The 66,408-nt window shown below is 40.4% G+C and overlaps 2 protein-coding genes across 2 annotated transcripts; both read right to left on the bottom strand.

Moving 5' to 3' along the window:
* Positions 1-15,366: 15,366 nt before the first annotated feature.
* LOC140236859 (uncharacterized) lies at positions 15,367-16,113 on the bottom strand. The gene has a single exon (XM_072316800.1). It carries the CDS (start codon positions 16,111-16,113, stop codon positions 15,367-15,369), a length of 747 nt encoding a protein of 248 aa, XP_072172901.1.
* Positions 16,114-34,194: 18,081 nt separating this feature from the next.
* LOC140236873 (uncharacterized) lies at positions 34,195-62,780 on the bottom strand. Its single transcript, XM_072316815.1, has 28 exons — positions 62,692-62,780; positions 60,971-61,021; positions 59,320-59,870; positions 58,933-59,143; positions 57,939-58,218; positions 57,426-57,693; positions 57,174-57,278; positions 56,646-57,031; positions 56,185-56,425; positions 55,585-55,845; positions 55,198-55,401; positions 54,760-54,962; positions 54,080-54,484; positions 53,734-53,894; positions 53,118-53,469; positions 52,586-52,823; positions 52,129-52,348; positions 51,366-51,610; positions 50,496-50,790; positions 45,216-49,990; positions 41,294-44,056; positions 40,172-40,865; positions 39,344-39,735; positions 38,233-39,070; positions 37,204-37,950; positions 36,582-36,997; positions 35,598-35,862; positions 34,195-35,171 (listed from the first exon to the last, which is right to left on the bottom strand). Exons 1-28 carry the CDS (start codon positions 62,747-62,749, stop codon positions 34,978-34,980), a joined length of 15,819 nt encoding a protein of 5,272 aa, XP_072172916.1. The 5' UTR covers positions 62,750-62,780; the 3' UTR covers positions 34,195-34,977.
* Between the last annotated feature and the right edge of the window lie 3,628 nt (positions 62,781-66,408).

Here is a 66,408-nt window from a genome sequence, read left to right as displayed (position 1 = left end):
TAATCTTTTGTGATGCACGCACCAGCTAGAATGGTTGAAAATGCGTTCTTTATTTTTCTCCCCATAATCTCTTCGCATTCCGTAAATGCGTTCTTAAAAGATATACGACACGGCCAAAAATCATGATTCTTTTTGCGCCTATTGTTTCCTCAAACTTCATTGCGATGATTTTATGAATTATTATTCGGCTGTAATCTTCATGATGCACGGGCCAAAAGGGGTTGAAAATGTGTCCTGTATTTTTCTCCCTATAATCTTTTCGCATTTCGTACATGCGTATACGACACGGCCGAATTTACGATCCTTTTAGCGCCTATTTCTACATCAAATATCAGCGGGATTGCGATATTTCGTTAATTATTTCGGCTGTAATCTTTTGTGATACATGCACCTGAAGGGTTGAAAATGCGTTCTTTATTTTTCTCCCGATAATCTCTTCGCTTTTGTGCATGCGTTTTCAAAACTATACACTGCATGCAGGGCCGAATTCGAGATTCTTTTTGCGCCTATTATTGTTTACTCAAATTTCAACGGGATTGCGAAATTTTCATGAATTACTACTCGGCTGTAATCTATATGATACAAGCGCCAAAAGGGGATGAAAATGTGTCCTTTATTTTTCTGCCGCTAATCTCTTCCCATTTCGTACATGCGTTCTTAAAAGATATACGACACGGCCGAATTCACGTTCCTTTTTGCGCCTATTTCTACCTCAAATATCAGCGGGTTTGTGGCGATTTCATTAATTACTTCGGATGTAATCTTTTGTAATGCACGCACCAGAAGGGTAAAAATGTGTTTTTTATTTTTCTCCCGATAATCTCGTCGCATTTGTGCATGCGTTTTGATAACCAAAACGGCATGCAGGACTGAATTCAAGATCCTTTTTGCGCCTATTATTTCCTCAAATTTCAACGGGATTGCGTTGATTTCATGAATTTTTATTCGGCTGTAATCTTTTATGATGCACGTACCAAATGTGTCCTTTATTTTTTTTTCTCCTCTATAATCTCTTCGCATTTCGTACATGAGCTTTTGAAAGGTGTACGACGCGGCCGGCCGAATTCATGATCCTTTTTGGGACGATTTCTACCTCAAATATGTAAGCGGGACTGCGATGATTTCATGATTTTTTTTTCTCCCTAGTATTATCTCTTCACATTTTGTGCATGCGTTCTTAAAAAGTACACGGAAGGGCCGATTTCGTGATCCTTTTTGCACCTATCTTCATTGTGAGATCATTCTGAACGAATGAAAATATTCATTTGTGAAATGACTGTGTAAAATGAAACTGAACGCAATCAGATCCATTTACTGTATCACTGAATATCGAATATGTTTTTACTTTTCTAAAAATCGACACAAGTAGATTAGTTCTAACATGTCAACTGCCACGCTGCTGCGAAGCCGGGATCGGATCGTGAGTAAAATGACCCAGAAATGCGTGCTCTTCTAATTCTATCAATGCCTCTTGTCTGGCATGACCGCCGATCGCAAGCAAACGAAAAGCAGTTGTATTGCATGGCATGGCAGTGCGTGGGCAGCGCCAATGCGCAAGCTAGCGCGAATAACTGGTCGCCAGGTCGCCAGTGTGCAGCCCTGTACTGAGTGCATGATACATGCATTGATTGGATTTCGTGCGCGTGCACGCATGTGAGCCAAGAAGGTAGCATGCAATGCATGCTATAAAACGTAACCTGTGGACCCGCGCGGCCCAAACACAATTACGACGGGTCGATGAGATGAAAAAACAAACATTTTTAGACTTTTTTTATTCTTTCTCTAGCTTAAAATGGATAATTTTGGGTTTAAAACCATTCACAAATTTGTAGAAGATGAAATTTGTGGAAAAAAATAAACTTGAAAGAGCAAAAAAAAAAAAAAAAAAAAAAAAAAAAAACGCGACCCAAAATTTCCGTGATTTTCGGTCGGTCGCGAAGGGCAAACAAACCATTTTTTTTTTTTGGCCTTATATTATGACACCCCCATGATTTATACTCTTGATACTCAAATATGACTGCAAAAAAGAAATTTGGATGCGTTACATACACAGATCTAAGACTGCAAATGGTGAAATGATGAAACGATGAAATGATGAAACGATGAAATGATGAAACGATGAAACGGTGAAATGATGAAACGATGAAATGATGAAATGATGAAACGATAAAATGATGAAATGATGAAAAGAGGAATATAATTGTCCTCATTCTTTCTCACTTTCGATGCCAAGTACTCACACCGTAATGATATTAGGTCAAGCAAAGTCAAATAAGATTTCCATGATATATTGCAAACGCGCACAGCTCCACCACACCATAAACTCCACATAGATTCCATTTCCTTGACGTCATATGCTTGGATAAAAGGACCGGTCTGCGTATCCCAACGAGTTCAAGAAATCGATAATAGAAATTCCCCTCTCCTGATATCACCGACAGTGAACATGCCTCTTCTTCATTCTTTCTTAATAATTCGTTTAAATCATTATTTTCTCATAAAAAAAAAAACTTGGTCGTTACAGTTTTGTTCTCGTTTTTTTTTTCGTATTTTTTCTTAAATATAATACCGATACATGTTTTGAAGGTCAATCATTGAATTGAAATAATCTTTCTTATCAATCAGAAATAACAGAACTGAACCTCTCTTGGACAAACGGAAAAAAAAAATCACACACACAATGTGTCATGTAGTTGTGGGGATGTGCTAATTATGCAGAGACATCAGCAACAGAGGGGCGCCCCCATGTGGCAGGCACCTCTCTGCTTGCTGTTCACAGGTGAGTTGATGAAAATGAGAACGTCGCAAATTACACAAGAATTTCAGTGCTTAGATGTTATGGTGCTGTATTATCAGTATTGGTAATTGATATGAAGAGTTTTAAGGGTCGAACAGGCATATTATGTGGAGTGAGAGTGTTTGTCAGAATTTACATGAAGCCATTCTATTTGTCTCTGGCTGATGGTGGTTTTGTTCAGTGACACTGAATGCACGGTAACTTATGTATGTACGTACCTGTGTTAAGTCGGTCTACGGACGTATGTTGTGTGTACGGGCGTGTGTAGTTAATTGCGGCTGCCGTAGTCTTGTCCGCACAATGTATTCGTAGTGCAGTAGTACAATGCAAGGGCTGCAGGCCTGCGTAGGTTTGTGTACGTGACCAATTACGGTATTGAACAGTGTATTATGTAGCGCTGTGTAACAGTATAGGGCGTTTAGCGTGATCTGTGTACTCTGGTATTACATGGTGCTGTGTAGTATGGGGCGCCTATAATAGTGTGATAAGATGCTGAGTTGATGGTTTTTGATGGAAGCTATTTACCTATACTACATTTTGGTAATGCATTTAAGGTGGAAGAGTTTAGAGATAGAGTCAGAGATGTACAGTGTAGGTACAATGTTGTGGGTTTATGATGTAATACCACAGGTTGTAAGAGGGAATATTATTCCTTTTGCTTCCCCTAATAGAGTAAGATTCTGTATTGATAGGGACTAGGGTATCTTGTAAGTGTGTCGTCTAGCAAGAGATTTAAGAAGCTACCTGAGTATCGATCATAATAGTTTTGACACCCACAATGGAGGAGTTAAGAATACAGGAGTATTGCACTGCCATTACCATCATTTAAGGTTTGTTATGCTGAGATATTGTGTAGATTTGCATTTGTTTTTCATAGTTGGTGTACCCTGTGATCTAAAGTTGTAAGATCTGCAGTAGTTGGGTATAATGTCATTTTTCAGCATTATTATACCCCCATCTTATCTTGCTGACATTCCAGATTTGATGTAGTGGGACCTATATGGATCAGATGTGTGATTGTAATTGTTTTGAGTAGGGATAGGTGATTTGACTTTGACGAAGTGATCTGTAGATGTTAGGAATGGTTGGTGGAAGAGAGGATTTATCCATATGATATTGCGTGACTTTTATCTAAGAGCAAAGGTGATCTTATAGAAGGGTTATGTGGAAGTGTTAATAATAGGATGCATTCAGGCTCTGGTAAACTGTTCAGCAATTCAAATCAGTGAAGAGAGAACTGCTGTCTCATTTGCTTTTACTATCATTCAAACAAAATAGCATAGTTTGAGTCAGATCTTCGCTGGACTCTAAAACAAAGGAGGTATTATTCTTTTCACATAATAATGATGAATAAGATATGTATTGTATATGTATATGCAAGGACTGGTAGTCATACATGTAAAAAAGCCTTTATCCTACTATATGGGGTCTGACATTACACTAATAGATATGACACTGGCTGCTTATCATGAAGTGTGGAGAGTATGATTTTATTCCATAGAGTTAGCCCTTTGTGTGAATAGACATCACAGTGTTGTAAGATATAGGTCTCAAAAAGCAGATATTGTTACAACACATTTACATTGTATCAAATGGTTCCACAACATTTGTACCCAGCCATTTACAGTCGGTTTAATGTATTATAAATGGTTTTTAACAGTCATGATAAGTGAAATAATACAGAGAGAGAGAGAGTTATGTCACATACAGTTGATTATATGGCAGATGCTTTCACTAGTTATGATACTATTATTGATACTCCATTGTGGATTTTTATAGCTATAGAGACAATAACTCACTTGGTATCTGTGTGTTATAATGAATGAGTTGTTTGGTGTTAAACAGGTGTGGATTTGATGATGTGCACATATAGTGTTTCAAGGGTTCTCCTAAAGTACATTTTAGGAGCTGTAATTGTGTTGTGACTTTATTATGAGTTAATAAAAGAGACCTCTCTGCTTGCTGTTCACAGGACTCCTGTCTAGTGTTTGTCTTCATTGACTGCACGACCTCCCACCCGAACCCGCGTGCCGTATAACCATCTCCATCATAGACACACATACACACACACACCGTCTTCACATCATCTCGCCCTTCTCCATATTTCTCTCTCTCATTCTCCGCCCATTCGGCCCCCTCCCTACAACTGGCGACGAGGATGGGATGGGAGGATACAGCATAGTTGGATGTCACTACTGAGAGGACTTGGGCTGAGTTAATGCGGCCTGGATGCTCCTAGACGGCTTAGTGAAAGATGCAGCGGGAAGTATAGGACATAAAGGGGGAGTTCCAGTGCATCGGGGTCCTTCCTGAAGATTAGGTGGTGATGTGCTCCTGGGCGTATAGGACGGGTAGACAGGAAGAACTGGTGGTGAAGGGGATCCAGAGATGGATAGGAGATGGTTCCAGGTAGCTGCAGGACTGTTTGCGGATGACGAGGTGGTGATGTAGAGGACTAGAAGTTCAGCTGCAGTGGATGAAGTAGCGGCAGACAGGCAATTTCGAGTAGATCGATGGATGTGAATTTGAACTGGTGCAGTCTGACATTATTAGATACTAGAAGGGATGATGTAATTGATATTATCCCTGTATGGACTGGTAGATAGCCTGTTTAGGTAGTTTTTATCACCTTTCATGGAGAAAGGACATGGTGTGATTTGAGGTTGATGTAACCTGCTGAGCTAATAGACGTTTTTGTGTGATTTACATACAATTTTGCCCTATCATGTGTGGATAGAGTTATTACCGGATTTAAGGGCAAGGGTAAATAGGTAATTGGTCGATGGACTCAGTTTTGAAATGTCAGTCCTGAGATTTAAACTATTTGGTACGGTATTGATACAGAGTGTACAGAGTATTGCGGACACTGCGAGTATACACAGGGGATTTTTTATGAATGTGGGACTGACTGTAGTGATTATACTGTGAAGGGCTATTGAAGTTAGACCTGTCATGTTTTGGGCAGGTTTGCTATTTTTTTTAAATACATTGTGTATTACTGCAGTAGGTCATGAGGTAGTGTTGTACTGCTTTGATGTGGGTATTTGTGCCTGTATTTAAATGCAACCAGCGATATAAGTGTATTGGAACATCTTTTTCAAGGTGTATTATGAGTGTCCTTTCCATTCAGTGGAGTGTTAATGTTGGAGACCACTCATTGGGATTTGGTTATAGAGCTGGTTTCCTTTATTACTGATCCTTCTCAGATAGGACTGTATCATCTTTTGGGAACTTAAGTTGTATTTCAGAGATATTTGGCATTTACTTGTATATGCTGACTTCAGTACTGTTTCCGGGGTGTATTCCTTCGTACACACTGATGCCTTAGTAATTTTTTTTTCTCTGCAATGTGAGTGGATATTTGAGACATATTGCTTGCATTGTTTTAACTTGTGAGCATATGGTTTAAGTGAAAGCTGTCTGGCTTGGGATATTTGTGATACATTGATATATATTCAGGATATGGCAAAGATGTTATTTTTACAGATTGAAGATGGCCCAGGGGATGTCACAGAATATCCTTTGGAGAAGGAAGGTCATCTCTTGCTGGAAGTGCTACAAGCGGTACATCCTCGTGCAAATGGCCTGGTCTACATGGCAGAGGATGGAAGAAAGAGAAGGACAGTTGCCATACAGGGACATATCCGGCCACCACCTGATGGCTGGGACGACAGAGTGGTGTATTCGCCCTCCACTCCAGCGGCAGATCAAAATGACGTGAACCAGGAGCTGTCGGACCTGAAGACGCAGATCAGGGAACTGACGATGAGGCCCCCGAAACTGGTGATGGCGCCCGAGAGGAAAATGCCGGTGTTCGATGGAAAAGCAGGAGATGTAGAAGAGTTTATTTCCGGCGTGAAGTCAGCCTTTTCCCGCTATGGGGTACCGGAGGAGGAACGGGCTTCCTACTTGCTAGACTACATTCGAGGAGTGCCAAAGATGGAGGTGAGGGCCCTGATCAAAGAGGGGAAGCAAGCAGAGGAAATATTGCAATTTCTGAGGGATTCGTACGCAGGTGTGCAAAATCTGGGTGAGCTGCAGCGGCTTTTTCTGGAGCAAAAGCAGAGGAGAGGGGAACCACTTCGTGATTTTGCGGTAGATCTAGAACGGAGGTTCAACAATTTGTGTGGTCGCGAGGCCAAGCTGTACGCTGACCCCAACGGGATCCTAGTCGAACAGTTCATTGAAGGATTAGAGGACCCTGTCCTGCGAAGTGCTTGCAGGGATCGGTATGAGCGGGATGGTAACACAAACTTCAGGGTCTTACGTGAGTTTGCCATCCGTAGGTCAGGGCAAGAGGAGAGTCGCACACAAGGCCACGAGGGTGCACGCCAGGCTGCTGTGCGGGCTCGGCAGGGGGAACACCCAGCTCAACCATCAGACGTCCTCTTGACAATTCAGGAGATGGGTGACAAGATAGTACAAGCCGTCCGAGATGCGATGCCTGTGGCCCCCTCGGCACCACCAGCCGTGCAAACATGGAACCCTCGTGTGAGTCGGCAGAGAGGTGCCTGCTTTTCATGTGGGAATTTTGGACACTTTGCTAGAGACTGTCCCAGCAGAGACTATGGAACACAGTTTCAGCCTGCTTATCAGAGTTGGCAGCATGGATTTCCACAGCCTGGTGCGCCTCATTTCAACGAGTTGTACAGGAACAGGAATTACTCTCCCAATCCACATTGGACTAATGGCAGAGACGGTAGAGGCCAGGATTTTCCCCCGAGAACAGGAATGACATACCTCCAGGGAAGACCAGATGGGAATCGGGGTCATCCTGATTTTGCAGAGCAGAGGGGAAGTTCACAAAGGCAAGACATGCCTAGACATCAACCCGATTCCAGTAGACAGGAAGCCCCCCAGGCATCCCCTACCCCAAATTCCCAGAAGAATGTGAGTCCACCAGATCATGCAGGTGGTGGAACTACCAGACAAGGGAGTCCCTCCACAGGACCACATGGATCAGGTGCCCCAGTCGGACGTATGTCAGAGGTAGAGGTGGTCCCCAACGGTACTAGAGGAGATGACGGCTTTGTGTCCAGGGCCATTGGAGAGTGCTACTCGGTTGACGTTGAGTTTGGGGGTGTCACCGTGCCCTGTCTCCTGGATCCCGGCTCCCAAGTAACTACCATAGGAGAGACGTACTTCAAAGAAAAGTTAGAACCAGTGGGTATTCAGATGAAGGATGTCCCAGTGTCCTTCTCCTTGGTCTCAGCAAGTGGGGATGACATCCCATATGTGGGGTGTTTTGAGGTCGATGTCAAGGTCTTGGGACATCCGATCGCAGCCAGGATTGTCTTGGTGTTGAAAGATGACATGGCCATGAGGTGTGGTCAGAGTTCCGTGCCAGGGATACTAGGGATGAACGTACTGCAGGAGGTGTGGAGTCAGTTGGTAGGTGTCGGGCAGGAACACATGAGCAAGATACTCTGGCCCACCCCAGATCCAGTATGGCAAGAGGCACTACAAGCTATTCATACCCGACAGACGGAGGATCAGGATAAGACAAACAACCAAAGAGACCTTCTTGAAAAGCATCAGGATGCCTTTTCTCATGGTGACATGGACTTTGGTTACCCTGACCGTATCACTCATCGCACAGAGACTGGTGGTACACCACCAAACAGGCAGAGACACGGGCCCGGTAAGCAGAACCAAGCCCCCGATGCCCTGTCCCGTCTGGATCCTCCTGAGGAAGAAGGACAGATGATTGTGAGTAGTGACACAATCCGTGCCCAGTTCGACTTAGTTTCTCAAGGAACAGATATACCAGTTGTTTTGAGTACCTGCATTGAGAGACGTCTAGGTGGAGAAGCGTGCATGCCTGGGTTCTCAGCTGAGTATCTGCAGGAGGCTCAAGAGAGGGATGATCTTGTCAATCAAGTGCGCTCCTTTGTGTCAAGGGGTACACCACCCTCGCGTGAGGAGAAGGGCAGTTGTTTACCGGGAAGTCTGGCTCTCCTGCGAGACTGGAAGAGGCTGTTCATCCGAAATGGTGTTCTTTTGCGGAGGAGGCGCCGCCCGAATGATGGTACAGAGCACCTGCAGGTCATTGCCCCGCAGAGCATTCAAGAGGAGGCTATCACCCGGTTTCATGACGAGGCAGGGCATTTCGGGTTCAGACGTACCTATCGGCTGGTTGGAGACCGGTTCTTCTGGCATGGGATGGAGGAGTCGGTGAAACAATGGTGTGCCAAGTGTAAGCGCTGTGCTGTTAGCAAGCCTCCTGTTTGGAAGGAATGGACACTTCCCACGTGATCTGAGCTTAAGCGGGGAAGTGAAGCAGGGAGCTCACCGTGGTGCGCAGTCGTATGTTTTGGGAGGAGTTGATCTCCCTAAGAAGTTTTATTCGATTTTGAAGTTTATCCAGTTTGGATAATGTTACATTGGCTATTGTTTTAACGCGTAGTTATTGCATTTGCTATTCATGAATTTTGTTGTGGCTGCTGAAGTCCAGAGTATGGTTAGGACTTATGAATGCAAATTTGTGTGCATTCAAATGACAGGATCACAGTGGTATACACTTATTTAAAGTGGGACTCCATGCAACCAGATGGATGTAGTTATTATAAAAGCCCAAAGTTAAAGCATTTAGCTTATGTTCATTTGGTTTAACAATGTTCCTTTATTGTAGGAAGCAGCATTGTTTCTTGTAGTGTTGAATATGTGAGGTTCTTAGGCCTACAAATGGAGTAACTTTGCGTCCATAGTTATCCCATGAAGTACATGTGTGTGTACGTACATACATAATATGGTCATCAGGGACGATGACCTTTAAGCGGGGAAGAGTTGTGGGGATGTGCTAATTATGCAGAGACATCAGCAACAGAGGGGCGCCCCCATGTGGCAGGCACCTCTCTGCTTGCTGTTCACAGGTGAGTTGATGAAAATGAGAACGTCGCAAATTACACAAGAATTTCAGTGCTTAGATGTTATGGTGCTGTATTATCAGTATTGGTAATTGATATGAAGAGTTTTAAGGGTCGAACAGGCATATTATGTGGAGTGAGAGTGTTTGTCAGAATTTACATGAAGCCATTCTATTTGTCTCTGGCTGATGGTGGTTTTGTTCAGTGACACTGAATGCACGGTAACTTATGTATGTACGTACCTGTGTTAAGTCGGTCTACGGACGTATGTTGTGTGTACGGGCGTGTGTAGTTAATTGCGGCTGCCGTAGTCTTGTCCGCACAATGTATTCGTAGTGCAGTAGTACAATGCAAGGGCTGCAGGCCTGCGTAGGTTTGTGTACGTGACCAATTACGGTATTGAACAGTGTATTATGTAGCGCTGTGTAACAGTATAGGGCGTTTAGCGTGATCTGTGTACTCTGGTATTACATGGTGCTGTGTAGTATGGGGCGCCTATAATAGTGTGATAAGATGCTGAGTTGATGGTTTTTGATGGAAGCTATTTACCTATACTACATTTTGGTAATGCATTTAAGGTGGAAGAGTTTAGAGATAGAGTCAGAGATGTACAGTGTAGGTACAATGTTGTGGGTTTATGATGTAATACCACAGGTTGTAAGAGGGAATATTATTCCTTTTGCTTCCCCTAATAGAGTAAGATTCTGTATTGATAGGGACTAGGGTATCTTGTAAGTGTGTCGTCTAGCAAGAGATTTAAGAAGCTACCTGAGTATCGATCATAATAGTTTTGACACCCACAATGGAGGAGTTAAGAATACAGGAGTATTGCACTGCCATTACCATCATTTAAGGTTTGTTATGCTGAGATATTGTGTAGATTTGCATTTGTTTTTCATAGTTGGTGTACCCTGTGATCTAAAGTTGTAAGATCTGCAGTAGTTGGGTATAATGTCATTTTTCAGCATTATTATACCCCCATCTTATCTTGCTGACATTCCAGATTTGATGTAGTGGGACCTATATGGATCAGATGTGTGATTGTAATTGTTTTGAGTAGGGATAGGTGATTTGACTTTGACGAAGTGATCTGTAGATGTTAGGAATGGTTGGTGGAAGAGAGGATTTATCCATATGATATTGCGTGACTTTTATCTAAGAGCAAAGGTGATCTTATAGAAGGGTTATGTGGAAGTGTTAATAATAGGATGCATTCAGGCTCTGGTAAACTGTTCAGCAATTCAAATCAGTGAAGAGAGAACTGCTGTCTCATTTGCTTTTACTATCATTCAAACAAAATAGCATAGTTTGAGTCAGATCTTCGCTGGACTCTAAAACAAAGGAGGTATTATTCTTTTCACATAATAATGATGAATAAGATATGTATTGTATATGTATATGCAAGGACTGGTAGTCATACATGTAAAAAAGCCTTTATCCTACTATATGGGGTCTGACATTACACTAATAGATATGACACTGGCTGCTTATCATGAAGTGTGGAGAGTATGATTTTATTCCATAGAGTTAGCCCTTTGTGTGAATAGACATCACAGTGTTGTAAGATATAGGTCTCAAAAAGCAGATATTGTTACAACACATTTACATTGTATCAAATGGTTCCACAACATTTGTACCCAGCCATTTACAGTCGGTTTAATGTATTATAAATGGTTTTTAACAGTCATGATAAGTGAAATAATACAGAGAGAGAGAGAGTTATGTCACATACAGTTGATTATATGGCAGATGCTTTCACTAGTTATGATACTATTATTGATACTCCATTGTGGATTTTTATAGCTATAGAGACAATAACTCACTTGGTATCTGTGTGTTATAATGAATGAGTTGTTTGGTGTTAAACAGGTGTGGATTTGATGATGTGCACATATAGTGTTTCAAGGGTTCTCCTAAAGTACATTTTAGGAGCTGTAATTGTGTTGTGACTTTATTATGAGTTAATAAAAGAGACCTCTCTGCTTGCTGTTCACAGGACTCCTGTCTAGTGTTTGTCTTCATTGACTGCACGACCTCCCACCCGAACCCGCGTGCCGTATAACCATCTCCATCATAGACACACATACACACACACACCGTCTTCACATCATCTCGCCCTTCTCCATATTTCTCTCTCTCATTCTCTGCCCCCATTCAGCCCCCCCTACATATTGTTATGCACATAATCTGGTCAGATACATACACATACACACGTTAGATATATTTATCCTCTTCACTCGTTCGCACAAAGATGTGAAATGTTGTTCCACTTCTTCATTCGCATCGTACAATGACACTCACACGATTATATTATGACACCCCCATGATTTATACTCTTGATACTCAAATATGACTGCAAAAAAGAAATTTGGATGCGTTACATGCACAGATTTAAGACTGCAAATGGTGAAATGATGAAACGATGAAATGATGAAACGATGAAATGATGAAACGATGAAACGGTGAAATGATGAAATGATGAAACGATAAAATGATGAAATGATGAAAAGAGGAATATAATTGTCCTCATTCTTTCTCACTTTCGATGCCAAGTACTCACACCGTAATGATATTAGGTCAAGCAAAGTCAAATAAGATTTCCATGATATATTGCAAACGCGCACAGCTCCACCACACCATAACCTCCACATAGACCCAATTTCCCTGACGTCAAATGCTTGGACAAAAGGACCGGTCTGCGTATCCCAACGAGTTCAAGAAATCGATAATAGAAATTCCCCTCTCCTGATATCCTCGACAGTGAACATACCTCTTCTTCATTCTTTGTTAATAATTCGTTGAAATCATTATCTTCTCATAAAAAAACTTGGTCGTTACAGTTTTGTTGTCGTTTTTTTTTTTCGTGTTTCTTTCTTCGTAGATTTGCATAAATGTGTATTTTTTTGGAGCCATCACACGTTCTAATATCATTTTTTTTTCACCGTAATTTCATAACGGTGAAAGCATAAAATATAATACCGATACATGTTTTGAAGGTCAATCATTGAATTGAAATAATCTTTTCTTATCAATCAAAAAATAACAGAAGTGAACCTCTCTTGGATAAACGGAAAAAAAATCACACACAATGTGTCATGTATTGTTATGCACATAATCTGGTCAGATACATACACATACACACGTTAAATATATTTATCCTCTTCGCTCGTTCGCACAAAGACGTGACATGTTGTTCCACTTCTTCATTCGCATCGTACAATGACACTCACACGAGTATATTATATTAATACTCAAATATGACATTGAAAAAATTGCATGCGTTACATGCACAGATTTAAAACAGCAAAGTGGCGAAAATACGAAATGGCGAAACGGTGAAATGGCAAAATGGTGAAATGGTGAAATGGTGAAATGGTGAAATGACGAATCGACGAAACGTCAAAGTGGCGAATTTTATGTACAACATGCCCGTCTTCATAGAATTGACTTTGAATAATGTATCGCATGAACCAGGATGGCCTGGACTATTACTTTGCTTCATGATATAATGTACAACTACGTCAGGAGAGAAAATGAATGACACATCATTCGGTGAACACCACGGATAAATTCAAACGTCACGCAAACCTATGTTTACAATACATAGCAAATTATATAAATATTCAGACGATGAAACTTTGTAGTGGAGAAACATAAAGATAGTAGTGTCAGTCGTTATATCGTGAGGATAAGTTCAATAGAACGGCTAGCATTTAATATTTCGAATGTATTCATACAGAATATTATGCATCATGTACAGTCCCTCACATCTGAACATAGACCGTACAATCAGTAATCAGCCGATGAAATGACCGGCTGGGGATATGTAACGATATTAGCGTTAATACAATAAAAAAAAATTAACATTTGTAGAATATAATATTATGCGTGTGTACATACTTAAATAGCACCCCATTCATACTGTTTTTCTCATTCGCATCGTTTCAACAGACAACCGTACCAATGAAGTAAACACGCAATCTCAACCACATTCACCAACTCGAGATATCGGAATTGAAACACATGGAACTTTTTCCTTCTTTTTGTTCATTTATTCAACTATACTTACAATCATGCGCAATATCCATATATTCGTTGATATCCTCCATGTCCTCACTATAAAGCTTTTGTCATACTCCATTACACGGTAAAATAGATATCCTATATATTTCAAAATTAATACACTGCATATCATTATGTCGTTTACCGTATTACTTTTAAACCGTTCTCGTGATATATTTAACGTGGATATACAGACACCGAGGAAGTCCATGTTAATTTGATTATATTTATTTCACTTATACGTTAAGTAACATTGTACTTTACTGGGTCAGTGCGTGAAACGGTGAAACGTTGAAATGGCGAAACCGTAAAACGGCGAAACGTTGAAAGCGACAAAGGCACTGGTGAAAGTGGTGAATATGGTCAAACGGTGAAAAGACGAAAGTAATAAAGGTAGCGAATGTGGCAAAACTTGCCAATGTGGTAAAGAATGTAAAAAGTGTCGAGCGTGACGAAAGCAATGAATGTGGCAAAAATTGTGACATTTGTAAAGGTGGGGAAGATGGCGAAAGTGGTGAATTGTAGACTGGTAAATGCATGGTATCTTTAAATTCATGGACTCGGGTAGACAGGATGTATGGTTAAGTAGCTGCTTCATGTGACGTACGCTTTAGTTTATTTCATCAAACGCACGTCGAGCCTCGAAATATCTCTTACATCGGATGAATTAACATTGAATGAACAGTTAATTGTGTCTGTATAGTTGATTATTATTTTTTTGTATTATTTACAGAAACGAGTACGAAATCCCTGGGACTGGTGAGGGGGTTCGGATAAGTTTGACAGGACTGAGTCACAGTTATAGCCTTTCATGTTCACGAATTGTCCTTAAGAAAAATACATCGATCTGTTGTTGCTGTTTTTTTTTTATAGTGGTGGTTGTACATAATTAATTACACTTCAATGAGTAAATGTGTTTGATTTTCAGCAATCGATGAAACATGTGATTTGAAAAAAAAAATATACTCCATCTCCTATTGCGCAATCAGTAACGTAATACTCATCACAGGTTAATATTTACAGTCATTTTAATTAAGTCATTGAAAACAGCATCGCTATTCCAACAGTGATGTATTAGTTTGAAATTGAAAATTTCTCTAATCTGCAATGACATGGGAATATGTCAAACAGAAAAGATATATATATATATATATATATATATATTATATATATATATATATATGTATTAACGCGTTATCCGAAACAAGAGCAGTGTTACAATCGGATCTCTCTTATTATAAAAGAACTTATTGTCACAGTTGACATCTAAGTTACAAATATTTTTCATAGATACAACATGATGAAATAAACTGTCGAATATCCATACAAAGTTCAAAAACTGAAAACAGGCGCCAATCTACCAAGTACAATTTAATAATACTCACATGTCTTATGGAAAATAAATCAAAGTACATATTCCAATGGCAAGTTAGGGAAATGACAATAGGAAACTTTAAGTTTTAAATTTCACATCTGTGGCAAAGCGACATTCAGCCAAATTCAAAGAAGTATAATGCCATCTCATATACACTTTACACATGGAGCGCCATGCCTTGAACTCACATGATTCAAAAGAAATAGAAACTGAATAAACTGGTCAAGAGAAATAACATATGTTAATGTTTTTTGTTTTTTATATGTCTAGATACGTGGTATTAATTCCATCTTCTGCCACTTTGCGTTTGGGGTAGAAGAACGTGAATACACTTCGTTCTTGTTTGTACGTATGTGGTTGTCTTTTACTCGGAATCCACGATTGATTGCCGAGTCTGTTGTTCGATCTTGCAATACTCGCTTGTATTTCTCAAAGGTAATGTTGTTATTTCTTTTGTTTGCTCCCTTACAACTAAATTTGTCTTTGGAACCAAAGCCATACCATGTCTTACTGCACAATGCTACAATACCTTGGCCTTCCCATTCAAGTTTGAAAAGACCTGGTGTTCGTTTATCATAACGTTTGTGCTCCTCCGTGTTAGTGCGAGGAAGCCAGTGATGTTTCTCGACTTCAAACTGTTGTCGAAGCTCAGGTCTGACCAGATTTTCAATACTCGAACCAGTTAAGGCAAAGTATGCCGAATCTGTGTCCATTTGAACATATTCAAAGTCGGATCTATCCATGAAAACATCGAGAAAGTCAAAGTAGAATTGTAGCATTCTCAACTTTGCATACTGGTAGACGAAAAAGCCAATCTGTATCGGTAAGTCGTGCGCAATTTTGCTTTTGGACAATTCAACTTCATAGCAGTCGTCAGTGATGGCGTTCAGGTCGCGAAACAAAATCTCATTGACGAGGCGACTAGCTTTGGAAGAATCGGTAATTTTATTATTCCGAAATCTAGTTTTGTTAGTAATGGTTTTCCCGTAGGATGAATATCCCATCAACTTCATGGTGTCCGCTATAACAGACTTTGAAAGGTCGCTATCCCCAGCCCTACGCGCATCAGACACTGCATCGGCAAAATCAGCGAAGCATGGCATTGGTGTGTATTCTACTACTTGGTACACACGAGTGATTACTAAGCCGTGTTCCAGGTACCATTTTGCGAGTGGTGTAGCGAGAAAGATTTTCTCGCCAAACATGCTGCCTATCAAACTCCTTCTGGGGGTACTCATGATATTATGGTCTTTCCCGTAGGTTTTCATGTATGATCCGATGTCATCCCGAGAAATATTGATGTTCTTGAATATGGGTGTCATTTCCGCAAAGTATGGTTTCAGACGATCGGGAACATGAATATCACATTCAATGCATCCAAACAGCATGCCCTCTAGTAAGTCCTGAATGATTTCGTCTAGGGATAATTTCGATTTGTAATCGAGTGGTTTCTTTCTCTCGCAAAGAAAGTGCATAAGTTTGGGATCAACCTTTGACATGTCATCGAACTGACATTCCCACATTTCCATAAATTCGTACCCCAATTCTTCAAGATACTTTCTCTTCTCCACAGTTTTGACGTATTTTTGCCGCATCTCGTCTTCGGCATGACGAGGATTCTTTTCACAAGCGTGACCGTGGAAATAGCAGCCTTGAAATTCGAAGGCTTGCTTAGTCTCTGAGCACCAACCATCGACCGGTAGCATACGCGGACCTAAGCGTTTTTCTGAACCGTTGCCTTCGTGTCTTATCTTTATTCCACGTTTCTGCGCCTCCCAATCTAGCCAGTCTTGAGCCTTAATCGAAAAAGGATTTCTCTCTTTCTTGAAGGAGGTTTCCTCCTTCCTACGCGTTGGATAACCAGTAGGCATGTCTTGGCTCAGAGCCCAGAGATATAAAGCATTCGCGTCGTAACCCTGTATCTTTTCACAAAGTTTACCACCCCGTATATGCGTTTGACCCGCTTCGTGATATCGCGTGAATACGATAGAGGGACCACCAACAAGATTTTGACGGAAAGTCTGGTACAGATCTTGGTCTTGATTGCCAAATAGGGCAAAGTTGGCAGATGGACTAATGTCAAAGAGATATTTCAACGTTAGCCCAGGAACAGAAATACCATCCTTGTAAAGATCGATTTTTCTTTTGCGGTATGTTTCAGCCATTTTTTCGACGGCTTCCACAAAGGGCTTGACATCTAAGTTATTATACCATACTAGGTAGTCTCTCATCGTAGACATTCTTTCCCGTTGCCAGACATCTTGACAATGGACATAATCTTCTTCGGTAAGAGTGGTACCTTTGAGGGTGCTGCTGAAAGCTTCTCTGGGTGGAAGGGACGGATAGTCAAGTTTATAAAAATGCATCCATTCATATGGAAATGTACCCTTGTACATGGAGCAGTCATAGGCACGGAGAAACTGATCGTACGAGAAACCGGGTGCTAGAAAGTTGGTTATGTCTAAAAAGCGCATATGTTCGGTGTCAATGGACATGTAATTGTTATTTCTTTTGACCAGATGTTTGATTGGTTCATTTTCAACTAGATATGGTAGTAAATATCGCTTTACCAAGTTAATGTCATAGCTTCCGCTGTTAAATCCAAAAACAGGTATCTGTTTTAAATGACTTGTTAGAGTAGATAGCACATTTTCTAGGTAAGACTTTTGTTTTTTGCTTTCGTCATGACCCCCTAATGTCTGAATCTTTTCCCTTAACTCGTTTATAACTCCATCAAATTGTTGGGTTAAGATTCTGTAGCTCTCTTGACTTATCTCAATGAGATATCGCACCATATCCCCCACTATTTCTTTTGGTTCCCCTCCACTAACAAAACAACAAGGGTCTTGATAATTCGGCAAATTGCTGCAGACGCTGACACTAAGTGGTATGTGTTCGCGAGTCCACGTCAATTTATCACCGCCTGACTTCTCAGCTGTCATCTCTGAATAAGATTCAAAGTCAAAGACGGCAAAAATAATGTGGGAAATAATCCCACTCGTTCGGGATCGCTATATGATTTTTGTAATTATATCCCAGCGAAAGCATATTCAGGCATCATAGTTTATTGTATTACAAACCATTCAGCAATGCCACGTACAATTCTGTACCACACGATCGAAGTGTAACCCAAATGGTATAGCCGAAATTCATTATAGAAGCCGGTTATGAACTTGAAAAACAACTTGAATCCGATTTGATTAGCGAGCGAACGAGGCCCAGTCTGGTGGAATATCCACGATCTATTATTGAAGTCTACTAAGAAGTTAAATCCGATTTAGCACACGATCGAAGGTCAGCCAAATGGTGTAGCCACGATTCTTTATAGAAGCTCGTTCTGAACTTGAAAAACAGCTTTAATCCGCTTAGATCAGCGAGAGAACGAATACAAAAGTAGCGAGAACGCAAGTGTGTAAACTATTAGACTTCACATGTTCAAATCAATTGGTACGGTTGTTACTCCTGTTTTCATAGAGCGAATGAATTGATCAAAATTTACAAAGGATGAGTCATCTGGGCAAGGTAGAACCTTTCAGATATTACGACATCATTGCGACATCAGGTGGTAGATTGGCGCCTGTTTTCAGTTTTTGAACTTTGTATGGTTATTCGACAGTCATGAAATTAAAGATACCGTATACCAGTCTACAATTCATCACTTTCGCCATCTTCTCCACCTTTACAAATATCACAATTTTTTGCCACATTCATCACTTTCGTCACGCTCGACAATTTATTACATTCTTTGTCACATTGACAAGTTTTGCCACATTTGCTACCTTTATCACTGTCATCTTTTCATCGTTTGACCATATTCACCACTTTCCCAACATTCATCACTTTCACCAGTGCCTTTGTCGCTTTCAACGTTTCGCCGTTTTACGGTTTCGCCATTTCAACGTTTCACCGTTTCACGCACTGACCCAGTAAAGTACAATGTTACTTAACGTATAAGTGAAATAAATATAATCAAATTAACATGGACTTCCTCGGTGTCTGTATATCCACGTTAAATATATCACGAGAACGGTTTAAAAGTAATACGGTAAACGACATAATGATATGCAGTGTATTATTTTTGAAATATATAGGATATCTATTTTACCGTGTAATGGAGTATGAAAAAAGCTTTATAGTGAGGACATGGAGGATATCAACGAATATATGGATATTGCGCATGATTGTAAGTATAGTTGAATAAATGAACAAAAAGAAGGAAAAAGTTCCATGTGTTTCAATTCCGATATCTCGAGTTGGTGAATGTGGTCGAGATTGCGTGTTTACTTCATTGGTATGGTTGTCTGTTGAAACGATGCGAATGAGAAAAATAGTATGAATGGGGTGCTATTTAAGTATGTACACATGCATACTTAATATTATATTCTACAAATGTTATTATTTTTTTAATTGTATTAACGCTAACATCGTTACATATCCCCAGCCGGTCATTTCATCGGCTGATCATTGATTCTACGGTCTATGTTCAGATGTGAGGGACTGTACATGATACATAATATTCTGTATGAATACATTCGAAATATTAAATGCTAGCCGTTCTATTGAACTTATCCTCAAGATATAACGACTGACATACTATCTTAATGTTTCTCCACTACAACATTTCATCGTCTGAATATTTATATAATTTGCTATGTATTGTAAACATAGGTTTGCGTGACGTTTGAATTTATCCGTGGTGTTCACCGAATGATGTGTCATTCATTTTCTCTCCTGACGTAGTTGTACATAATATAATCATATCATGAAGCGAAGTAATAGTCCAGGCCATCCTGGTTCATGCGATACATTATTCGAAATCAATTCTATGAAGACGGGCATGTTGTACATAAAATTCACCACTTCGACGTTTCGTCGATTCGTCATTTCACCATTTCACCATTTTGCCATTTCACCATTTCGCCATTTCGTATTTTCGCCACTTTGCTGTTTTAAATCTGTGCATGTAACGCATGCAATTTTTTCAATGTCATATTTGAGTATTAATATAATATAATCGTGTGAGTGTCATTGTACGATGCGAATGAAGAAGTGGAACAACATGTCACGTCTTTGTGCGAACGAGCGAAGAGGATAAATATATTTAACGTGTGTATGTGTATGTATCTGACCAGATTATGTGCATAACAATACATGACACATTGTGTGTGTGATTTTTTTTTTCCGTTTGTCCAAGAGAGGTTCAGTTCTGTTATTTCTGATTGATAAGAAAGATTATTTCAATTCAATGATTGACCTTCAAAACATGTATCGGTATTATATTTAAGAAAAAATACGAAAAAAAAACAACGAGAACAAAACTGTAACGACCAAGTTTTTTTTTTTATGAGAAAATAATGATTTAAACGAATTATTAAGAAAGAATGAAGAAGAGGCATGTTCACTGTCGGTGATATCAGGAGAGGGGAATTTCTATTATCGATTTCTTGAACTCGTTGGGATACGCAGACCGGTCCTTTTATCCAAGCATATGACGTCAAGGAAATGGAATCTATGTGGAGTTTATGGTGTGGTGGAGCTGTGCGCGTTTGCAATATATCATGGAAATCTTATTTGACTTTGCTTGACCTAATATCATTACGGTGTGAGTACTTGGCATCGAAAGTGAGAAAGAATGAGGACAATTATATTCCTCTTTTCATCATTTCATCATTTTATCGTTTCATCATTTCATCATTTCACCGTTTCATCGTTTCATCATTTCATCGTTTCATCATTTCATCGTTTCATCATTTCACCATTTGCAGTCTTAAATCTGTGCATGTAACGCATCCAAATTTCTTTTTTGCAGTCATATTTGAGTATCAAGAGTATAAATCATGGGGGTGTCATAATATAATCGTGTGAGTGTCATTGTACGATGCGAATGAAGAAGTGGAACAACATTTCACATCTTTGTGCGAACGAGTGAAGAGGATAAATATATCTAACGTGTGTATGTGTATGTATCTGACCAGATTATGTGCATAACAATACATGACACATTGTGTGTGTGATTTTTTTTTCCGTTTGTCCAAGAGAGGTTCAGTTCTGTTATTTCTGATTGATAAGAAAGATTATTTCAATTCAATGATTGACCTTCAAAACATGTATCGGTATTATATTTAAGAAAAAATACGAAAAAAAAAAAACGAGAACAAAACTGTAACGACCAAGTTTTTTTTTTAATGAGAAAATAATGATTTAAACGAATTATTAAGAAAGAATGAAGAAGAGGCATGTTCACTGTCGGTGATATCAGGAGTGGGGAATTTCTATTATCGATTTCTTGAACTCGTTGGGATACGCAGACCGGTCCTTTTATCCAAGCATATGACGTCAAGGAAATGGAATCTATGTGGAGTTTATGGTGTGGTGGAGCTGTGCGCGTTTGCAATATATCATGGAAATCTTATTTGACTTTGCTTGACCTAATATCATTACGGTGTGAGTACTTGGCATCGAAAGTGAGAAAGAATGAGGACAATTATATTCCTCTTTTCATCATTTCATCATTTTATCGTTTCATCATTTCATCATTTCATCGTTTCATCATTTCACCGTTTCATCGTTTCATCATTTCATCGTTTCATCATTTCATCGTTTCATCATTTCACCATTTGCAGTCTTAAATCTGTGCATGTAACGCATCCAAATTTCTTTTTTGCAGTCATATTTGAGTATCAAGAGTATAAATCATGGGGGTGTCATAATATAATCGTGTGAGTGTCATTGTACGATGCGAATGAAGAAGTGGAACAACATTTCACATCTTTGTGCGAACGAGTGAAGAGGATAAATATATCTAACGTGTGTATGTGTATGTATCTGACCAGATTATGTGCATAACAATACATGACACATTGTGTGTGTGATTTTTTTTTTCCGTTTGTCCAAGAGAGGTTCAGTTCTGTTATTTCTGATTGATAAGAAAGATTATTTCAATTCAATGATTGACCTTCAAAACATGTATCGGTATTATATTTAAGAAAAAATACGAAAAAAAAAACGAGAACAAAACTGTAACGACCAAGTTTTTTTTTTAATGAGAAAATAATGATTTAAACGAATTATTAAGAAAGAATGAAGAAGAGGCATGTTCACTGTCGGTGATATCAGGAGAGGGGAATTTCTATTATCGATTTCTTGAACTCGTTGGGATACGCAGACCGGTCCTTTTATCCAAGCATATGACGTCAAGGAAATGGAATCTATGTGGAGTTTATGGTGTGGTGAAGCTGTGCGCGTTTGCAATATATCATGGAAATCTTATTTGACTTTGCTTGACCTAATATCATTACGGTGTGAGTACTTGGCATCGAAAGTGAGAAAGAATGAGGACAATTATATTCCTCTTTTCATCATTTCATCATTTTATCGTTTCATCATTTCATCATTTCATCGTTTCATCATTTCACCGTTTCATCGTTTCATCATTTCATCGTTTCATCATTTCATCGTTTCATCATTTCACCATTTGCAGTCTTAAATCTGTGTATGTAACGCATCCAAATTTCTTTTTTGCAGTCATATTTGAGTATCAAGAGTATAAATCATGGGGGTGTCATAATATAATCGTGTGAGTGTCATTGTACGATGCGAATGAAGAAGTGGAACAACATGTCACATCTTTGTGCGAACGAGTGAAGAGGATAAATATATTTAACGTGTGTATGTGTATGTATCTGACCAGATTATGTGCATAACAATACATGACACATTGTGTGTGTGATTTTTTTTTTTCGTTTGTCCAAGAGAGGTTCAGTTCTGTTATTTTTGATTGATAAGAAAGATTATTTCAATTCAATGATTGACCTTCAAAACATGTATCGGTATTATATTTTATGCTTTTACCGTTATGAAATTACGATGAAAAAAAAAATGATATATGAACGTGTGATGGCTCAAAAAAAATACACATTTATGCAAATCTACGAAGAAAGAAATACGAAAAAACGAGAACAAAACTGTAACGACCAAGTTTTTTATGAGAAGATAGTGATTTACACGAATTATTAAGAAAGAATGAAGAAGAGGTATGTTCACTGTCGGGGATATCAGGAGAGGGGAATTTCTATTATCGATTTCTTGAACTCGTTGGGATACGCAGACCGGTCCTTTTGTCCAAGCATATGACGTCAGGGAAAAGGTATTGTTCGTAGCCACGCGCGATCTCCACTGGTCAGTGCCAGTATAGCGGTATGACACCCGCTCTAGTGTTTAGGATGCACTTAAGTTAGTAGCAGGGTTCGTTTCATTTTTTTTTTTTTTGCACATACATCGACAGTGAGGATAAACTCATGCGCTGAATGAAGGGGGGGGGGGGGATGGGTTGATATAGAAACAAGTTTTACTAGAATGTTTAACCCCCAAATCTTTGGCTAATGGCAACGTAGCAACGTAAACATAAGGGGGAAAACAACATTGTGAACCACGAACCATGAATGACCGTATCGTATAACATTGTCGGCAAAAAAAAAATGAAATGTTTGGATGGAGAATATCAAACATATATGTGTAGTAGCAACCGTTAATGATTGCACTTTTCAGCTTTTAATCGTACGAATACAGATTAGTGGAAATCACCTCCGCATAAAAAAGAAATGCAACTTTTCTCACATTAAAATAGCAATGGGTTTATCATTTCGATTTTCTTTTCTGAGTGGACGGATTTGTTTTTCTTTTAATCACTATGATGATCATTAGAAAATAAAGGAAACATAACCAGCCTAGGCCCTTGTATAATTAAACAAACCTCGTATGATTTATTCGATATATTATATTTATAGATGTTATTTATCAATTACAACGTGCACACAAATGATACTTACACTCATAGTATAATAGATCTAAATAGGTATAATTTAAAAAGTAAAGAAATATCTTAATATTACTTCCTGACAATATAATCGTATAGAAGGACCAAAAAAATTGACAGGCTCATTACCAATTGTTAGTATTATTTAAACTGAACTACTTTTATCCTCTTCATGAAAATTGACGCAAATTAGCAACTAAGAGAGAAACAATTCATTGTGGTTATCGTAAGAAGGCGATGCCATTACTTTATATCAACTGTATGCGTTGTTATAGTACTGCCATAGGCTACTGATAGTGTAATATACTCGTTTCCTTGTACTTTATTAGATGCAGACAAAATAATATAACATGGCTACAGGATCTTTCCATAGACTCTAGAATAGGGAGGGATAAATGACTTGAACTGCATGGTAACGCAACAGCTACCAAAGCATATACTCGTCTCATACGGATAGACTAAAGCATCCGAAACTTGACCTATCAGCTTTTCACATCATTCACATCTGTATCGAGTTATACAGATCAATACCTCACACCCGTTGAGAATATACAATTTTATCTTGTTCTCTTTCACACGATGGTGCAATACTTCCATCGAATTCACCATCTTATCCAAGCGTGTCCGACGCTGTTACGGCTATGACATAACAATGGACCTCGTTTCACACCTGTTGACTAGATACAGTTTACCTTGTTCTCTTTCACACGATGGTGCAATATACTTCCATCGAATTCACCATCTTATCCAAGCGTGTCCGATACTGTCACGGTTATGAACAATGGACATCGTCAACACGTCACAGCACAGCCGGGGTTTGCTAAAAACAACGGTGTCTCATTAAAGCAGAATATCTATAAGGAAGAGTAAGATCACGCTGAGATAATAGATTGCATATTTAAACAATAATACATAACTAAAGCAATGGACTATCATGTTACCTAATATAACATACTGTTAAAACAGAAGAATCTTTATGAGCGTAATGAAAAACAACAACACACAGACATATCAATAAAACAATAGGATATTGCTGAAACAATCGACCATCATCTCCGTTAAAACAATAGGATAATGCTAAAACAATCAACCATCGTAGCACGTTGTCGACAGTAGTGTATCGTTAAAACAAAAGAATATTCATGAGCATGATCTAAAACAATAAACTCATCGTTAAAACAATAGCATATTGCTAGAACTATTAACCATCATCTTGCGAACAAATAGCATACCGTTAAAACAAAAGAATATTATTTATGAGCGTGATCTAAGACAATAGACTCAGCAGTAAACAATAGAATATTATCGACTAATACCCTAATTATACAAATCTGATTAATTTTGTGATCGTTAATATCATATTCTCTTTGTTTAAGAACAATGCAAATATTCATATTTCATATTCTATTGTTTACTCTTCCTGCTCCTGCTCCTGGACCTCTTGAAAAGGTACCTCATATACTACTTACAGTCCCCAAAACTGTCCTTTGTGGCTGTAATTTTTCGCTTTGGAAATTAAGGGGGGGGGGGCGCACCGGGCGAAAATTGCTGGCAATTACTGGCAGCAACATCAGGAGAATGGCATAATGATTAAATGCGAGCGAGCGAAGCGAGTGAGCTTAAAATTTTTGACATTTTACAGTCCCAAAAACTGTCGTTTGTGGCTTTTTTTTTCGCTTTGGAAATTAAGGGGGCGCACAGGGCGAAAACTACTGGCAATTACTGGCAGCAGCATCAGGAGAATGGCATAATAATGAATGCGAGCGAGCGAAGCGAACGAGCTTCAAAATTTTGACATTTTACAGTCCAAAAACTGCCGTTTGTAGCTATATTTTTCGCTTTGGAAATTAAGGGGGCGCACCGGGCGAAAACTGCTGGCAATTATTGGCAGCAAAATCAATAGAATAGAATAATGATCAAATGCGAGCGAGCTTCAAAATTTTGACATTTTATAGTCCAAAGACTGCCGTTTGTCGCTGTATTTTTTTTTTTTTTTTTTTTCGCTTTGGAAATTAAGGGGGGCACACCGGGCGCAACTGCCGGCAATTACTGGCATCAACATCAGGAGAATGGAATAATGATTTGATGCGAGCGAGCGAAGCGAGTGAGCTTGAAAATTTTGATATTTTACAGTCCCCAAAACTGTCCTACATATATATATAATATATATACATATATATATTTTTTTATTTTTTTTTTATTTTTTGCTTTGGAAATTAAGGGGGGCGCACCGGGCGAAAACTGCTGGCAATTACTGGCAGCAAAATCAATAGAATGGAATAACGATCAAATGCGAGCGAGCGAAGCGAGCGAGCTTCAAAATTTTGACATTTTACAGTCCAAAGACTGCCGTCTGCACGTCGCTGTATTTTTTTTTCCCTTTGGAAATTAAGGGGGGGGGGCACACCGGGCGAAAACTGCTGGCAATTACTGGCAGCAACATCAGGAGAATGGCATAATGATTAAATGCGAGCGAGCGAAGCGAGTGAACTTAAAATTTTGACATTTTACAGTCCCCAAAACTGCCGTTTGTGGCTGTTTTTTTTTCCGCTTTGGAAATTAAGGGGGCGCACCGGGCGCAACTGCTGTCAGTCAGTGGCAGCAACATTAGGAGAACGGCATAGCGGTTAAATGCGAGCGAGCTTTAAAGTTTTTACATTTTACACTAAAAAAACTGCCGTTTGTAGCTATATTTTTCGCTTTTGTTTGTCCCAATTTTTATGGGGGAACCATCCCCCCCCCCCATCGACGCCTCTGCATAATGAGGGTGCTTTTGTTAAGTGAAAGATCTGCTACACGCCCTTTGATAAATTAGGGAAATATACGTCAATGTCAAAAGTGTACAAAGTTTATCGAAAGGGATCCTGTATAGCGCAACTTTTGCATGTTTATGATTGCATTGCAACGATCTGGTGCATAGTTCTGGCGATATTTGGACAATTTTCCATTTAGAAAGTTCGAGATTTGTCCTCATCTCGGGAATTGCTTGGGGGCACTGGCGTAGCCGGGGGGGGGGGGGGGCGATGGGGGCGGTCGCCCCCCCCCCTAAGATTTGGACCGAGGATTTGGGAGGCGGAAAAAAAAATGCGTGTATACTGTATGCATGCGCATGAAGCGGGTCTCCTTTGCAACCTTTCATCAAATAAGATATTTTTTTTTGAATATTTCACTCAAAGTGTGCACCAGATCGTTGAATTTCAATTCAAAATATGCAAAATCTCTCGTGCTTGGGAGGGGGTATCCCCCTCCCAAACCCTCCCCCTCTATGCCTCTTTCCCTAGCTAAGTACACTTTTTAGATTTACAAAAAATTCTGAATAATTCTGAGTGCACAAGACTTTTCACTAATACATGTATTCCGAAAACTGAAGGTTCCCTCATGTATAAGGGGAATTTCCCCTTTTAATCGACCCTTTCCTCCCTCAGCCCCCCCCCCATCAGTTTTTTTTATTTTTTTTTATTACCCAAATGTTGATTCCATCAAATATGCGTTTTATGCGTATACGAGATATCTCAATTTCAACCTTAAAAAGATAAAAGCTCCATCGGAAGGGAAGAGTGGAGATAACACTCGCCAACGCCCTTCTCCCTGCTCGCCCCCCCCCCCCCCCCGCCATGCAAAGAAGTAGACTGTGGCTATACCAAGATCGCTTTATTTCAATTCTAAAAACGCAAAAGCTCCGCGAGCGGGAGGGGGAATCCCCCTTCCCCTAAGTTCTACCTCACTAGACTTTATACATACGCACAGATGGTGCACATTCGGAATAAGAGCTAAATTCCGTGATTTTAACACTTCGATGAAAAAGTGTTGCACCAAAAATTTGCACCAGATCGCTGAATTTCAGGTCTGAAAACGCAAAATCACCTTCGTGTGGGAGGGGATATGCCCCTATCTACACCCTCATGTGCATGCTTTTTCTGTTTGATTGCTGAACAGACAGCGTTCATGACATTCCGTGTGAGAATTAATACAAGAAGACTAGTGTGTTTGAATTATACTGTTTTATAGGCAAATTGTTTAATAATAATCTACACTAAAATATACTGCAACCTTAAACAAGTGGGACTGTTTCAACTCGTTAAAACACGCAAAAACATGCATCAAATTGCACCATTTGCAACATCAAAATGCAAAAAGTTCTCACCGTGGGAGGGGGAAACCCCCCTCCCACACCCTCCCCTCCCCCCTCGATCGCTCCGCTCGCTCGGGTTCAGTCCCATTCATGATATTCAGTGAAAAGAATTAATACAAGAAGTGTATTTGAATTATACCATTTTATAGGCAAATTGTTCAATAATAATCCACACTAAAATATACTGCAATCTTAAACAAGTGGGACTGTTTCACGTCGTTAAAACACGCAAATACATGCATCAAATTGCACCATTTGCAAAATCAAAATGTAAAAATTTCTCACCGTGGGAGGGGGGAAACCCCCCTCCCACACCCTCCCCTACCCCCTCGCTTGCTCCGCTCGCTCTGCTCGCTCGGGTACAGTCGCGTTCATGATATTCAGTGAAAAGAATTAATACAAGAAGTGTATTTGAATTATAGGCAAATTGTTCAATAATAATCTACACTAAAATATACTGCAATCTTAAACAAGTGGGACTGTTTCACGTCGATAAAACGCGCAAAAACATGCATCAAATTGCACCATTTGCAACATCAAAATGCAAAAAGTTCTTATCGTGGGAGGGGGGACACCCCCCTCCCACACCCTCCCCTCCCCCCTCGCTCGCTCCGCTCGCTCGGGTTCAGTCGCGTTCATGATATTCAGTGAAAAGAATTAATACAAGAAGTGTATTTGAATTATACCATTTTATAGGCAAATTGTTCAATAATAATCTACACTAAAATATACTGCAATCTTAAACAAGTGGGACTGTTTCACGTCGTTAGAACACGCAAATACATGCATCAAATTGCACCATTTGCAAAATTGAAATGTAAAAATTTCTCACCGTGGGAGGGGGGAAACCCCCCTCCCCTACCCCCTCGCTCGCTCCGCTCGCCCTGCTCGCTCGGGTTCAGTCGCGTTCATGATATTCAGTGAAAAGAATTAATACAAGAAGTGTATTTGAATTATACCATTTTATAGGCAAATTGTTCAATAATAATCTATACACACTAAAATATACTGCGATCTTAAACAAGTGGGACTGTTTCACGTCGTTAAAACACGCAAATACATGCATCAAATTGCACCATTTGCAAAATCAAAATGTAAAAAGTTCTCACCGTGGGAGGGGGGACACCCCTCCCACACACTCCCCTCCCCCCTCGCTCGCTCCGCTCGCTCGGGTTCAGTCGCGTTCATGATATTCAGTGAACAGAATTAATACAAGAAGTGTATTTAAATTATACCATGTTATAGGCAAATTGTTTAATAATAATCTACACTAAAATATACTACTACCTTAAACAAGTGGGACTGTTTCATGTCGATAAGACGCGCAAAAACATGCATCAAATTGCACCATTTGCAACATCAAAATGCAAAAAGTTCTTACTGTGGGAGGGGGACACCCCCCTCCCACACCCTCCCCTATCCCCTCGCTCGCTCCGCTCGCCCGGGTCCAGTCACGTTCATGATATTCAGTGAAAAGAATTGATACAAGAAGTGTATCTAAATTATACCCTTTTATAGGCAACATTATTGTTCAATAATAATCTACATCAAAATAAACTGCTACCATAAACAAGTGGGACTGTTTCACGTCGATAAAACGCGCAAAAACATGCATCAAATTGCACCATTTACAACATCCAAATGCAAAAAAGTTCTAACCGTGGGAGGGGGGACACCCCCCTCCCACACCCTCCCCCCCCCCCCTCGCTCGCTCCGCTCGCTCGGGCTCGGTCGCTTCGCTCCCTCGCAGACTAACCGTCCCCCTGAGATGAAATCCTGGCTACGCCGTTGCTTGGGGGATAAATGATTTGTCTGCTTAAACACTTCCGTAGGGGTGGGGCAAATGCCCCTTTGCCCCCCCCCCCCCATAGACTCGACGCCAATGATCTTCCCTGGGTATGCCCATAGATGTATCCTGACTGAGTCATCAGTCACTGTCGTTTCTCATGAATGACTCAGGAAATGGAGGGGGTTCAATTATGGCTATATAGTTTTTGTTATTGTTTTTTTTTTGTTTCTTTTCGTACATATTTTGCAGATGGTCCCCAGTTACTCGCGTCATAGCATATTTACATGTAGGCCTATACTATTTGACGTTGTCAACGTCTGAGCCACACCTTACAGTGCATGTCGATTTTACTTTCTTCGCGAGCGAGCGCTTTCAAGAGAAAATTATACATTTTCCTACAAGATAGAATACTGTTCAGCTCTGTTACCTGTCTGAAGGCCGGCGTACAAACGTCATGCAATATGCCAAAATTGATACAATCACATTTCTGCTTCCTCCATTTTTTTCCTCAAAATTCAGGGGGGATGATTGTACAGCTAGGCCATCCCCCCCCTCCTCCATTTCAGGGGGGGGGGGGGATATATCCCCCCATCCCCCCGGGATTTACGCCCATGCTAGTAACTCTTTAGCACAGTGTCAGGCTCCTGCAGCTGAGCAGCGCTTTCCCGTGGAAATCGAAGTGGCGTTTGGGAGTTCTCTGTACTCTTGCACTTCGTTTGTGAGCTGCATTTCTGGCTATAAGCGCCTTTGAAGTTTGAAATCGTGTTTCACTTCATGAAATATTCTGTGTGTGTGTGTGTGTGTGTGTGTGTGTGTGTGTTAATGTCTCTCTCCTTTCCTCTGTACTCACATAGTAGGTGGAAAATGTATACTAACTTAAGAGGTAGGGGAGAAATTATTCATTATTGTGGCTCTTTAAATCATTCTTCCGTCGTATTGCCATCAATATTCCCAGACACATCAGCATGGCTTGGCACTGAGGAAGTCCTGTAGAGAATCAGTGACAATGTTTTCTGTCCATTATTAGAGGCTGGTGTGTATGGAATGAACCTGCATACTGTATTTTCACGTGTGTTATGTTTATCGTATCAACCTCTTTGCCGAAGGTATCTGCATGACCAACCAACTTAACTTGCTACTTCTTTCGTCATTAGAAGGTGCTGATATTTTAGGAAGTAAACTAGTACAGGCAGACGGTCTGGAAGCCAGACTAGAGTATACCCAAAAATATTGGGTACATGTACTAGCATGGAGCTGCTCCAAGGTACCAGGGAGGTGGCCTCCCTGGTTACAATCCTTTGTGTGTGCGCGTTCGAGGGAAAACAGCGGAAATGTTCGAAATTTCCGGGCCAGCCATCTGCAGGCCAATGAAGCGAGATGATACACTGTTTACGGGTTGCACTATGTTCATCTCTCTGAACCTTTGACGGAATACTCTTGATTATTTGCCTCTTGGGATGTTGTCATAACCATAACCGTGGTACACCAAGGACTAAAGCATCAATACATCCGGCATTTCTGATGACATCATTAAAATGTTGGGACTTTAGTATTACACTCGTTTTATACAGGTGTATTTCTACAGGTGTGCCAGTGTGGCACAAGTTGAACCCGCTGATAAAGTCATAACTTATCATGTGATTGATTATCGTGGACACGAGACATGCCGATATAGGTGGTAAAGGCCGCAGTATTCCAACTTCATCGGGTTTTGTTTTCTAAAGGTGCAAACTTCTCCTCGTTTGTCTTTCTATTTGTAGAACATCAATATTACAGGACAAGATTGCTCTTTCCTGTTTATCAAGAATCTAGTCAAAGATCATCTTTCATTACTAAGTCTTCACCAAACCTTCACTTTAATTTGATAAAAGACGTTTATAAGGCATCAAACTGGTTATAGAAACTGGATGATAGAGAGATGATGGACAGGGACGTTTAAGTTTTGAATATGTTTTGGGTTTGTTTGAAAATGACATGTCCCTAGTATGTAGGCTGAGATAATGGCATTGAAGCGCGTTTCATTTCTCCTTTTTTTTTTTTTTTTTTTTTTTGGGGGGGGGGGTTTCAAAGAAATAAGCAGCACTATAATGTTATGGATCTTGGTATATCAATACATATCTGTGGTATGTGTGTGTGTGTGTGTGTGTGTGTGTGTGTGTGTGTGTACTTTGAGGGGAGGGGTATAGTGCCTTATACATGCAGAGGGATTGCAAATAAAGTCAATCTTTCGGAGATTAAAAACCTTTTATCCAGTGAAATAAGTGAAATGTTAACGGTTGTCAGACATAAGCTGAAATGCAATATATATATATTGCATTTCAGCTTATGTCTGACAACCGTTAACATTATATATAATATATAATATATATATATATATATATATATATATATATATATATATATATATATATATTATATGATAATGTTCATCTTGGAATTTTCAACGTGTTGGACTTCGAATGTTATAATTATAGGAAGAATGAGTCTCAAATACGCCATCTGTAAATCCAACAAGAAGGTTTTTATTCACAAAATTTTGAACCCGCCTCAGGAATTCGTCAGTGGACAACGATAAGTTTGTTTGTTTGTTTGTTTTTTTTTGTTTGTTTTTTTACACTAAATATATTCACTATAAGAAAAAAAATTATCATTGTCCTAGTATACACTACACTGACGAAGGCCCGAGGCGGGTTGAAAATTTTGTGAATAAAAACCTTCTTGTTGGATCTACAGATTGCGTATTTGAGACTCATTCTTCATATAATTATAATATATATATATATATATATATATATATATATATATATATATATATATATATATAATATTCAGTTTCAGAGAAGATAGTGAAACATGCAAGTGGAGTGAGGGGATGGTGATGGTGTCTATGTTTCTTGTTATGTGTTGCGCATGTATGGCGAATGTATTACTGTGTTGAGAAAAATATGTGCGTGTGTGTGTTTGTGTGAATATATTTAGTGTAAATTGATGGGGGAAATGGGGGGAAGGTAGAATGATAAGGAAATGTTTGTAAGTGGGAGTGGGATTAAGTCCCTTGTAGGACTAGATATAGACTATATAGATGACCATTGTGAAGGTAGTAAGATAAGATTTAAGGATCAGTCTGATCCAGATTATTTTCGTCAAGAGTATCTTTCTTATTATATTTCTTTCTTTAAAAAATAACTTCAATACTTAATACTGTTGATTGAAGGCACGCAACATGTTTTTTTTTTTTTTTTTTTTTTAGCATCAGTGAAGTGTCATGCTACGTATGTTGACACGAAAGTGAAATGTATTTCTTTGCTATGCTCATAAAAAAATCAATCGAATAATCCGTGTAATTCAAGATAGCTTCATATTCTTATTTGTTCCTGTCCAAAGCCAAACACATTTATTCACTATCTTACGCTGGTATTTTGTGAAAGTTGTAATACAATTTTGTTAGAGTGAGTGTTGGTTTCTTTTGAATAAAATACAATTGAATAAAAACAGAGATATTATGACACGCCTAATTAACTGAACTCTACTTTACGAACTGATAGAAAATAAAACCTATCATGTAAGTATCGTGAAATAAAATGCAGTTCGCTCACATAGACACTCATACGCAACACACGTCTATTTAGGCTCACACTCACACACACATACACATAAATATAGAGACCTATATATATATATATATAATGTATATGACATCGTTCAATATTCCAATATATCGAGTAAGTGTAGAATTGACTGTCAGCATTGTTGATGGAAATTTTGTGTAATGCCGCTCTAAGACATGAATATGTTCTAAATATGTTCAATCTTTCACAGTTCAGTCAATCTAGAAGCTGAAACATTCACTTCTAATCAACATCTTCATTAACGTCTCCCACTTTTCTCATATTCCTTTTTCTCTTCATGCAAAGCAATCATTATCATTTTCACAAATACTGCTTCTCTTGTTTTGTCCTTATAACTCTTTATCCTATCTTTCTCTTGTTTTCCTCTCAAAAGCCTTCGGTTGGATGGTTCGGTCTGATACGTAAACCCAAATGACTTCAACGGAAACATTATGTTTTGCGTAGTTCAAACTGCAGCTTCCATATATTTCTCTCTGCTATCAAAAAGTGCGAGTGGTACAAATTATGGTTGTTCAATCTTAGGTACATTGCTGTATGTTGCATTCTGACTTTTGATGAATACTGAATATTCACGGAGTCCCACTGTCATAGAAACACAGATACGACAATTCAGTACAATATCAAGAGGAATTATATACGGTAAGTTAAATAAAATGTCCAAACTTACTGCAGCATACGTTTGCACGTGAACATACTGATGAACATACCAAATTGAAATAAAACACTTCCTTCCTTTGTTTCCTTTTATCTTTTATTCATCTAATATCAAATACATAAATACACGTGTTGGTACGACGACAAAACCACATTGATCGTCACTGTCTCCAACAAGAAAAAAACAAAAACAAACAAATCCTCTTATTCGTCAAAATTCAACTACAAAACATAGGTATTCTATCTTTGTTGTTGTTTTAAATCATTCCGTAATGGATGAATGGCACTTTGCGTATATATCTATTTGTTGAAAGGATATTATCCAGTTCTTCTTGGATGTGTGGGGTTTTTTTTTCAGTAGTTCGAGAGACATTTTGTTCATGGCTTAATGCCTGTAACCTGTATGTCCCTTCCAAAAGATACAAGACGTGTTCATAGCATGTAGTAAGTACAGATTTCAGACTCGGTATCTTCGACTTAGCATAAAAAATGAAGGAATACTGACAATAAATTTTGGCCTTGATACGTTCGATTTTTCAAGAATTTCAAGCAAATTGCATTATCGGATTAACTGCTTTCAGACATGAAGTCATAGTCATGGGCAAATCCGGTCAAGTCAAGACATTTCGGTAATTTTCTTATAGGGCTGCCTTTCATAACGTGTAAGAAGATTTTTGCAACGTTACTTTAAACTATGCTTAAACGTTGTAATTATCTTCAACAACAAAAACCGAAAGTATCTTGTGAAGGTCGATAACTTTTTTTTTCTTTCAGATACAACTAAATACACAAAATCACAGGTCAGCCCTTTACAAGTGACTTTGTATATGCGACGATCTTACAAGATGTTTAGTACGTTTAAAAAACTCCGTCGACGAAGCGGGTAATGCGACACTCCTCGCGAGCCTCTCCGTAGACTCCAAGGGTGCAGCGACAGGTGTAGTCCACACGACCGTTGAACTGGGGCTCCACCTGCTTCCAGATGAGCCTGGGGAACATGTGGGTCAGGTCACGGTGGCCGCTCTGGAGCCAGTGGAGACCCATGATCGAGCCTGGAGGAAGACAATGAAAAAGGTAATTTGTACGTGGTTCTCTTCAATTGTCTCATTATTATTGTTATTGTTATTATCATTTTTATTCTTATTACAATTATTATTATTCATATCATCATTCTTATTAAAATCATCATTAGCATTTATTCAGCCAAACAGAACATCATAATTACAATTACATTATCATACACTCACACTGAAATGGTACAATTAACAAATAATAAATATAATAACGTTAGGGAAGCATGGGCTGGGGCTCATCATAAATGTACAGTAAAGTTTGGGAAGCGGACAGTCTTCTAGGATTACAGACGCACTAACACAGTTCATTTAGTATACCAGCATACGTCCAAGACGGCATGATGTGGAAGTAAGCCACCATCAACTGACTGTAGCTTCGTGAATGAACATAAATATTATGCTTACCACGAGTGGCTGTAGCGAGTTTTGCGTACTGTCCCTTGGGAATCGCAAGTCGGTCGACGCCTTCTTCGCCGCTGCTCTTCTTCTTGATGATCTGCTTTCCGAGGTAGTTGACACCAAGGATTGGTGAATCGATTGTCTTCTTGTTCAGGGTTGGGTAGGATGAGAAGACGTTGAAGGTGATGCCCTGGCGGTCAAGGAGTTGCTGGATTGCTGGCAGAGATGTGTTGATGTTGAAGAGGAAGTCCCATGGCTTGCCACTCTCTTCCTTCATGACCAAATGATACAATACGACGAAAAATCTTTGTCAGTTTATTCTCATGGAGGCACCTTGGTTAGTTTGGTTAGACTGAACTATCGTGATTTACATACATGCAGGAAAGTATATCAAATGTTGTTACACATGACGACAACGGAGTCTCAAAGTTATTTCCTCCTTTGCCTAGCGAGTAATATACACAGAATATATCATGGGGAACGAGTTGAGCATAACATCTTTCAAACAACTTTCTCTCGTGACATTTTCCAGTCTTTTTATCAATTAAAGGTATAATTTAGGGCCTACCATTTGCAGATGAAATAAAAATTCAGCATAAGTGCTTCAAAATAGTTTTAAAATGTGAGTTCGGGATAGAAACAACCAATGTAAAGATTTGAATTAGCATAATCAACGTCAAGTATTGTTAGATATACAAAATGTGAACAATGGTTATAATAAAAATGTTTTCAGACTAAACCGTCTACAGTTACGGTTTATTTAAAAAAAATAGTGATATCTCCTTATATTTTAGGTTTTATTGCAAAATTCTTATATGGTAGGATGTTTTTTGATACAACTGACCTACACATATGCATCAAATGAAATGTGATATCTTGAAAATTTTTAAATCACTGCTCCCAAAGGTAAACAGGACCTTTAATATACCATATTGTCCGTTGGTGTATTGGATCGTGAATGCTTTGGCAATAATATTTTGGACAACGTACCATTAGCTCCTCGTCCGTGATGAGGATGATGATCTTAGCAGCGTCCTTGCGGAATGGATAGTGAGCCGCGTATTCGACGGCCTGCATGGCATCGATTGGTCTAGCACCTTGGAAGACGAGACTGTCGATTCCGCTGTTGAGGCATTCAACGAGGTTATCCTGCAGATGTCCACAGACAGTGTGTGTGTGAGGTTTGCCGTGGATGTCAGCTCCACCGAAGGCTGTGATGCCGTACTTCACATCGGAGACGTTGAAAGCTCCGAGCTTGCCCTTGATGCGGTTGACGAGGACCTTAAGGTTATCCTGAATGGAGTTGTCCTCAGCCATAGCATAAGTCTCAGAGACGACGAATATGATATCGGCCGATTTCGCAGATCTACCATTCTCTTGAGTGATTTCCCCGACGTTGCAGCTCACTATAGAGGAAGAAGCAGGATGGAGATTTAATTTTCCGAATGAGACAGTGTCTAGATATGTTTGGATATGTTTACATGTTAGCATACTTATTCGTTTGACTGCACCATTACTATACCAGAAATCAGAACGTTCTGCATTTATTTTGTCTCGAAATTTATCAAATAGAGTGAGTTTCACACACCTCGGATCAGCATGTAATACTCACAGCATTCTGGTGTGTAGCTCACGTTGGTGCTGCACTCCTTGCCAAGAGTGATGGCTGCGTTGGCGGAATCACAAGTCTGATGGCACTTCCTGGTGTCCTCGAGGCAGAAGTTGTAGAACTCGGTCCTGTTAATGACGTTGAATGTCTCGCTCAAGACGGAGTTGTCATCAAGGAAGAGAGTTCTGCACATCTCAACGTTCGATGCGCACGATCCGAAGAGGGACGGAACAACGTTTCTCGGGTTAGAGGCAGGTGAAACGTCGTATGCACGGACAAATTCAACAAGGTCAGTTGTGACCTCGCCAGTGGGAAGAACGAATTCGTTGTGGTATTCAGTGTCAACATTGCCGAGAAGTCCTCGAGACTTGCTATGATACCAGCCGCTCAGATGGAAGATGCACAGGAAGTGCTCCTTGTGACACAAGAGAGCGATACCAGATGACGAGGTGACGTTAACCCATGGACCACTGCGCATGATAGTTAGCTCCTTGCTGACTGGTGTCTGGTACGGCAGCTCCTGAAGGGTTTCCTCTCCATTCTTGTATACCACCATCTGGTCATCGATGGCTACACTCATGTTGCGCACCAAAAGAGTGACGCGTTTCTTCTGGACGAGCAGAGAGAAGTTGCGATCGACGAAATCGTGAGCGAGGATGTAAGTCTGCTGTTCATCGTAGTATGGTGGCACACTGTAAACCTTTCCATCGAAGGTCATCACGTGGTTGTCACCGAAGATCATTGCAGTGTCTATTAATGACAAAGGTAGTGAGAAAGTAAAAGAAAATAACAATTCCATACAGTATGTTTATATGCTGTTCAGATTGATCTGAAGAATACAAATCATTTCAAAGTCAACGAAGAAGTTTATCGAAAATTTCTCTATCCTTCTCAACTGCCCTGAAACCTACAAAAATGATTTTCTATATATCAGCTGCCTTGAAAAAAAAAAGTACAAGTATTGTACAAGTATTATATAGTCTTAAACAGAGCTACGAAGTTATTCATGAAAAAGAGAAAGTCAATACTCACATTTCCATGGGTTGTAAAGGCTGATGTGCTCCAGAGGAAGAACTTCAACAGGGATGCGAAGCTCTTTGAGGATGGAGAGAATCTTGTTGACCAGTTTGGTGAACTTGGCCTTCAGTTGAACCTTGACATCCTCGATGTCTTCCTTAAGCTTTCTGACTGTCTCTGGCCAATTCTGCTTGAGACTTGTAATCCTGTCCAGAAGCTCAGTCCACTTCTCTTCAGCTTGCACCCTCAGCTTCTCAAATCGGAGTTGCATATCATCAATGAAGACAGTGACGTTGTATCTGAACTCCTCGAAGAGCTCTTTTGCAACCTCATATCTGGCCAGCACCTCTTCCTTGATTTCAGGATATTTCTCATCAACGATGTACCTCCTCAGCTCTGGGTATTTCTCTTCCATGATGTATCTCCTCAGCTCAGGCAGATATTCATTCCTGAAATAGGTATAGTTCCTCTTCAGGTTGCTCAGCAGCTCTGGGTCCCTGACAATCCTGGTAACGTTGGCTACCAATGCGTCGAACGTAGGTTTGATCTCAGTTTCCCATTTGCTGATGATCTCATCCTTCTTCTGAAGAAGAGTAGGCTTCCACTCATCCACCCATTTCTCTTCAAGCTCCCTCTTGTACTCATTGAGGATATTCTTGTACTCTTCAATCTTCTCCTCAATCTTCGCACGGTATTCCCTGATCTTTTCCTCAACTATAGGCTTCTTCAATTCATAGTATTCCCGCACCATGGCAGAGATTTCGTCGTAGCGTACAGTTAGATTATTGCGGACCTCTTCGATCTTGAGTTGAACCGGCACGACAACGTTCTGGTTGATGAGGGCCATTTTGTCCTGGAGGAGGAGATACAAGGTAATTTCGCAAATTTTGTCAGTGTTCAGTACACATATGAATAATCATAAGTAAAAATAAAGTAATTTTTAATTTCAATAAAAAGAGCTTGGTTTTCTCAATTGGTATGGTTCGGTTAAATACATCAGTCGCAAACTCCAGGTGAATGAAGGATGAAACTTGGAAAATGGTGTGGCATTATATGAAAATACACTGGAAATTAAAAATACAAGCCGAAGGTTGAATGAAATTCTTGTCAACCAAATAGTAATTACCTTTATGTACTGGATTTGACTGTTGCTCAGCCGAGGAACGGTTCTGAAGCTTGTCCAGTTGAATGGGTGAGAGATGTTCATGGCAAAGCTGTGATCATCAAGACGACCAATGGTATTCAATGTGTCCTTGATGAGAGTGCGAGTGCGATTAATGGCCTCTTTGGTGAGAACACGGGTCCTGTTAAGAGCAAACTGTGTCATCACGCGAGTCTGGTTGACGGCGTAGCGTGTGAGTGCTTGACTGCGGTTGAGAGCCACCTCGGTCATAAAGAGGGTGCGGTTGATGGCATAGGCGGTCAAATTTCGTGCCAGTTGGACTGGTTCGAGGGCTGCAAGGCGCATACGGACCCTAAAGGGGATCTGGTCAATTTCATAGTAGCGAATCATCCAGCCTGTAGCAATACCGATCAAAACAAAGATAAAGTAATTAACAAAACACATTAAATAGGAATTGTATATGTATATATATATATATATATATAGATATAGATATGTGTGTGATAAAAACCTAAAATGGCATTACACTAAAGACGCTTTTTCCTGGCGAGGAATGCGCATGATATAGGAATTATATATATATATATATATATATATATATATATATATATACATGTACATATATACAGAAACAAACATTAAAAATGCATTCCGGGACTAGTTTCATTTAGTTGTCGTCGTTATTGTCATTTACTTGTTCTCCACGTATGCTCTTTGTACATGTAAAACTGTGGAACATAGTGTCAAAATCATGTTATTTGATATGAAAATATGTGATTTCACTGTAACATTAAGGATCACAGTGTTTTCAGACACTATCCTTCTACTTACCAGGCATGGTGTTGTTGATGTAGGTCACATACTGCATGGTGAAGTCCCTTGCGGTGCCATTGATGAAGGTGATCACTGAGGTAGTCATGTTGCGAGCGAAGTCCATTGTGATGTTGGAAAAGTTCCTTGCCCTAAAGATAGAATCCCTAGTGATGTTCCTTGCAAGAAGAGCATACTCCTTCGTCAGGTTAAGCAGAGGAGTCTCATCCCTGATGTAGATGACGAGATTGACACTCTTGTTTCGCAGAATGAAGATCGTCTCGTTGGCAGCGCGAGCGTAGGTGACTATGAGGTCCCTGGTCTTGTTGAGGTACATCTTCATCTTGGCGATGCTTTCTTCCGAAGTAATATTCCTCCAGGCCTCCAAAGCTCTTGTCTGGACCATGATCAGGGTTTCATTTGCCCTGTTCATCAGAACAACAGATGTCTCGTTCAGGAAGCTGAGAGTTTCATTGAGAGTAACTCTCCAAGGCTGGGAGCGGGTGCGGTTCAAGTAGACAACCAGGTCACGTGTGGTTTGGTTGACATACGGAATGATGACTTCTCTCACGGTCTTGTTGGTAAAGATGAGGACGTCAAAGACTGTCTTGTTGGCAGCAACCAGGGTGTTATTGGCCCAGACAAGAGTCTTGTTGGCGTAGAATTTCGTCAAGTTCTTGGCCACCACTATTTTGCCGTAGGTGAAGTTTCCAGCCTATGATAATGAGAGAGAGATGAAGAAACGCATAATTTATATGAAAACTGTCGTGCGTTAAATTTGTAAATCTTTGTATTTGTATATCTTTGTTTCTATGTATATCTATCTTTTCTTTACATTTTGTCCTCTTTTTCTCTCTCTTTATATATAAAAAACATGCATGCATATACATAAAGACAGAAATCCATATGCATATTAAAAATATAAGTACAGTTGAATAGGTGAAAATAGGGTTTTTCAGCTTTTTAGTTTCGTTATTGGTTCATGTATCGTTAATACATCTTAATCTTGTTTATGTCTTGCGTTCAATGCTTTATTTTTTTTTTAATTCATACGGAGAAAATGTTTTCGCCAGTAATCACACTACCAAAGCTTGAAATTCTGAATAACATACAGTGTATTGGTAAGTAAATGTGAACACTTACCTCAAAGACGGTCATGTCCAGGTACTTCACAGGATAATAGTTGAGTAGACTTTCCCTGTCCCTGATGGTCAAATCTGCAGTTTCAATTAGCTGATTGATGAGAGCTCTCAGGTCAACGGCCAGTTCAAAGAGAGTCTTGTCCAGTGCCCTCATGGGGAGCTCGTTGATCAGTGAAAATTCATCTTTGGTCATAAGGATGGCACGATCAAGTGTCTGGTTCACTCTGAGTTTGGTGGCGTCATACAGCTTCATAGATTTCTCCATCATGATTGGTTTGACTGTCTGCCACTTCATCTGTGCTTTTAGCTTGTACTCGTTCAGTTTGTCAGTGCTAAGGCGATACATTTCCTGTGCTTTCTGAGAGTAACGTGTGTATGCCTCTGTGACATTGGCCTTTACTTCCAAGTACAGACGAGTCAGGTCAGTCTTCAGTTCTCGGTACAGGTTGGTTAAGTTTACCCTCAGTTCCTGAAGCTTAAGCCTGGCCTCCTCGATTTTCTGTAGAGTCTTCTGCTTGTACTCGGGGTATCGGTCAATGTGGTATTCAGCTGTGTCCATGAGGAACTGCTCTGTCTGTGCTGGAAGGTTCCTGATGCGCTCCTGCATGTTTGCTACACGAGCCTTTAACAGGTCAAATTTCTCCATGACGATTACCCGGTATGGTTGGACATGAGGCTCAAGCAGCTCAATGGTCATGTTGATGTACCTGTCGGTCATGTTACGCACAACAATAGTGTAGTTTAGTACAGCTTGTTTGGCAAAGCGGGAGTAATTACGGATGGTCTCGTTGACGATCGGGGCATACTTCTCATAGAAAACGGTTGCATTACCCTTGGCCATGTTGTAATACACTATCGCCTTCTGTTTAAGGATCTTGCTCTTCTCTATCAGAGCAGTTTTGTATTCCTTCAAAGCCTTCTTCACCATAGGGATGTATTTCTTAGACAGGGCGATTCCTTTGTCCATGGCAATGCGAGAGTATACTTTGGTCATGTTGATCGCTTCCTTTCCATACACCTTGGTCAAATTGAAGGCCATTTTGCTGTACGTCACTGTAAGGTTCATCGTCATGTTGACTGGAGGCTGAACAAGTTGGTAGATGGTCTTATCGAAGTAGCACACAGGAAGCATGTTGATGGGATGGGTCTCATTCTTTGAGATTTCAATCACCTTTGCAATGATGACATCAATCTGTTCCTTCCTCTTCAGATATTCTTCAAGCATCTTCTCAGACATGAGGTCAACATCTATGTTGTAACGCTCTAGGAGGTAGTCAGACACTACCTGCTTCAATTCCATCATCATTTCCGTCATGCGCATTCTCAGTTCTTCAATCGATCTTGGACGAGCATCCCACTTTTCTGTAAGATAAGCCTTGATGACCTGCATTTTGGATTTTGTGAAGTTGAGAAGAGCCTTTGTGATATTCACTACCTTATCTCTCGTGATGTTTAATACCAGCTTGACGTCACCTTTGATGATATCAACGTATACGAATTCATGGAAAGTGGCGTTCCACTCTCTGAGCATCTGAAGTGTATTCTCAGCCGTCTCATTTACGTAGGTTTTGTTGACATAACGGAAGGCGGTTTGGTTGATTGCCCTAAGTCCTTCGACGATGTTGTCTTTGACTTCCAGGACACGGTCTTTGTCTACAATATCAATGACATTGCGTGGTCTCAGACGGATGACTTTGCGCATGAGGTTCTGGACCTGAGCATCATCCTTGTAGTCAATGAAGACGGATGATTCAATGGCATTCAATGTGGTGCTGTTGAGGTAGTACACAATGAAGTCCTTGATCATCTGCATGCGAACTTTCAGCTCGGTAGTGACCGTTTCTTTGTCAAGTGCCGCAATCTGCCTTTTCAAGGTGTTAATTCTCTCACCAAGGTTGCGCCTGAGATCCACCATCTTTTGCTTGATCTCCTCAATTTTCAACTTCAGCTCTTCAATCTTCTCCTGCATCTTGGGGACATTGAAACGAGTTTCAATGTACTGCTGGAGGGCAGCGACCTTAGCGTCGTACTTCACGAGCTCTTTGATGTCGGTGATAAGTGTCATGGCCTTCGTGGTTAGGTTTGCCTTAACATCCTTCAGGTACGAGATGACCTCTGACTTGACCACACCTCTGTTTTCAATGAGCCAAGTGATCTGGTCACGGCGTTGATCGTACTTGATGAGGACCTTGATGTTATCAAACGTCTCCCTAGGATGAGTGATGTTGTAGCGGAGTTTGGCATACAGCTCCCTCAGAGTGACGTTCAGTCTAACGACTGTCTCGTTCACGCGGGTAAGATTCACGTACCTGTTGATGAAATCTCGTGGGTTGTTGCGAGCAAAGATGATGGTCTGGTTGAGCCTCTCCAGTCGGTTGTAGAAAGTCTCGTTCAGCTTCATCAATTGAGCGCGGATGGTTTGATTCAGTTCCACGTATTGGCTGTAGAAGGTTTGGTTAAGCTGTGTCAGTGCTGCTCTTAGGGTCTCGTTGGCTATCATGTAAGAGTAACGCATGAAACACTTAGTGCAGTTGGTCATTTTCCTGGTGTGTGTGAGAGTACGGTTCGCAACCTCCATGATTCTGTTGATGGTGCCATTTGCAATGGTGATGGTGCGGTTGAAAGTGCTGTTAATAGCACCAACGGTGATGTCGACAATTTCAGAAACCGTTTCGGGATTCCAGCTGAAGTTGCTATAGATGACATTGCTCTGGTTAAGTCTGAGGAACCACGTGATGTCATTGACGGTTTTCAGGTTGTCGCGCTGCAGAAGATAGATAGGAATACATATTGATAGATATTTGTTTCTTTTTTATGTTTAGAATAGTTCACAAAAATCACATAAATTAGTAGTGCAGAAATATAAATCAAACAGAGTTACAGATAACTGTATTATTGCAGTGATAAAAAGTGCATCAATACATTCATAACATAAATATATTTATGTTAAAATGATAGAAATACTCTTTAATTCCCGGAGGGCATAGATCCTTTAATTCGACAGCGCGGTGGCATCCACTTTCTGCTATCTTTTATCATGAGTTATATGAGCACCATTCTATTAGTAGATAATCGTTTCAGTAGTCGAGTCTTATATGAATTATCTGGCGTAGAAGCAATTATGAATCGCTGGGAAAAACACGCGGCAATATTTATCCTTAAATTATTACACCAGTTATTGCCATTATTTATCTGTAAAAAGTAGTTATCAAAATAGATAAATATAATTTACGTAATTCACGTAATATCATTATACTTCCAAAACCCAGAACAAATTTCATGAAATTTGGATGCATTTATTCCAGTGTTAGAATATTCAATAGCCTCCCCGAAAATGTAAGAATACTAAGTAATTTGAAGGCTTTTGAAAGAATGTTAGAGTATGTGTTATAGTGTGGATTTCATAACTATGTTTGAGCTAATTTGTCTGAATTTACGTGAACTTGTTTGTGTCACCCTCTTTTGTAGCGTTTGTGTTTAGTGGTTACGTTTATATTCCTCTTTTTTTTGTGTTCTTGGTATCTAGTTTCTGCTATATTGTAATGTATTTCATTATGTCATGCTTGTTGTTTTTTATGTTGTTTTTTTATTGTTAATTTACTTTGATTGATTTGTTAACTGTTGTGTTGTTTTTGTTGTTGCTGTAACACTGTACTCACGGCCTCTCTAAAAAACAGCTCCATCTGGCTGATCGAGGGCATTTTATCCCGTGATTAAATAAAATAAAACAAACAAACAAACAAACAAACATATACTTAATAAACCTAGAATGGAAAGTAAGATTGGCATTACTTCTGATAACATAAAACAAAGTATGAAGTACATAGCTTAATAATTCCGTACGTATGGATACATCATTTAATCTTTTATTTAAAGTAAAACGAGTGAATGCATTCAAAATTATTTTTTGTTTTATTCCTTACCATGAGCTGGTGATCGACGTAGAATGACAGGATGTCCCCGTAGGTGTTGAGGCTAGCTCCGGCTGAAATGACACCGATGGAGGGGACTCTCACAGATGCGATCAGATTTTCGTAATCAAGCCTTTGTGAGACGAAGACGGTTCCCTTTGGATTCACCCATGTAATGTTAAACAATTGGACCATATCCTGGAGCGTTGTCATATCAAGCCCGTTCTTCAGGGCAATCTGGTTGATTGGATCAGCCCAGTAGAAAGTGAAACGGTTGCTAATCTCTGAGAATTTCATGCCACGGAAGCCTGAAAGGGCAAGTGAATTTTGGTATGTGCCATTCACATATCTGGACCTGAAGTTTCCAAACGAGTCAGTGAGGGCCTTCTTGAAAGTCAGAATGCCAGCTGCTTTCGATACGTAGAATCTTGAATAACCAGATGTCTCGAAGAGAGGGCTCGTCACGTTTGCTGACACCAGACCAGATGTTTCGACGAAATGCGTTATGTTTGTGAAGCCATCAAGGTTTACGTAGCCGTGTACATGTACCATTCCGACCGGAGTACGGAGGAGATAGCTACCTTGAGTTTTGGCAGCATCAAACCCAAACAGAGAATTGGAGTTGTTCATCTGGGTTTCGAACATGCTGGTGATGTTCAGCCACTTGCTCCTGACGTCACCATGTAGACGGCTGGTCTGTTGGTCAAACTTGTAGAGCCATTGTTGATTCTTTACGGAATATTCATATTCATAAACTGCAGAAATCGGCTTGCTGATGAGGCGAGCTCCAGTTGTGATGTTGAACAAGTCGAAACTGGTCAGGTTACGGACATTATTAAGCTCAAACGCGCTGATGGCACTACCACTTGCAAACCTGGTGGTTAAAGACCCAGCAGAGCGAGTGAAAAGCCTGGCAAATCTGCAGAGGCAGGATGAATCAGTGAGACTGTATTCTGCGATGGCTGTGGCATTGATGAGCTTGTTCGTGAGGACAGTTTCCACCGAGGCTCCTACCCTCACAAAATTGAAGAGGGAATTGAAGTTTTCCAAGGAATATCCGCCAGCAGTTGTGCTGTTTAACATAGTACTGTTGAAGCTCGTCAGGAAGCTGCCATTGAGACGCTCAAATGTGGTAGGTCCTCTAAAGTTTACAAGTTCCATTCCAGTCATGCCATTGGCAGTTGCAAACCTAGATGTCAGCTGTACATCAGCGGAACTGTTGACCCGTGCAAAGGTGAACATTCTCTCAAAGTTGGAGAAGTCGATACCAGCCGTAGACGTGGCATTTACCAAGATGGACTTGACGGAGGTAAGGGCATTGGCAGACACTCGTTCAAACGTGAAGAGCCTCTGGAACCCACGCAGCTGTACGACACCACTAGATGAAGAATTGAAATATTTGCTGGCAACAGTCATTTCAGCGGACGTCTCTGAAGACTCGAAGTTGGTCAAGTTGACAAAGTTGGTAAGTGACGATTCGGAGTTTGCTGTCACGTTGATCTTGCATGTCAGGAAGGAGAACTCGTTCCTCATTGTAACTTCGTCAAAGTTGAAAAGTTTTCTGGAGTTGATTACCTGAGATGTCGTTGTTGCCTTGATTTCTCTCGAGAGAGGTGTCTCAAGCGACAGTGATCCAGTAATGTTAGCCCGTTGGACCTTGAAGAGACCAGTTCCTACATTGGCTTGGAAGTTCATCTGAGAAGTCGTGTTGAAAATTCTGCTCGTCACATTTGTTGATGCAGAGCTCGAGATGCTGTCGTACCTCATGAAGCCAGCCATATTCTGGATGTTAAGCATGGAGGCACCACGAACCTTGAAGGGCCATGACGAGAAGTTGGCAACGGTAGAAACGATCATTTCATCGTATGTGAGTATTCCTGACTGGCCAACGATGTGAGCATGAAGACTCGTGTTCAGAGACGAGACAATGCTGGTAAAGTTTGATGAAGTAGTGCTCTCTACTCGGGAGTAGGTGAAAACATCAGTCATGTCGTCCAACCTGAAGTGAGAGTGTACGTTCCATTGTGCAAGCCTGGTGAAGACATCATTTCCAGCATTTACCTCAAACTTTCCGAATTGAGTAATGTTCCTCCAGTCATTCATCTCGACAGAGAGAGCAGACCCTGTGTTGTGCAGAGGTGACGAAGTGTTGAAGAAGAGGTCGATATTATTCGTGCGGAAAGTGAGAAGGCCTTCGAGGTCATTTACTGCCCAGATTGCTCCTGTGTCGATCTTCGCAATACGAGAAGAGATGCTGAAAAGGTTCCTTGAGTTGGCATCAGAGGCTTTCAGGAATCCCGTTGATCCAATCACGTTGTTTGTCGTGTTGAAGAGGGTGACAAACAGAGGGCTTCTGAGTTCATTCCGTCCAGCTAGTGTGATGTGGTCAAACACCATGAAGGACGTAAAGCCAGAGAAATCGGCGTCCATGCCCATGGTCCAGTTGGTCCACTTTGTTAGAATAGCACTCTTGGCGAATCCTCTGATGTAGGTAAATCGATTGATTTTCTCAAAGCCGCGGAGAGTGAGACCGGCGTTGTATGAAGCAAAGGTGGTGGTGAGGGGAGTGACGCTGAAGATGTTTGATGTCGTCACATTCACGAGGTCGAAGTTGAAGATTGAGCGGAAGTTGTCAAACTCAAGAAGACCCCCAACAGCCATGTGAGATAAGGGTGTATCGACCACATGGGATGACTCACCACTGATTCTGTCAAAGTCGAACATACTTCTCATTGCGGTCACTTCAAATCCGTGGACACCAGTAACGTTGATGATGCTCTGGAGAGTATATTGAACTTTGGCAATGCTGCTGTCATAGGCAAACGGAGCGCTCATGCCAACGAGGCGCCCGATGTAGGAAGTTGACGCATTCAGCCAGCAGGATGTGATGTTGCCACTAATGTCCGTTTCGGCCAGGGGATATTGGAACCACCCATTCATTCCTTCAACTCTGTGGGCTTGTTGATACGTCACATTGAGAGGTCGAGTAATGAAGGACGAGTTTATTTCAGCGGCTGCCAAGTCAAACTGGACCATCCGTCGGAAATTCTCAAGTGAGATCCTTTCTGACACAGTTGTGTTCACGTAGTAACTGTTGGTTGCAAAGGTCACGAAATGCCTGATGGCATCGAAGTTGAATAAAGACCTTACACCACCAAAGCTGATTTCATTCAGAGCTGAACTTGACACATTGAACACTTTTGAAGTGAAGCTGGTATATGCTGAAATTGAGTCAAAGTTTAGCCAGGTCCTGTGGTTGTCCACAGCGAAGGTCTGAGTGAGGGATACATTCACTGGACGGCTAGTAAAGTTGGAGTTAGAGTCAATGGCAATCTTAGCAACTGTAAAGATTGATTGCACTCGCTCAATCAAAAGAGTGTTGAATGTGACTGCCTGTGCCACAGGAGATGTCATGTTGGCAGAAATACGACCTGATACCCCATCAAAGTCAAACAGACGCCTAAAACCATTCAACGCCATAGCATTGTCCATGGTTGCATTCATGACAGGAGTCTTGACGAACCAGATCTGGTTACCAATGATACTGTCAAACTCGAAAACTCTGTTGAACCCATTGAGTGTTAGCGTGTTATTTGCTGTAACATTCAAAAGGCGAGATGACATAACATAATTCGAAGAACCTCCAAGCTTCCTAAAAGCAAACAGAGACCGCACGTTGTTGAAATTGACTTCTGTTTCGTAAGTGCTATTGACAAATTTGCTGGTAACATTATTCCTCAGATGCCCAGACAGCTCGTCAAACTGCACAAGTCCTTCCATGTTTCGGAGGGCGAATGCAGAACTGTGACTTGAATTGACCAACTTGCTGAGAAGGTTGGCATCAAGGCTGGTACTGATCTCTCCGAACTGAGTCGGGGTGCTAAAGTGCTGCAGGAGAGTTTGGCCATTAGCATTCCAGTTGATCAGTTTACTCGTTATACCATGAGACACCTCTGCCTGTACCCTTTGGAACTTGAATAGCTTACGGAATGTATTGAAGGAGACAGAACTGTTGAATGAAGAGATCAGGTAACGAGAAAGCATATTGTAGTTCAGATTTCCGGACACAGTGTCAAAGTAAACAGGAGATTTCATGCTATCGATGTTGAAGTTTCCGATGACCGCCATAGACCCAACTCGAGAAGAGACAGTGGTGTTGTGGTTTGCGACCACATTGAGCATGGCACTGTCACCAATATTGCCGTTAGCAGTGGACATGGTGCTGAGTTGGAGGAATGGGCTGGAGATTTCAGTGTTGTGGAAAGCCTCCAAGTCAAATGGCGAAGTGATTTTAAGAAGGGTAGCATTGACTGATGTCAGGGTCTTCATTTGTAGGTATCTGCAGAAAAACAGGCTTCCTTCTGTCTTCATGGTCATATCAGAGTCGGCCATTACCATAGAGTAGTTAAGTCCGCTGGAGATGTTGAGACGCCTTTGAGAAGCTGCAAACGACAACTTATGATCAAAAAGCTCTCTGCTCAAGAAGAAATAGTGAGAAGCCGACATATTTGCAATGATTGGGCTTGACACGTTGACATTCTGGCGAAGAGTGAGTGAAGAACCAGTGACATTATACACAAATTTGTTCAGAACAATATCCTTGACTGCCGAGAATTCTCTGCGAACGGTCTTGTTCATGATGTCACGGACAATCATCGGCACAAGGCGAGGGCGCATCTCTGTGATAGGACCACCAAGGACCAAGCTGTTAGAGATGTTGGATGAGACGAGCTTGTGGATGTATGACCAGTAGGCTGAAACAGCAGTTGGCTTAATAGAGAAGTTACCTGTATTGCCAAATAAGAAAGCAAAATTATGAATCAAAATATGTTAGCAAAATCACAACATGACAGCAAACTGCTTTTCCCTAATTTCTTATCTTTATTGCAGTAGAAAACCCTGATGATAATTCCGTAAAGCAATGTATCTGAGCCAAAGCTACCATATGGAAATCAGAACTGTTTGTGCAGTGTTTGTTAAGATGTTATCAATGTAGATGTACCAACAGTTTGCTGATATACTGTGGTCATTATGAATAATTGGTTCATGCCTAGCACTTAACTCTCCTTTAGTCTACACCGTTACAGAATGATGCGTGACAATTTCGATGCGAAAACCAAAATCGACGAAAGGTGCGTTGAGAAGAAATAACAGCTAATGACTTGAAAGAATCATTGCTGAATTTATCAGTATTCTAGGAATGTGAACATATTTTTCACAATATGTATTTGAAGCTTCCATGTAATATTTCGCTTTTCTGTTTCTATAAGGAATATGATTACATGAACTTACTGATCTCAGTAAAATCCAGAAGATCACTCATGCTATCCTGGCTGGTTTCGTAGAAATACTGGATGCCATTTTCACGTGAGTAAAGCGCAGTGTAGTTCTGGTAGAAAGTGAGACTTGGGGTGTCGACACTCATGTACCAGCTCGCAGTCGGTTTCTTCCACCCAGCATTGAAGGTGTTGGAGACAGTGGCCAGAGGTTTGTTGTAGCGTGTGTCTTGCAAGGTGTACATGTGCTCAACCAAAGATGAACCGGTTTCGCAATCGAGCATCAGATGCAGGAGATTGATGTTGGTCATCTATATAAAGAAAAGCAATAAATACATATACATATATATGTGTATATATATATATATATATATATATACATATATATATCATGGTGCGCTCCGGCATCCACCAACATTATACGATACATTGTTTGTATATATATATATATATATATATATATATACATACATATATACATCATTATATTGTCAACTTTAACCACATTAAGGTTCAAAGCGTAATGACCGCACGGTCGCACGTTAGAATCCTGTTCAATACTTACATCCCTGAATAAGTGTTATAACAACAGTGTTTTGCTTTGAATAGACTGTTTACTTGGAATCTGGCATCGCTGGGGTGATAATTTGGCCCTTTCACCCAAGAGTGAAGGTCCGAACATGAAGAGGCTAATCTAGATCAATAACGCGATGTCACTATTGTAAATTTCTTCCTGTACAGATTTTATTCGAAAGGTTATGAGAGGTAAAATTTATCTTACACTGACACAAATCCCAGTCATAATTAAAATACCCACATCCAAAAATTCGAAGCCACTTCTGTTTTCATGTTTACATGAAAGAAAGAAAATTCCTAGTATTCATACCTTCAGGAGTGGGATGGGAGTCGACAACTCCAGAGAGTAATCCTTTCTCTTGAGGAGACTGGCATTCTCGGTACGAAGATTGAAGTTGTATGTCAGGTCGCTGCTTGGCCTCCTCGGGTTTGGAATGTAGACTGTGGCTTCGATCAAATGCCTTCTGGCATCAGTTGACTCATCGGTGATTGTGAAATTCACACCACCTGCAACTTCTACTGGCTCGTCGATGAGGGCAGTCTCTCCGAAGAGTTCTATGGAATGACATTAAAAAAATGCGTCAGCATAGATGTGGTTGAGTGCGTACATGCTCGCACGCACACTCACACACATAAACACACTTTTTGCACTCAGACGCACGTATGCTATGGTACTTCAGGCGATCACTGTAATTTCTAGATTTCATGTGCACATTTCGCAGCTATGTATCAATTCCTGCGTAACTGTTAAGATACAAAACACACCTATCATTTTACTAGATTCCACTTCTGAAAACAAGGTAAAGAAAACAAAAAGCAAATTTAATATACTTCACGAGATGAACACTATTTTCTGGTAGATAAGAATCTAAATCACAGAACAGGGTATCTATTCTGAAATCCATATACCATACGTTCCTGAACGAGATGTTTTACCCATCAGCCATTACGTTCCTCTTGAATGACCCCCCCCAAATAAAAACCAAACAAACAAACAAACAAACAAACAACAACAACAAACAAACAAACAAACAAACAAACACACAACACGATAAAGCTTATGTTACATTTACTTAGTAAGTAGGGCGAGTTCATGAACATAGCCATATCTGGGTTGTCAACGAAGACATCAGTCCTGAGGCCAGTCCTGAAGTTTCTGCGAGTCACACGCTGTTCCTTTGTGACATGATATTTGGCAAAGACATGATGAGTGTTGCGTCCGATCTCAGCTTCGAGGTTGTATCCCGAGTCAGTGGTGACATTCCTTAGACTGGCATCCATAAGAGGGAATTCCTAATTGAAATCAAAGCATAAACATGAAAAAAAGCAGCAATTAATTTGGTGTTATTATTTCAATATTTGTTAGCATGTCTCCGAAAGAAAAAAAAACAAGTTAATTGGTTGGTCTAGGAGTGCCAAACATGAATATCAAGCATCCAACACGTATTGAAGAAGAGAACTATAATACTCCGTGTGGGAATCCTGTCTGATTACACTGGTAATACACAACACTCATTTTGAACAGCTTACCCAGGTTGCATTGGCGATCCTAGTTTGGAAGGTGAGTTCTTTCAGAGTGTCAGTGACAGTCTGGCGAGTGTTGAAGTCAAATGCCCAATTGAGAGCAGAGATCTGCATGTTGCGGTCAACTACTGGACCGTTGGCTCGCCTCATGAACGAGATTGAGGATGTCTGGTACTTCTCGTGGTTGATCTGGTAACCAGTCCATGGGAAAAGAATCTGCCTGTACAGGGGCGTCTCATTGTCCCTACATAGAGAGAGAGAAAAAAAAAAGCTTACTTTAAAATTGCCCTCATCGTGACATTTTGGACACCCTTACCTAAAGAAAAAAAAAAGACATTTCACTTCACAACAGCTCTTATTTTTTAATAACTCACAGAGGAAAACGCAAGGACGGTTCGTTTGACAGTTACAAAGGAATATAATGCTGTTGTTGATTGACTGAAAGTAGTTTGAATTGCTCTTCAAGCATTGGCCAAAACTATTTTACAACAGTACTTATTTGTAACATTTCAAAAGGAAAATCAAAGAGTGTGTTCACCAGTAGAAGGTTTCTGTGAGGTGAGCGTTCCAGTTGCCACTGGCTGACTGCCTGATAAACTGGCCAACAGCAGCCCAGTACAGATTGTTGATCGATGCGTTGAAGACGGCTGTCAGGTTCTTTTGGGCCACCGTCGTCTCATTCCTCACGAGGAAGTCGACGGATGCAGCGTTCTCTGCTGCAGACACGTTGAAGACAGCGCGGTATGCCGGTGCAGCGTCGGTTGTCTCGTTCAGGATTCCGGCAAACATGATGAAGTTCTTGACCTCTGGAACGGTGAAGGTCCACTGAGCTGTCTTACGTAGCCTATCGATGCTCAGGAAAGAGGTAACGTTGCGAGTGAGCTCCTCACCTGGATACATTAGAACATGTCAAAGACTCATTGCAACTTCATACTAACTGTTTGCTGAAAAAAAAAAGTTTCAAGCGAACACAGTTACAGTACCCACGATGTTGTGGTCGTTTCACTGGAAGGGGAATTTTATATTCAATTAAGCGCATATTAGGCGCTTTCATACAAATATGGAATTTTCTCTTGTCAGTTCAGCTGTTGAATGAGTGTGGTGTTGCATACATCCAGGAAAGAAAGACGGAAGTGATTCCATGAACACATTACCTGGTGCATAGAATGAAATGCGAACGGTGTCAATCAGCTTGGTGATAGGTGCAGTTTTTCGCGGGCCCTTCCTGCCGATGGAGGTGAATGGGATTGAAGCCGGAGCACCACCCTCTTTGATTTGCCTGTACAGAGCGTCGAAGGTAAACGCCTTCAGAGCCCTACATTTAAAAAAAAAAATACGAAATATGTTAGCCACATTTTCATAAGTCAAATATCTATGTAAGGTTCATGTTTGTTTCGAATTATCTGAATCATACAAAAGTATACGTGTTATCAAAGTATATTCTGATTTTGAATATCGTTATCATAATTCATTCTTCTGGTAACTAGATTTTTCACGTACTTATCAGTGTTGACCAAGGTAACGTTGAAGCTGTTTGGTCCAGCAAATGGGAATCGTGGAGCCTCCGGAACGTAGCTGGCGTTGGGGTAGGCCCATGACATGCAAAGATCCACACCGAAGATGTTGCTGATGTTAGTGCACCTCTGGCTCCTCACGGCATCTTGAAGAACGCCGGGGATGTAGTCCACGTTGCCATTTGGCCTAAGAAGGTTGTAGGTTGTGGAGTAGTTGAAGAGGTTCATTGGCTGCTCAGTGTTGTTGAGGTTGATCTGGAGGTGTGTGCCGTCGATGGTGACGTTGCCTGCAACCTTGGAGGAGTGGTAGATGGTCGAGTTGGCCATCACTCCAGTGAACACCTTGGTCGGCAGATCAATTCCCATGGTAGCCAGGACCTCTACAGCGCCACTGTAATGACAACATGAAAAGAAAATACATGTCATGTCCAGATAATAAAAATGATACATACAAAGCATGCATTATTGCAAACGTATATGTGTATATAACATATATATATATATATATATATTCTTCAGGTTTGATTTCCACGGTATGATTACACTATATCCACACGTATACTGTATATACAAAAATATTGGCAGCAAATTGGCAGCAAAAATAGTAGATTGTTAGTGCTCTAACAAAATGCACATATCTAGAAACATTTTTTTTTTCTAACTTACCTCGGAGCAATGTAGCCGGCGGCAATGATCTTGGGTAGGTTAATGCTGAACTGGCTCCTCACGCGAAGACTCACGACAGTTGTGCCATTGATGCTGCAATTCAGAGGCATACCAATACCAGTTGGCAGGACGAAACTCTTGTCCATGAAAACGAAAGACCTCGTGGTGTTCAGGTTGAGTCCATTCGACAAGAGCTGAGGAATCTGAAGATAAAGTGATACGCGCTAATGACTACATTTGCAACACGAAAGCAATCCTTCATAAGTGGAGTCACTGATTTTCACATCTTGATAATAACATGTTCTGAACACCTTGATTATAACTTGTTCCTATTTCAACACCTTGATTATAACTTTTTCATGCAAGTTGAAACGAAATGCTAGCAGTTTTAACAGTTTTACCTTGAGGAACAGTAAGGAAATATCTTGCGTTAGTTACCTGTTTGGTCTTGTTGACAAATTCCTCAAAGATTCCCATGGTGTAAGGGATTACTGAGAGGACGTCACTTGCGCTTACAAAGCCAAATTCGTTTCCAAGGAGACGGAGGAAAACTGTAGCATCGGTAGCAGAGGTTTCCATGCCAACTGTCTCGTGGAGTTCATTTAGTTTCCTCATTGTCGTTGCGTGGATGATATCAACCAGCTGCAAAAAATGCAATAAAATAAAACATGACAACAGTATCTGAATATTGCTGAATGAGCGAGACAAAACATGTTAAATACAGTGAACGACAGAAGAAAAACGTGTAGCAGCAGTCGCCTCATTTCTTGAATTTTTGCACTTTATGATAGTTATCATAACAAACAAATGAGCTAAGATCTTTACCCGCTGATTGTCCATGGCCTCCCTCTTGCTCTTTTTGGCGTACTTGTTCTTCTTGTTGAACATCTTGCTGTTAAAAGTTTCAACCTCTGGTTCTGTCACGATCCAGTTTCCGAGCTCAGCTTCGGCAAAGTCGCGAACCTTAGCGAGGATGTTCATATCAAGATTTTCGAAGAGGTTCTGGAGGCTGATTTCTGGGAAGATTCCCTCAGGGCCGAAGACAGATTCAAGGATTGGCTCGAAGCCCTTCATTTCAAATCCGGTCTGTTGGTATAACAAATGAAATAATGTTATTTCTTGATTAGACTTTGATGGTGTCGAGTCATATATACGTATTTTAATCTTGCCTTCAGCTAAACTATGTCTTCAACTTTAATGCTTGTATTCTTCATCTTAATGTATATCAGTCTTAGAAGAAACGCACTACCTCTTTCAGGCACTGAAGAAATCCATATGAACATGATTATTGTTACTCTGTCACTTGATTTCAATATACACGTAAATATATATATATATAATATATATACACATATATATATATATATATATACATACATATAAACACACAAATGACACTTATACGCACATGTGACATATTCTTACCTCAAACAGATCCCAGCTCTTGCCGAAAGCATTCAGAACGTAGTGGAACATAACCTCCTGAGGGAGATAGCTTTCCGGCTTGTAGATGAGGTCACTCTCAAACTGGACGCCTACAGTGTTGTTTCTCCAGGGCTCAGTCAGGTTCTTCGAAAGCTCAAAGTAGCGGGAAAACTTGCGGAAGTCCTTGGGGTAAGCTGGGAGTTCGTCGTCACCCATGGCTTCCCTCAGGTTGATCTTCATCCTGGAGACATTTCAAAAGAACATGCTAAAATTTAGAACAATGTTGATTGTCAGGAAACTTTAACGAGTAATAATTGAGCAACGATTGCCTCTTTAATTTCTTTTGTAAGCGTTTCAATGTGAATAAGTTCTACATTTCCCGCAATGTGTTTACTTTTTTTTTTTATATTAGCTGAAATGTTACCTAGTTTGGTAAAAGATATGTTGCTTTCACCACTTACTCTTGAAGAGTTGGTTCGCTGGACTCCAGCACATTCTCGATATGAGAGAAGCAGAAAGCTTGCATCTGCCTAACGGGCTCTGTTTTCAGGAAATTCCAGATTCCAGTCAGCTCGGAGACGCTTGGGTTGGCCTTCATGGCAAGGAGGTAGGCAGCAATTCTGTGGGGCACAGGAAGAGATGTTTCCTTGAAGAGCTCTTCTATGACCTGGCGACGAAGCTGGTCACCGAGGACGAAGCGACGCATTGATGGGATGGCAGCCTTGGAGATGTCACTGGGGATATCCTTGTTCTTAGCACAGTTGATCAGTGCAGGTGAAACCTTATCTGCGTAGGCGAAAGTGATCTGGTCGAAGCGCTCGACGGGCTCTCCAATGTTTCCAATGGCCTGTGGCAATTACACATGAAAGAAGAGGTTATTATGCTGTTGAAGATATTTCACACTTGATGTGATAGTAATGCATTCGATTGGTACTTTTCCAGCGACAGCTTGGAAAAAACATGCACAGAGAAAAAAACGGACTAGTTACCTTCAGTGCAATCATGGCAAGACGTTCATCTTCGACGGGAACGCTGCAGTCAGTGCGGATGAGAGTCTTCAGGTACGAAATGGTTTTCATCATGGGCTCCGGGAGCTGTGCAAACGGAAATGGAGAAAACAAACAAAATCCATGTTATCAAGAGATTGAAATCCTCACAGTGGCTGATTCGTCGTCAGACCATAAGAACAATATCGAGGAGAAAACGTTATAAAGCTGGAATAATTTGGATTTCATCCTTACCATGTTGCTGGTGTGGATGTCTTCGTTGTTCACCCAGTAGTTGTGGACCATGATGCTGAGTGGGAAGATGGTAATCTGAGATGGAACCATCTGGGCCATGCGCAGCATCTCGCTCATGAGCTCCAAGGTTGGGTAGTTCTGGAATGCCATGGTGACCATCCAGGCATTTGCAAGTGGCTTTGGAACAATACCCCTGGCAATGGCGTAGTTCTTGACGCTGAAGCAGGGCATAGTGGTGCATGGAAGAAGTCCGTCCAGCAGGTACTCCCTTAATGGAAGCAAAATGAGAAGAGAAGTTTACTTCAGTACATTCAGACCTCTGTTACAAAGATAATGTAATACCATTATAATAAAGAGCGTTATATTCAACTTGTTACTTGTTATTGACACTTGTTATTTTCAATCCCAAGTAAACGTATGGCCTACGCATTCAACACAAGGCAATTCGCATTACAAGACATGCGTTGGAGAGGCTTTTTTAGATTAATCATAGGTGATGTTATGTAAGCATACCTTGCGAGCTTGGCCTTGTCTGGGTTATTGCGGCATGTCTGAGAGTAGGCGCTGCAGTCGTAGGCGCGATCAAAGACCTCATGGATGGTGTCGTTCTTCATGCCCTGCAGAGCAGCTCTCCACCTGCCGAAGAGTCGGGGAGTCTCCATCCTGACTTCCTCGCGGGAAGACTTGACTAGAGCCTTCAGAATGTCAATGGCCTGATCGGCTGTGACGTCATCTGGCTTCTCACCAACTTCCTTCGCGTTGTACTCGTACCTGAGACAGGTTGACCGCGTGTCTGTAGAGAAATTTCAATGAACAAGACAGTCATGATCATGGTTCTGTTCCGAAACACTAGAAATATACACTGGCATTCATCATTCACACTGGCACTGGTGTAACGATGCTGTCCTTGAGTTAAAAACAAATATACACAGTTTGCTAAACCTACCTACACGGACTCACAGAAGAACAGCCATTGGCTGAAGTGAGTGACCCGTGGTGAAATGAAATAAACTCAACTCAAACACTAAAACAGAAGGTATCAATTCAGAGAGTCAAGACTTGTAAAGTACACTGACTAAGGCCAATACTGCTATTGACAGATTCTTGTGAAAGTTCAGGTAGGTAATAAATTTCAACAAAAAAAAAATCGTAAATCAACTTCACGGGTTTTTTTTTAACACCAACTGAAGAACATTTAGACCCATCATTCACAATGCACAGTTTTACACTTAAAATGTAATATATGAAAAGACCTTTCAACAATTGATAATATCGCAGTATAAACCAGAAAAAAAAATCATATTTTTCATCCTTCGAATGTTATGAGAATTCAATCCATCAAAGGATTTTTCATAAATACAAATGCTTTTTATTTTGCTTGTTTCGTTTTGTTCGTCTGTTTTTTTTTTAATTGAAGGTCAGTATTGTAAAATTAATGGAAACGATTCCGATGGTCCAATTCGAATAAGTCAAGGAACAGGTAGGCAGCATGCAATGAAAAACTTACTTGCTGGGTCAACCCAGAGTGAGTTCAGCTTCTCCGGCAACTGGGCAAAAAGAGATGTTTGGACGGATGTACGCACACCACTTTCGCTGTTGAAGTTCAGCGGCCAGAAGGAATGGATTTCTGAGCACTTGATGGACTTGATCTCTCCGCTGGTTCCCTTGAGCTCGTAGGTGCACATCTTGGACGAGTTGATGAACTTGTCGACCACAGTCTGAAATAGAGGCAGAAAAATAAACCAGAACATAACAAAGGAGAAGAAAAGTTACCCTCAAGCAACGGTTACTTTTTGATTTCATCATGATCAGCGCAAAGACACACAGATTCTGTGACATTATGACGATTTCATTGCGGTGAACAGAAATATTCTGAAAAGATAACTATACTTACGGTGTTAAAGATAACATCAGTGAAGCTCTGCCACCTTGTCATGTTCTCGGGACGCTTCCTGAGTTCACATGAGTTGAGGTCGGTGACGACCTCGACCCGACGAGGCCGCTCCTTGTTGTCCCGGAAAGTGACGGTCATCTCGTTGCTGCAGTTTCCGTGGACGGTCACCTCATCGATGGTTATTCGGTCGACGTCGTCGGCTTTCATGTCCAGCTGCAGGTAGGTGAGGATAGCACGCTTAACGTTCAGAATGTGCACGGGTTCGTCCGGGTGGGCCAGAACCTCGACGATCCGCCCATTCTTGGTGCGGAAGACAAGGTCGAAGGCGCTCATCTCCGATTCGAACTCAGGTTGAATCTGCCTCCCCAAGACGTCCTCGTACAGACGGCAGTTGACAGTTTTGAGGACGTTCCTGCATCGTTCCGGGGCGAGCACTAGCACGTCACAGGTCATTTTCATCATCGATCCGGGTCCGGCGCCTTTAATGCCTGACTCAGTCAGGGCTTCATAGGTGAAGTTGTACACGAATCCTTCCTTGAATCGTGTCAGCTCTGCAAAAATTATAATGCCATGCGGCGAATGAGCATGATGTCGGCATTTTATTAGACGTACATTATTATATGACAGAAAGATTATCTCAGATCACTAGCTGAATGTACACGGAAATTGATATCAGTCACTACATGCACTACTTGACAGACTGAACGGAGCATTAACTGTACAGCAGAAGGAAGGACGGATAAGACAGAACATGATAAGCAGGATAAAACTACACACACACAATAATGTTTTCACTAACATGAAGGCACAAAATATATACATGAGGATACAATGTAAAAAAATAAAATCCTCCCTGCCATCATTCCTTTCTTATTCAAAACGGTCACCCCTATTTGTATTGCTTGAGTCGGGAGCAACAACTATACTCTTGACCACAGATATGATAACACGCTTGAATTTAAAAAACAAAAAACTATATTGACGCAGTTTGTAAAGAGATGATGTAATGTATCACCAGAATAGACTGATATGAGAAGAGAATGTTAGACATTACTATTCGTGAGGTACGATGCGAAATTGCATGAATCAAAGGAATGATACTTCGAAACTCTAAATCATTACGGGAAGGGAAGATAAAAAATCAAATGAAAAACTGATGTCATGTTCATGTTAAGCGAAGTAAAAGGGACAGATAAATAAGAATGAAAGAGAAACAAACTCAAGTGCTAAAAGCGAAATAGCTGTAACAAGATTATAGAAGGGACAGATCGCCCCACTCTTGTTCTATTTAACAACACCTTGCTAATTAAAGCTGATTGAGATTAGATTAAAGCTGATTGAGATTAGAAGTAAAACCAAAGATTCAAAAAAAAAAATCGGATCGCACTGCAAATTATGAACATCACCCCCATAAAAAGTGCATTCATAAAATACCGTTAAGTTTGTAAACACTTACAAAAATATCATGAGAGAAACAAAATCATCCAAAAATCAAATGTGATAATGACGGAGAGAGGAAGAAATACAAAAGGAGCAGTATTCAAATAACGACGAGGACATTGGTAGTACAAGTGACTACGTGTGTGTTTGTGTCTGTGTACGTGAACGTGATATCAGGGGAAAAGATGTAGTAGAAAGGGTTTGTGCTTACCTGAGCATTCTTCGACCTCTTCGCCAAGTTGTCTTGATCCAAAAATAGGACCTGAAGAAAGGAATAATGAGAAACAGTTGAAAAAAAAATCCACAATGAAATATGATTTGACAAATACATACTTATTAACTCACAACTGTGCTTAATTGTCACCTCCATTCGTCGCGTCCCCTCACCCCCGCCCTAGTCCTCCTAGCCCTATCATCATCCCCCCCCCCCCCCCTTGAGGAGGAAGAAATACAGAAAGTTAGACACAAGAGGACGCACCTCGGAACGAGGAAATCTACTAAGTCGTATGTTTCTGAAAGTCACTTACAGGGCCTATCTCTCTCTATCTCTCTCTCTCTCTTTCTTTATTATCGCACAATCAGCTGATAGCTCGCCATTCATGAGAGGGAAAAAACGACAAGAGCATGTAAACACCGCAGACTGATAGCTCAATGGTCGGTAAACAAGTTCGTCAGGGGGAGTAAGCTCCGCCCACCTCCGATGATTTGCATACAATAAACTCGCCCACTCAAAGCCAGGCTCGAAACCATGACTAAAGTTTTGATTGGTTCGACGACCCGGGCCTTGTAACTCATGCATGCATAATGTTAGCCATCAGCCTTCGAAATTTTGGAGCCTGTCATGAAAACGTTGAAGCTCGACTTTGCCTTCACGATTCTACGAACTGACTTTTTTTTTTTAATAGCGAGGGAGCCCATTGAAGACGCAATAAAATCAATCCCTTCAACCAGAATTTACGAAAAGCATCTGACGTTGCTTCACAACTCAGTATGAAAAGAGGGTGTTGTTAACAAAGTCCCCAATCTTGCTATGTAAAATGCAAGGAACTTCTGAGATATGGAGTATAAATGCACGCTCAATGCAATAATCTTCGCATCAGGTATTCACTCACATACATTACAGGTAGTACAGGGAGAACACCATTACTTGTCTATTATAAGAATAATCAATAACAGGATAGACGTGGGAAGTTGGCCACTAATCAGTTCGGAGGAAACATTTTGTAGACTCTATCACCCTTCAAATACGACGGACGCAATAATTTGACAACATTATCATCTACACATTGCACCTGAACACTGATAACTACACGATTAAACATCACGCAACATTGATTATGTCTTCACCACAACTTATCTACAATGTATTTGAGGAATGATAAGCCACAAGCCTCCGATATGCCTCTGGCCCGACACAATGTGCAGTAATTTTGGAGTACATTCTTTCTGGCATGACCATCATTCGGCAATTGCGAAAAATAAAGCAGCAACAACAATCAAGACTATTAACAACTGATTTGAATGTCCATGACATGAGTGCTCGAATGGAAAAAAAAATTATCCGTCGTAGAAGTAAACGTTGAGCAGGTAATGTACACATGAAATGGCCGAGTAAACAAGCACATCGCGGCAAACATTATTCAAGTTCAGCGAGCGAGCTTGACGAAGGTAAAAGGCCCTGTCCGACCGCGACAGAGCATGGAGAAATAGCGTCATGTTTACAGAATCAGCTGAACAGCGGAGCATTTCTCCGTCCTGATCTTCCATCTCCCCGATAGATGGTCTGCTCCAGAGAGGCAATATATCGTCTCCAAGTTTGTGGTGGATGAAGCTGTATACGATGTAGAATGGTCCAAGTTCATCTTGCGACGCTTGCCATCTGCAAAAAATTGAGGGGGAAAAAAGTCATGCAATACGAGATGTTCATCTCACCTCCGACAACTGCCGAGGCCAGAAGCAGGCCGACCAGTAGTACAAAGACCGCCTTCATGATGAAGGTATTATCCTCGCCTACCAGAGATTCGTGGGGTAATGGAATGGAAGGTGAGAAACAGCGAGCTTATATTGGACCTGATCTCCCTCTCTTGCAACACATGCACGGTCGGAGCTGAAAGCAGTTGACAGTGCGCATGCTCAGTGTAATAAGTTTTGTTATGTTGTTCTTTATTCAAGCCCCCCCCCCCCCTCTCTCTCTCTCTCTCGCTGTTCCTGCGTTGCTACAGCCCATCCAGGGTTTCCCCACTCGCGCGCAAAAAAGACGCCCACTGAATACATAATGAGCCTTGTACGGTTCAGCGCTCTCTCATTGGTAGACTACTGCCGTTGTATGTAAATTTGTATCAACTTTTTTAACCAATGTGCAGCCTGTCGCCATCGAGGGCTCCCGCTGTTCACTACAAAGAAATCGTGGTTGGCTACTTCAAGAGAGAATTTGACTAGTCTTGGGCAAGGCTATCAAGATTGCACACACTCGCAAAAGTATAAAATTTCCGAAATCATCATGTTGATATGCATGTACCTATCATATATAATTTTGCGCTTTTTCTGCAGGGTGGATTATGTTCAACGTATCTGTCCATGTTGACAAAATACATAATACTTACTGTTTGTTTCTCATGGTTTGGGAGGTCTTTAGCACTCACAAATTTCGTAAAAGGGATAATCTCGGAACTACCGAGCAGAAAAGCTTGTGAAGGAGGCTATTATGATCAAATCGCTCTTTGCACACATTAACACCTAGTCGCTGAAAAACGTTTTTGCTCCCTCGCTTTCACAATAGCAGTAAAATGAGAATAAAGGGCGCAACTCTGCTCTCTCCGCGATAATGCGAAGGTCATGTCGACATGTGACGCAAGCCAAGGATATTTACAGCGGTTCATTTCAATCAAAGATCCGAAGTTATTATGAGATCTGTCTTTCACATATCATTCAGGTACGGGATGTGATTTACACAGCTGAACACATTTCCCTCCATTCCTATAAAACGTTCCGACTGTACGTACTTGGCCTGAAGTTCCGGTAACTTCTCGAAGATACAGATCTAACATTTTGCTTGTCTACTTAGAGCGCAGGTAACGCGTGAAATAAATCAATTTTCTTCGCTACACGCCAAATTCCAGCAGATAGTTTCGGACTGACTTTCCTTTCTCCTTTTAGCGATAAAAGGGACAATATTTCGAAGGAGTCATTTACAGCATGTTCAAAAAGTAATTTCCAAAATACACACACCCGCGTAAGTAGTGTTGCTGTAGTGCTTAATCATTTCATTCAATCACAGGCAGGGACTATATTATGATTCTTATCGTATTCCTGCGTGAAAAGAAAGGTTATGTTTCTCACAAGCGTATCATATATTATGTTACATAAACTTATTGCATGGTTTTGCAGACGCAACCTACTTGCAAATCATAGCAAGAAGGTTCCAATATCACTCATCCCAATGCAGGTATGCACAATAAAGAGTTCGAATCGATGCATTATTGTGACATAAGCGAAAGAGAAAAAAATATGAGTAAGCATGAGATGCAGTGATGATTAAACAAAGACTGAAGAGAATCCTCCATGAAGGGAAAATGAGATATGAATACATATACAATCTGAGAAAATCATGTCAATCTATCTAACAAAATGCATAAGTATGGGGTAAGCAAAACAGCAACGAAAAAAAGAATGATCACACGTGATTAGCAAAACACTCTGCAGAATATCGTTTATGATAGTACAGACAAGAAAAGAATGAAAATGCGACATCATTCCGCCATCATAAACGTTAAAAGATAGACGCATATATATTATATAGCATCACTTGTTACAGTTCATGTACAATATACTCTCTGAGGTTGATTAAAAAAGTTTAAAAATTCATGCTTTCAGTTTCAGCATCCCGTACAAATTAAACCACTATGACAAATCAAGAGGGCTCTCATCAAAATGTGATTAAGAGTACTTTAAGACTGCGAGGAATTAGATATAATTGCTGTAGTATACAAAACATTACATTTATATGATACTGGTATAAGACACCGTGATGAGGTGAGAACAGCTATTCACGTATAACCGCTGTGCATTTCAGAGTGTGCATGTTTCACCTCAATTAAAACTTAGCGTTATAAACAGGCTTTTGAAAGCAATACATTTGGTAATATACGCTAACAGGCAACAGTTACAGAAAAATGTTGTTATGTGAGACGAAACACCAAAATCGGCATTGAATCATACAAACAGCTTCAAAATTGATTTCAATCAATATGAATGGTGGCGTGTATTCGTTTTCGACTCGTTATCTCATATTTGTTTGTTTTTTTTGGCCTGTATAATCTAATCTTTCTTCTTCCCCGCCCATCACCCTTCAAATTCAAATTCAAATTCAAATTCAAATTCAAATTCAAATTCAAATTCAAATTCAAATTCAAACTTTTTCCTCTTTCAAACCCTTCCTCTTGATCCTTCTGCTTTCTCAAATCATTTCATCTTTAAAACATTTTAAAGAGAAACCTTAACAAAGTACAAAGCTCGCAAATAGATTGACTTGCAGACGACACAATGTTAAAAATAAAGTCAGTCTTACAATGATTTATCAGTTCTCCTTTAAATACGGTGAAGCCACCTGCAGAGCAAGGGCAATTTTGAATTTAAAAAAATTCAAGGGACACCTGACCAGCAATAAGTTATGAAATAAGAATCTCCAGGATTTAAACACGATCATAAAACTGTGTCACCGGTGACAATCATGAAAATGTATATGTTATGAGGCGATGAAAGCATTCCACACACGAAAGTCTCCCATGTCTTGCGCAAAATATTCACCCATTCTAATTTAAAAGATTAATCTATGGCATATTTTCCTGGAGTTGTGCAATGGATTAGCAATGATAACTGTTTAAACGGGAAGCCATATGTAGCAATGACCACTAATCTTCTTTTATCTCCACTTTATCATGCACATTCCCCACCCCCCACCCCCAAAAAGGGGTAGATTGTTAAATTATCTATGTGGGTTAGGGAGGTTATGAAAATTGTTATGTCAAAGTTTGTACGAAACTACGAGCTGCCATTTGTCGAAATATTTTTGTTGGAGATGGAAAATTAACGAGTGAAGGAATGAATGAATAGATGGATGGAATGAATGCATGAAAGGAATGAATGAATAGAATGGACAAAATAATGAATGAATGAATGAATGAATAAATAGATGAATGAATGAATAGAGGAATGAATTTATGAATTTATGAATGAATGAATGAATGAATGAATGAATGAATGAATGAATGAATGAATAGATGGATGAATGAATAAATTTATGAATGAATGAATAGAATGGACAAAATAATGAATGAAAGAATGAATAGATGAATGAATGAATGAATTAATTAATGATTGAGCAGTGGGTTCGAGTGAAGTGTCTCACATTGCTTCCATCTTGTGAGGATCGCTGACATTAGATGTTTGTTTGATAGTACGTAACACCTGACGCAAGAAACAACACAACGATTTATCTCATTGTGAATTGGCATCTAAAGCTTGTTTGATTTCTCTCAAAATCCTGCGCGATCACGATATAGGTATACACTCGCTTGGTACCTTTTTGTCACTTTCCTCGTCAGCAGAGTTTGTAAAGCACGTAGATGACGAGAAAATGTTAAAGTAAAA

This window comes from Diadema setosum, chromosome 13 (assembly GCF_964275005.1).
Source record: "Diadema setosum chromosome 13, eeDiaSeto1, whole genome shotgun sequence".
Classification (NCBI taxonomy): Eukaryota; Metazoa; Echinodermata; class Echinoidea; order Diadematoida; family Diadematidae; genus Diadema; species Diadema setosum.
This window is presented reverse-complemented; position numbering and strand designations above follow the sequence as displayed.

Bases quoted from the DNA above. Each gene is read 5' to 3' on its own strand.
- LOC140236859 (XM_072316800.1), bottom strand. From the start codon at position 16,113: ATGAAGTTGATGGGATATTCATCCTACGGGAAAACCATTACTAACAAA.
- LOC140236873 (XM_072316815.1), bottom strand. From the start codon at position 62,749: ATGAAGGCGGTCTTTGTACTACTGGTCGGCCTGCTTCTGGCCTCGGCA. The intron at 57,694-57,938 runs GTATGCTTACAT...GCTTCCATTAAG, and splicing joins GACAAGGCCAAGCTCGCAAG to GGAGTACCTGCTGGACGGAC. The intron at 35,863-36,581 runs GTACGTTGTCCA...TTGGTCATGAAG, and splicing joins TCACGGACGAGGAGCTAATG to GAAGAGAGTGGCAAGCCATG.